The following is a 70,748-nucleotide window of genomic DNA, read 5'->3' as shown; positions in this document are numbered from 1 at the left end:
TTTTGAGTTGAAGTAGTACAATACATGACAATCCAAACATGAAAAATGTCTATGAAATGAAATGAACGTGAACCGTTCATTTCCTTTCATGGACATTTTCATGGTTCGAGTGTGTATCCTAACATTTTTGTTGAGTTAAAGCTGAAAAAAGTGCAAAGAATAATAGCAGAAATGGGAAAGAAGTACGCAGAGTTTGGATCCCCTGTCCGACCCGTCTGTCCCATCTCTCTTAGTCGTTGATCTGACAAATCAACGGCCGAGAGGGGTGGAACAGACGGATCGAAGAGGGGATCTCAGTCGAAGTATGAAACATTGCTTTCCGACATTGACAGAATAGAAGGTGTACAGAACTTGCCTAGATTGTTGGGATCTTGTTTTCGTGAAAGGAGAAAAAATTACTGTAAGAATTTTACTTTCACATGGTGAAAGATGGTGATTGATGAAGCAAAATTTAGTATCTCAGTCAAGGAATTTGACTTCTACACTCATTTTTTATCACATACATTTCTTTTTTTGTTTTTATTTAGTGTGAATTTACTCTATTGTCCCTTAATGTATTAAAAATTAAACTTATGAAAGGGTAAAAAGGTAAATTCACATGAATAAGGACAAAAAAAAGAATGTATGTGGTAAAAATGGGAGTGTAGAAGTCAATTCCCTTCGTTCAAAAAGACATAGTACAAGTATTAAACTATTGTCAATCATTGTCCTCGCGAATGGGTTTTAGTCATACTCCAATATAAGGAAAGAAACTTTAATTTTTAAATATGTTCATTTTTTAATATGATTCAATTTTAGCAATGGTTTTCCCTTAAAGACGATTAAACAATTGCCGACCGTGATCCTACGAAGACGAACCAGTCATATCTTATATGAAAAGAAACTCTAGTTTTTCTTTAGAATATGTTTCTCGCTAGGACCATGATTGACTATTATTCTGTCATTTTTTCTTAAAAAATGTTCTTAGAATTGAAATCTCTCTTATTATTTTATTATATATAAAAGAAAAAAATCATGGTCCTAGCGAATTGATTGATCAGTCGTACAATATACGAAAAGAAACTCCATATGTTTTAATACTCTTCTTTGAATATTATTTCAATTCTTGAGACCATTTAAAAGATTATCTCACAACTGGAATCTCTTTCTTTCGACCTAATTGCTTTTCTGTAGAGTCAATGTATGGAATGAGAAAAAAAGTTGTTTTTAGTGATTGGTCGCCATTGTCTGCCAAAAATGGTTATTTGTGATCTTCACCACTGTCATGGTTGGTTGTTTATGGTGCTTACATTAATAATCCTAAAAATGATCTCCCTTTATAAGAGCGCCGGTGGTGTACACAAGATGTACCCCTGCCTACGTGGCAGCTGACTTGGTTAAGTAATGGGGCCCGACCTCCTCTATTTGCAATTCAAAATGTACGCCATATGTACACTGCCTAGATTGCAAATAAATGAGGTAGTGTCCCATTACTTAATCAAGTCAGTTGCCACATAAACATTGTACGTATGGCGTACACCATCGGTGTGTACCCATAGCACTTTTGCGTTTTTCAAAATATGATATTTCAGAACACTTCTAGGTGTGCTAATGGGATTATATGATTCCATGAACCATCACTATTCTTGCTTAGAACCACTCCTTAGGCTTGGCTACACATATTCAAATGTTAAGAAAGCAAATTTAGAAAAAAGAATTACCATGTTATGTAGTTGGTTTGATTCCACATTTGGACTTTTCAAATGAGACTTGTCCTTATAGCTGTCAATGAAGGAAAATAAATGAGTTAGAGCAAGTGCACCAATAAAATGTACTAACATGGATATTCAAAATGTTGTCTTTTGAATTTTACCCAACCACTTTTTCCCTCACCTCTACAGACTATAGCAACGGTAGGTATTTTATCTCTATTTCAGCTGCATTTTTACGAACTTAACTTAAATTTGAGAATTGTCCTTATTTGAATTTTTTTTGCATTTGTTAGTTTTGAGCCAACTTTTGTGGGTTATTAATTCGTCTTGACGGGAGGAATTGGAATTGGAATTTTTTTTTTTACTTTTACTCAAGTATTTTGAGAAAGAATCACCTTTTAGCACACAAAAAAAATTTCAATTTTTTGCTCTAAAAAGTGGTTATTTCTTAAAATAATTGGGTAAAAGTAAAAAAAAAAATTATGATTCCTCTCGTCGAAACGAATTAGTAACCAACAAAAGTTTGACGCAAAACTAACAAATGTGAAAAAAATCAAATAAGGACAAAAATTTTAAATTTAAGTAAAGTTCACAAGTACACAGCTGAAATAAAAATATGGAGTACTTTAAATACCCTAATGTAGGGTATAATACATGGGCTAATACCTAATTGTAGGGCTGTTTTCAAGATTTGGTTCTCTACTTTACCTAAAAAAAGTAAGAAATACAAAAGTCTGCTGCTGTTGCTCTCAGTGAGAGTTACAAGAGATTAAAACTCCCCACTTGAACCAAGTCATCAAAGCTATCTCTTAAATTACACACCTTATTCTCTCACTTCTTTGTTCATATTATACACAAGAGAGCTACAAAGAAATATCTATTTGTAGCCCGAAGGGATTGGCCTGATGGTTATGATTTGGGACTTAAAGGTTTGCTATCTCGTAACGTCTATCAACTCCGTTTGGGCCGGTTCATAGAATTTAAATGGGAACCCCACTAGTGAACAATATGATTCGAAATGCGTGTAAGTTGGTCCGGACATATGGTTCTCATAAAATACTACTCCGTACTACTTTATATCAATACATGCCTTACCGGCCGACCGCATCATTTTAAGTGGTCAGGGGATGGACCGAAAATGCTTTTCTTCTATGTACATTGGCCTGCCCATTTAGGGTAACGTATTGGATTATCAAAGGGTATGGAGTTCTCATCACCTAACACTCTATTGACATCACGGAACATTCTACCTTTTCTTTTTTTTTAAAACAGAGGAACAGCCTACAGTCAGGCCACTAAATAGATCTGATTGCGCAACCTAAACTTATGGGAGAGCTAGCGTGGCCACATCAGTTACGGCTAGGGACGGAACCAGAATTTTGTAAACACGGGGGCCGAACTATGAACAAGATTTTAAAATTTGAAGATTCAGATATCTAATACGTAGCTTGTTTGGTTTAGATTTTGAGGGAGGGTTTTTTGGGTAGAAAGTAGAAAGAGATAGAAAAAGAAATGAGATCAATAATTGAAGAAAAACTTATAAGAGGTCGTGCACAGAGAGAGAAATTGGATTTTGGGACAAAAAACAAACGCATTTTTATGTCTAAATAACACCCAAAACAAAATAAAATACCTAGATGTTCTCAACAAACAAAAAAAAATAAAAAATATATTTATATTTATAAAAAAAAACCCAGAAACCACACAGGGGCCTTGGCCCCCATATGCCCACACCTCTCTCCGTCTCTGGTTACGGCCCCCCACTTACTTCGGGGCACTCACCATATGGGGAATCGAACCCGACCTTGAGGAGTACTCCCAAAGGTTGGGCATATGCCCGAACCACTAGGGCAACCCCTAGGTGTGTCATTCTACCTTCTTTTGACGTGTGTAATATGGAGTATATTTTTTAGTGCTCGGATCATTTACGCATACCTCGATTGGTTAAGAGTTATTGGAATTAACAATCGACAAAACTTCTGATAAACGAGGAATGTTTCAATGCAACTTTTATTTGTAACGCCTTTCTTATACGGGAAAGAATCCACACATATATGGAACCCACGTCATCTAAGAGGGCGTTTGTGGAATTAATTGGCCCAACATGTCTAAAGAACCACTGCTCACTGCCAATCTATTGGGCCTTTAATGTGCAAGTACACCAAATTGACTGGGCTTCTAATGTGCAACTACTGCCTTTCGAATGGGCCTCTAATATAATGTAGAGAGGATTCAAATGCACATCTTTACCCTTTTCCGATTCAGCTTGAAGAGTAACTAACTGCTCACAACGGTCCGTACCATATTGATTCGTTAAATACTGGCCCAATACGGGTCTGCATTCCCCCCATGTTAGAGACAAGTTCCCACACGAAAAGCCGAAACGAAAAGAAAAAAAATGTTCCCCCACAAATAGGCGTTTTTTCCATTCCAGAAAACGAGCATCATGGTTTTCTTCACTCCATCAAAAAAGTTGGCCGTAGTAGGGCTGTTAGATTTCCCAGACGATTCCAACCTAAAACCAACAAGCAACCTCTAGATTATACTTTAACCGATCTTAGGTTAGGCGGCTTAGGGGAGCGACGCGATGAAACAGACCTTCCGCATTCGGGGCCCGACAAATCTTGGTTCCCACGGATTCAGACGGGTTCAGTCCAGAAATAATTTCCATGCCACAGACTAGCCCAGCCCAAGTAAGAAAGCCCAAAGGCCCATCGCAGAAGGCCCTGACTACACGTGCAACCGGATGCACTGAAGCCTAGCCCCCCCCGTCCACTATATCATCTTCTTCGCATCGCCCTCCCCTCTTTCTCTCTCTCTCATCTCGACTAGGAATCACTACGCTTTCCATATTTTCTTTTCTTCTTCTTTCACCCCTCCCCTTCGAGGGTTTTTTTTTCCTTCCCTTTTTAGTATTTTTTTCCTTCCCTTTTCCCCTTCCTTTCTCCTCCCGTGCCTTTCTTCGAAACCTTCTCCCCCCTCCTTTTCTCTCTCTCTCTCTCTCTCTCTCTCTCTCTCTCTCTCTCTCTCTCTCCATATAAATATATAGCTGTCTGTGACGATGATGCAGCAGCAGCAGCAGCAGCAGCAGAGGCTGAAGCAGCAGCAGGCGTTGATGCAGCAATCTCTCTACCACCCTGGCCTTTTGGCTCCCCCTCCCCAGGTTCGTTCCCTTTGCCCTATTTTGTTTTTTGTGCCCAAATACTTGATTTGATTTTTTTTTTTTCTACTACTATGTCTTTTCCCGTGAATTAAAAGTTGTTTTATCTTTCATCTGTTGTGTTTCGATTGATAAATCTACTGTTTTGATATATACACACCCACACACACACTCTCCGGATATATATATTTCCAACGGAGCTTATCCCTTTATCGTTACGGTTTTGGGTTTTCCTTTCCTGTTTGATGCGATAACGTGAGAAATAGAGGTGAAAGAGTTCAGTCGTAGTTTTATTTTGGTTAAATGGTGTCCTTATTTAGCTGTTGAGTTACTTAGAGAAATGTTGAGTAAGGGCCAAGAGCGGATTCCCAAGTTTACAATAATTTGATTTTAGGGCTCCTGAATTTGGGTAAGGCCAATGGACCTTTTCGATGAGTTGAAAGAGAGGTGTTTCACCGTGTTTGGTAGACAATGGGACGGTGGAATGCGGCATTTTGTGGATTGGTTTTTTAATCGGGGGAGGGAAACAGAAGCTATGCAATTGTACAAGACCTTGCTTGATAGACAATTCAAGATGATTCCTGCGACTTGTAATGTGCTGATAGAGATATAGCTTAAGCACAAGAAGAAAAAGGAGGCTTGGGCATTATAGGGAATTGTGGTTAATACTCACACCCCGTCAACTTTCCAAGGGGTTAATTCAGACTGCTTTTGACATAATGGTTAAGGAGTGTTTCAAGTTAAGGAAAATCTCCGAGGCATTTGACGTGTTCAAGGAAGTGGGGAAGAAGCCTGGGTCAAAGCCTTTCGCCATGGATGTGGCAGGATACAATGACATTATCACTCTGTATTGTGAGCATTATCTTTTTAACTGATGGTACTATTACAAAGTTGGTAGTGATTTCATCTATCAAAGGCTAGGTTCTTGCCAAAAAGGAATGTTCTTTGCCATCTGATTATTCTATGTTAACAATGCGCGGGTGCTAGTGAAACTCTGTTTTATGTATGAACATGGGTCTGACAATTAATATTGTTTCACTTTCCTGAACATCATTCCACTGGAATATACCCTGTTGAATCTCTTGTTTTCGGGGTTGGTTCAGGGTTAATTGGTGACTTGGACTAAAGGTTTTACAAAAGGATTTTTTCGTTCATGTTTAATGCTATAGGGGGTGATTTTTTGTTTTGTTATAGTCATTTTATCTCTGTTCTTTCGGATAAGCGTCTTAATCGCTGGTTCCTTTATGACTGAAGAAGTCTGCCAACCTGTTGAAAGTTTAAGTTTTCTTGTTATTGATGGGCCCATTCGACATACATGTAAGTTTTCGTTATTGAGATATGCATGGAAAGTGGTTTGACACTTTGCGGCTCATTAAGAATGACAACCGATATTAGAGGTTTAGTGTTTCCCAAAAAAGATGGATTGAAGCCTTGTGGGCAAGGCTTTACAAACTATCAAGCCGCTCCCTTGCTTCCACGCAAAAAAACTTTTCAGGTAGTCTTCGTTCTTGTAAGGAAGGAAACAAGCAATGCGAGTTGGAGAGCGTGTCATGAATAGATTATGGAGAGTAATGTGAAGGTATGGTGACCTTGGTCTGGATGGAAATGAAATGAGAGATTGGAATGTTCTCTATTGTTCCTTCCTCCATGATTGTCGAATTTGTCAGATTCTTATGCTTCCTATTGCGATTCAATTTGTTTTGACTCCTATGCATTGGACTTTCTCAACCCAACTCGTCTTAGCATATAGCATTGGTTTCACCACTTGGTTCAGGTATATTGAATCCTTTGCCCTATTCCATGCAATCAAAGGCTACAAGTTGAGGATGAACCACAAGCTAACTATATTTCCTCAATCCTCATTATGTTGGCCCGAAATAAAACAACCCCATAAAAAAGCAGACCAATCCAAAACTTGATTTGACAACTATGCTTTCCTATGATTAGCCAATATACCATACTTGAAATGTGTTTGCAAGGTTTCAGTGAGTTTTTCTCCCAATACATGGTTAGTTTTATGTCTTAGATAGGTAGTAGTAGCTTAGATATTTTGTTTTTGGCCCTTTTTTCCCTTTTCTTGTTTCTTTACAATTTTATTTTGCAGATAGAGCCCATCTTGAGTGGAAATCTGCCTCCTGGGTTTGATTCAAGTACTTGCCGCAGTGTGTGAGTGTCATACAGATTTTTCTTTTTCTTTTTTTCCTCTCTTTTTCTTTTTGAATTTTTCTGTGTACCTTTGCCTTAATTTTATTTACTCCTTTGAATGAGGTTCAACTTGTCTCTTTTTAACTTGGAAAAAGTTTAATTGTTGCCTATGTTGGCATCATTAATTTTGTATATCAACAGTATCGTAATTTGCACGGAAATAGACCCTCTCTCTTTCACTGCAATATAAGAATGATTACTCATGTTTACTTTCTCACAGTTTTATGTTTGCCATTTGATGCTTGTGTTTATTGCTTCATATCATTAAGTTACACAAGTGTATCATTGGTTTAGTCAACTTTCATCTATGGGGTAATGCAGGTATGTTGGGAATGTTCACCCACAGGTTACAGACCCACTTCTTCAGGAGGTTTTCTCAAGTACTGGTCCTATTGAAGGTTGCAAGCTCATTCGGAAGGAGAAGGTATGCTTTCATCACAAAACTTGCCGCCTTTCCTTCTTAATGGTTCCCCTCTCCTGGTTATACTGGTGCATTCTTTCATGTTATGCAGTCATCCTACGGTTTCGTGGACTACTTTGATCGCAGATCAGCTGCTCTTGCTATTGTGACTCTTAATGGAAGGCATCTGTGAGAAGCATTTTTATAGCTTGTTGTGTAATGTGTATATGTTTCCTGTTCGGCTGTTCCTATATACTGATATGTAGTTTGCAGGTTTGGGCAGCCTATAAAAGTTAACTGGGCATATGCCAGTAACCAGAGAGAGGACACATCAGGTCTAAGATCACTTCTTTATGTTTGATGGTACTTGTACTAAAATTGTTTCAGCATAATTAAGTTGTTGATATCTCTTTGTTTACGTTTTTTGTAGGCCACTTTAACATTTTCGTTGGTGATCTTAGCCCTGAAGTTACGGATGCTACCCTGTTTGCATGCTTCTCTGTTTATCCTAGTTGCTCGTAAGCTTTCATTTCTTGCTCTCTATTTTTTTTTTGGGCAGAGTTTCCATCGCATCAGATTGGAAACATAACATAGGTTCGGGACCTAGCATTTATCTGGATGTTTTTTTTGATCTTTCTACTGCCGTTCACAGAGATGCAAGGGTTATGTGGGATCAAAAGACTGGGCGTTCAAGGGGGTTTGGATTCGTCTCTTTCCGAACTCAGCAGGTATTGATCTAGTTAACAGATAATAGTCATCATTGTTCTCGTGTTTGTTTTCATGTGGTTTTACATGTACATGTCATGACTATTTTCTTTTTGTTTCTTCTTGGCCAGGATGCTCAAACTGCAGTGAATGATTTGAATGGTGAGAATAGCTTCATTGTTTCTTCTCTATCCATTCTTCTATTGATATTTATACTCGGTATTCTGTTTCTAATACCAGCACAGAAAGAGCTACAAGTAAAACAAAATGGGACTAGTTTTTCCCACTAGGATGTTTTTAATGGGATTCATAATCAGATTAGTCTAGGCTTTGAGCATACACTATTGAACATACTTTACTGTGCTGTTAAGAGGTATTAAGTACCGCTGTTTGATTTGTTCAAATCGTAAAATAAGTTCCAGTCTCATCAGGAAATTCAGGTATTTGTTTAGCATGAGATTTTACCATTTAGAAGGGGCCATGGAACTTGGGAGGGGATAAAGCAAGTAGCTTTTTATCCATCACACAACTATTATACTTCTGTTTCTTTCTGGCTCACTCCAGTAACTTTTCAATTAATTCTGTACGTTGTTATCTTCTAATCTTAAATTATAGGAAAATGGCTCGGAAGCAGACAAATCAGGTGCAACTGGGCAACAAAGGGAGCTGGTGTTAATGATGACAATCACAATTTGGATGGCAAAAGCGTGGTGGAACTGACAAATGGGAGTTCAGGTATAGATGATTAATGATGTGGTTCTTCAAAGTTCTCATTTGCTAAACAGTTGCATAGGCGAAGTTGCAATGATAAATTTTAACTTCTTTTCGCATAGTTCTGTTCTGTTTTCTCTTTTCTTTTGTGGAAGACTATGATTAGGATGTGATTTTTGACTATAAGTGCTGTTTTTTTTTACTGTCATCTAAACTCATGATCGTTTTTGTAAAAAGCTTTAAAAGCCGGCTCATGAATTTGAAAGCATTTCTAGCATAGGTATAATATCTGAGTTCTAGCATAGTTTGAAATGAATTTCGACTACTGGTGCAGTTTTTCTTTGATTTCTGCAATATACTGTAATTCATGAGCATAGTTTTGAAAATATTAGCTGCTCTGTAGATTTTGAGGCGTATGCATAATGTATCACTGTCACAGCTTCCAAGTCCAAGTCTGCTTTTAATTGGGTGAAGTAAAGTCCTATTTACCCGTGTCCATATTTCTAAGGAAAATTTAGAATCGGCCAATGTTTTACTGGTCGTACATTGATCGGTATTTGATTTTTACAATTTTAATTCTTTTGATATTAGATCTTACAAGTATGGCATTGTTCTTGTGCAGAAGATGGTCAAGAGAGAACCAATGAGGATGCTCCAGAGAATAATCCTCAGTACACCACTGTTTATGTTGGCAATCTTGCTCCGGAGGTGAGGATTTGACACTTATAACCTACATGTGTGATGTATTTGTATTCTGGAGAATTGGTTATCTTCTTAGTTATATAGGATAGACACCTTTTGCTGGGCCTTCTGGAGCCTGTTGTGGGGGCAAAGGAGAGTAGCAAATCTTGTTACTAAACTTGTTTTTCATCATTGTTTTTCTGTTGGCATTTTTATTACTTGAAAAGGGCATAGGAAGACTTTCGTAAAGGAGGGAACTCATCTGGTCTAGCTATAAAGATGTAGCAATAGAAGACCAACAAGACTTAAGCTTTTGGTCACAATCAATTGGGGTTGGCCTTATGAATCTTTTTTTTCTCCATTCTGTTCTATCCTATATGTTCTGGTTAATTAAATTATTCAAATATTTTTTACCACAAGATCCCATGTTACTTTTTATGCCAAGTGTTACCAGTATATTTTCAATTTTGAGCATGCATGCCCTGTGTTTCTCATAAACAGCATCATGAACACTATTTTTCAGGTTAGTTCAGCTGATCTCCACCAGCATTTCCATCTTCTTGGTGCTGGTGTTATTGAAGACGTCCGCATACAGCGAGATAAAGGTTTTGGTTTTATAAGATATGGTACTCATGCTGAAGCAGCTCGGGCTATTCAGATGGGAAATGCCCGAATTTTCTTTGGCAAACCAATTAAGGTACCCTAACTGAATTGGCCACCATATAAATAAGATGATGAATATTTTGCACCCGTTGAACCTTCAGATGTTTTGTTGCATTGTTATTTGTTTACAAGGACTCACTTCGCTTATAGGAATGCTATCCAATTCCATGTTGTATGATTTGTTCAGTTCTTATATCTATATGGCATAAGCAAGAATATGCAGACTTGCATTTTCACTATTTTGACGCTTTTTGTCCGTCTTACTAATTGTGTGCACTGGCTATATATGTTTGTCTTTTGATTAAGATCCCCGAATTTGACTCCATTACTTGTTATGGGCCGGAAAGCATCGTTATTGGTTATGCTGCTTATGCTTATGCACATGCACTGTTTCTTTTGCTCTTTTGTTTCATCTGCGGACTAGGACTTTAATATTCAACTTATATTGATTGCAGTGCTCCTGGGGCAGCAAACCCACTCCACCGGGGACCAGCTCTACTCCTCTGCCACCGCCAGCTGCCGCACAGATGCCAGGTTTTTCTGCCGCTGACCTTGTAGCTTATGAGCGACAACTGGCATTGAGTAGAATGGGGATGGGGATGGGAATGGGAATGGGAATGGGTGCACAAGCTCTGATGCAGCCGCAAGCACAACAGCGATTTGGTGCTGCTGGAGCTAGTCAGGCAATCTATGATGGTGGGTATCCAGGCATTGCCTCCACCCAGCCATCGATTTATTACCAGTAATAAATAATTATGCAGGTCTTCCAGGAAGGAGTCTGTAACTTTAACTCGATGTAGAATGTTTGCTCTTGCACTTGTTTTTTTTTTTTTTTCCAAGTGGGCTGTGTCCCCTATACCAGCTGTGTGTATGGGCATGTAACTTATACTGGAGATGGTTTCTCCTGCAAATCTCATCTAAACCACAGTTTCATGGGTGAGCGACTTCGTTTTGAATTTTCTAGTTTTCATTTGAAACTGTATCATGTGGTTTTCTTATAAATAGTGAGTTGCTACTTCTTATAAATGATAGTAAATTGCTGTTTTCTTCTGTTGAGGCTTGTAGTACCAAGGCATCAGTGCTTTTCGGATTACAATAGTAGTTATGATACTTTTGTAATCCTCCTTATGAGAACAATTGGGGGAACTCATTTAATCTCAACAAAAGTCCTAAGTCGGAAAACTGCTTTCTGTGCTCGGTTTTTACCATGAGTAAGTACGAGGCTTGTGTACTCGCGATTATGTTTGTTCCATATGTGGAAAGCTAGAGTCTGGTTTGAAGAAATACAGGAACTGCTGAAGGTATACTCTTGAATTATTGGTTTTTCCTTACTTTTGTGGATGTGGGAAAACTGAAATGCATTGGAGAGGCCATGTACCAAAATGTTGTTGCTAAAGGAATGCTATCACAGATGTGAACCGGAGTGGGCATGTGCACCGGTGCCAAGCCCTGATTAGAGTGATGCATTTGCTGCATCTGATGACTCTCAGAACGAAAGCTTTTAGACTACTCTCAAATCACCTCCAATCTGCCATACTTTGCCTGATTCTATTGTGGTTTGTCAAATCATAAATTTTCTGCGTTTCAGTTGGCACAATCTGGACGGCTACCTATCGCTAACATGCTTGGGTGAAATGCAACAAGATACATAACCGGCTGGGGATTTGCTGCGTTTCAGTTGCACAATCTCTCTCTCTCTCTCTCTCACACACACACACGCACGCGCACACACTCTCATGGTGTTGAGTAAATGCACAGACACTTAGAAAAACCTTTCCCCAACCTGTGTTTTTGGAGGGACTTTCTGAGAAAACTGAATGTCAAGGGAAACACCGTGAATTCGCTGAGAGAAATCCCTTAACATTCTTTTCCCTTCCACAGATTCCTCAGCGAAATCCTTTATTTGAACATCGGTTATCTAAAATGACAGCTTGATAAAATTGAAAACTATAATGAAAGTATAGGAGATCGTCTTCTTCCTTTTTCCATCCCTTACATCCCAAACTTCAAGCAAAATTGCGAAGGGAAATCATTATAGCTTCCAACTTTTACGTAAAATGCATACACGTGTATCTTCGCCACAGTTATAATCGCTATCACAGAGTAATAACAGCCTAGATTGCAAGAATCCCGGTGGTGAAAATCCGGCCGTTGGCGTAAGGCGAGTTTGAAACATCTGCTGCAGCTGATCTTGAAGCTTCAGAGCTGCAGCACTGCTCCTTCCGCTCATCCGTTACTATCTGCCTGAATCTACACTCCGTGCTGCAAAATGCTTTCTCTCCCCTGTTGACAATTTGCATTTCGTTAGGTTTACGGGCACAAAATTCAGCTGGGAAATGCAAAAGAAACACTGCTTGGGTATAAAATTCAGCTGGTTACATTTCGTTGGTACTGAGACGTTCGTTTTGGGTCTAAAAACCTCTCGGCACAATCTCCAATAAATTTTCTCTATCTATATCTCTCCACTCATTACTGTAAAAATAACCTCCATCAAAACTCAAACCGAACAAGGGTGCTGGCTTAGTACTAGTCAGGCTTCACAAATCCAACAGTACCGTTGGCAAGAAACCGAGAGACGTGTCCCAATTCACACTCATGATGTGAATCTCATATCCGTTTAGATCATTCAGCCTTGAGCTGTAGATCTAGTCTCTGCAGGGTGATGTTAAAAAGGCATAAAATGAATCCAAGATGAATCACAAAAGGGTACTGTACCTATACATGTAAATGTCTCTGCCGTGGAGCTTCTTCTGGCACAAGTGGCATGAACTGAGAAAATCAGATCCAGGACAAGCCCTCGTATCGTCTCCGAATAGCGCCGGCGATATGTCGAAAGCAGCGACATGACCACAGTTTTCGCTTCTCTTATCGATCACAATTCTATCATGCCACCCCCCACTTCTGCCGATTTCAACTCCATTGTCACGATAAACTCTAGTGTCGTAGTCCTTGTTTGGCCCATGAAAGGTCACGAAAGTATAATCCTCCTCTAAATCATCAATCAACTCCATTTCCTCCAACTCTCTTCTGCATCCACCGCGATCACTATCGTTAGGTGGTAATTTAACCGGAATCGGGTTGGAATTCCGGCTCAAATTCCGGACAAAAACAGGCTTACTGGCCCGAGTATCCGACCCGGGGTCGCCTGCAGATTTCTCGAGGGCAGCCACAATACCAAGTCCAACCCCACCAAGATCGTAAATATTCTTGAGGACTCTTGGGGATTGGATCTTGACGTCTAAAGGACTTCTTGGGCTAGTAGCCGGAGCATCCGCAAACCCGAATCTTTCACCGGATCCCCACCCTCCGACAAGCTTTCCGATGACCGGCCGTGGTTTGTTGCCTGACATGATGACTCTAGCTAGCGTTTGGCAGCCGGCAAATCGGGAGCAATGGTTACATGGGAGTGTGTAAAAGGAGAGAGAGAGAGAGAGATATGGGCTTCTTCTCAACTCCACAATACTAGTACTCCCTCTGTCCTTTTTTTGTGTCCAGTATTTCATTTTGGGCTGTCCCTTAATAAGTGTCCATTTTGTAAAGTTAGGGGGATAAAAGTTGGTGTATTGTCTATTTTGTCCCTAAAAGTAGATTTTATTTTGAAAAGTTAGTGAGTAAAAGTATAATGATGATGGGTAAGTAAAGAAAGTGGAGGAAAAAGCTGATGTCAAAGGTGTAATGATGATATCTTTTTAATAAATTGGAGTTACGAAGCAGGACACTTAAAAAGAGACGGAGGGAGTAGTATTTTCAAGTCTCAAAAAATCTCTGTATTATATACTCCCTCCGTCCCATAATATTTGTTCGGTTCGCAAAACGAAGACGTAAAAATAATACAATTTTTGTAAGAAAAGTTAAAAAAAAATTCAACAATTTACTAGATTTTGACGAGTTCTTTGAACTCAAGAAAAAAATTTGAATTTTTTCTTGAAAAAAATATATTATTTTATAGTCCTGTTTTGTGGACTGGAGAAATATTATAAGACGGAGAGAGTATAAGGTGATGGAGATGGAGTGGTTTGGACTTGGCAATGGTTTTGGTAAAAGGGAGCAGATCCAGTCAAGTTTCTTTATGGTTAGTTCTGGACTATTTGTGGGCTCTTTCCGGGTCTATAGAAATGATCGGAACCTTTCACTTTTTATAAATCGCCGAGAAGATTAACCGCGTCGAAAATCATGTCGATCCGATACCATTTGATATGATTTCATTAATTTTGTAAAAAAAATAAATGTGCAAGATTGGATTACAACCCATGTAATACATAAGCTTAATGCATTTCGAAATCACATCAAATAGTATTGAATCAATGTAATTTTTGAATTGGTTAATGTTTTCAGAGAGCTCTAAAAAGTGAACGGTTTCGATTATTGTTGAAGACCGAAAAAAGTACACAAATGGCCCAAAATTGGTTCGAACTGGACCCTGAGAAACTTAACTGGACCTTTGCCCGTAAAAAACGTCAATTATGAGTGGGCCAGAGGCCTGGTTGTTGTTTATTTATATACCAGAAATGCTGCTGGTACAGCAGGTTCTGCACAGACAGCGCGTGTTTAGGCCCGTCTCAGATCCAACAAAGATAATTGAAACTGCTCATTTTGTTCAATATATTTTGCCTAAGGTCCCTGTAAAAAATCAACTTCATCTGAAAACGATAAGGGCATTTGCGAAGCGTCCAAAATCCCTACAAAAGAATTCTGAAGCGATTTTGGACACTTCGCAAATGCCCTTATCATTTTCGAATGAAGCTGATTTTTTACAGTGGCCTTAAGAAAAATATATTGAACAAAATGAGCAGCTCCGATTATCTTTTTTGAATCCGAGACGGGCCCAAACGCATGCTGTACGCGCTGTGTGTGTAAAACCTGTTGTACCAGTAGCAAGATCCTTTATACACTCCCTCCGTTCCGGTTTGTTTGTCCCATTTTTGACCTTTTTGAGAGTGTTTGACCTTTCAAAAAATTGTCTATAATTTTCAATTCGTAATGTTTTTAATATGCAATATGGATCTTATTTGAAAGATCTCAATTAATTTTATTATACAAAAAACATTATAAAATGTAAGATATACGTATATTTTTTAAAGACACGAATTTCGATAATTTGAACAAATAATGCTACTCATACAATATCTCACATACACGTGGGATCTACACATGTAATGTGTGTGAAGCCCACATGTACGTGAGAAATTGTATTTAATGTTGTGTTTGAATAGTCATGTGAGTAGCATTTTTGATTTTTTAAAGAAAATGTCAATGTCCCAATGATTGTTACCTAAACCAAAGGGGATCGGACCCACATACTTGCCGTTGTCTGACGCACAAAAGAATCTACCCCTATAAATGAGCACTAATTCCGATCCCAAAAAAAAAAAAAAATTACAAAAAGAGAGCAATAGTAGTAGTAATAATTACTGAGACCAATTTTTGAGCAGTGCTACGTGTGGGGCCCACTCCGGGCTCGGCACAGATAATTCAAGCTGTTCAATAATTTTTTAAAAAAAACCGAGTGGGACACGTGAGAAATCATTCCTGTCCAATACGATTAGATGCTCGATTCAATCTTTCACTTATGAACGGCTCGGATCATCTAATTTTTGGAAGTTTGGATCGAGCACTTACACGTATTGGACGGGGTTGATTTTGCACGAGCCCCACTCAGTTTTTTTTAAAAAAACTATTGAACAGCTCGGATTATCCGTGCGAGGCCCGGAGTGAACCCCACACACGTGCGGTGGCCGGTCACCACTTTTGGGCTCGGTGGCCGTAGTGTTTTCGCCAATTTTTTTGGCAAAGATTATTGGGAAAATGACGGCCCAGGACGTGTTTTGATAATTAATACCCGTCAAGGACATGCTAAGAACATTTAAGAACATTTGTTAATGCTGAAAATGTCCTTGAAGGTATTAATTATCAAACACGTCCTTGGCCGTCATTTTCCCAAGATTATTTGGCCTATTGGACAAAGGTAACACGAACCCATTATAAAAGGGTTCCCTTTTTTTTGAACGGCAAGGGAAGGCACCCATCAGAATAAAATAGAATTGCTAGGTTCTTTTTTTTTTTTTTTTAGCTTATATAAAAAGTGAGGTTTGACCATCAAAAAATGCCCTCCAATGTTCAAGTTCTAGTCTTTAGGTGCGCGCATGGGTGAACAAAATAGTACTTCCAAAATTGAAAACTCTCTTTCGTAACATGATGTAACAACCGACACGAAAACCATTCCCCATTGCCAAAAACCACCAAGTTGTAGGTCGGTGGGATATTATCCGGAGTTGGCTATCACCAGAGTTTTTGTTTTTATAGTGCCCTAGTGATGGATATTTATTTGGGCTTTTTTACCACTAGGAAGTAAAAAATATTTCTCACCAGGTCACCTCCAATTAATTAAACACCAAAACCCTATGAAAATACCTAAAACTCTAAACCTTGAAAGTGCATAAATCCTAAGGTACTCTATAAAAGTGCCCAAACTCTAGGGTATCCTATTAAAGTGCCTAAATCATAGGTATCCTATGAAAATACCTAAACCCTAAGGTACCCTATGAAAGTGCCTAAATCGCTAAAACCTTATAATAGGAAAATGAACCTTAAACCCCCTATGAAAATGCCTAAACCCTAGGACTCTATGAAAGTGCCTAAACTTAAACCCTAGGATATTCTAAATCCTAAAATTCTAGGGCGCCTAAAACCCTAAGATACCCTAAAATTCTATGGTATCCTAAAACCTTAAGGTATCCTAAGATTTTAGAATACCCTAAAATCCTAGAGTGACACTTTCATTAATGATAAATGTATTTTGTAAAAAATAAATCTAGTGATAATTCAATATTTTATCTTACCTTAATAAAAAATATTTTTTATTTTCTGTACCCAGCGGTAATAATCCTTTAGTTCTGATTACGCTACAGTTCTGGCCTTCAAGAGTGGGAGTAGCCTAAAGATTCTTTTGGGAAAAAAAACAGAGAAAGGCCCCACGGCTCCTACCTGTATGACGCTAATTGGTCCAAAGTGTTGGAGCCCGCATTATTAGACTCTTATTTTATACATACCTAGACTCAAACCCGAATAAAATATCAGAGTTGTGCATTAAGTAACGATAGCCCACATGTTAAAGATTCATTAGATCCTCATGAAGCGAATATTTTTTTGGCCGATCCCAATGGATTGAGATTTAAGTTTGATTTGATGTGATTTGATTAAGTTTTGTACGAAAACCATGTATCAATTGTTTCTTCTTTATTTTTTTTTTATTATTCCTGTAAATAATTTTTGAGGTGTTACATAGATGTCGACCGCCTCTCATTTTCTCGAGTTTTAATGGATGAAGAAAATATCAGTTTTTGTCTTGTCTATCTGTAAATGCTCCTGTCAATATCATTTTAGGAGGTGGAGCATGATTCAAAAATGATATTCATACAACAATTCAAACACAATATGAAACACAACCTCTTACGTACATGTGGGCTCCACACATAATACTATGTGTGGACCCTACATGTATGTGAGAGATTGTGTAAATTATTGTGTTTAGATCGTTATATGAATAGCATTATTGAGCATGATTGTACTCCTCTCAGAGTGAAAGTGACCCACCGCCCAATCACCAAAAACTTAAAACGAAAACTTTTCAGAGAGGAAAACATATTTAAATTGAGTTCAAATCACCTGGTTTTTCTTGGATATTTCACAGAATACTTGCGTAAAAGTCATAATTTTTTACTTTTCTGATTCCTTTATCCGAGACGTATCCATAATACATAAAAGCTTTTCGCAAATCTAACATACATGATTTTCCTTTCCAACAATAGAGTCACCTCACCCTCACGCGTAAACGGTGAAATGATTGTGTGAAGGGTTCTAGAGATTAGTTCACGGTGCCATTTAAAAAAAAAGAAAAAGAAAAAGAAAAAGAAGAAATCCATTTAAACAAATTGGGCGTAAGCCAGAGGGTGGTGTCCCTGTCGGGATATTTTTCACACTTTGTGGAGGACTGTCTTTTTGCAATCATTTCTTCTCCACCTTGCAAAAGACTTTAAGACTGTTGATAGATACAAATGGAGTATTAATTATACCTTATCTTGAAAATAATATCATCTAATTAAGCAAGAAATCAAATTCATTGGTGGGTCCATATTACACAGCAAGTGTGCAGCTAGTCGTTGTTTGTACTCCTACTATAATTTATTTCACGAGTAACTAAGAGAGAAAATTATATATTGAGGTTAACAAAATAACTAATTTAGGTTAATAAAATAGGTTCCGTGCAGACTCTCGGCCTCTAATTTTTTTTAGTCCGTCGAAGGACTTGAAAGAAGCCGAGTCCATTTCGCAAAACCATAAAGAAGCTATTGCACCGTTTTTAATTTCCTTGCAATTAAATCAAAATTCAAATTATTAATTGTGGACTCTCATTTCTCTTCAAAACATGCAATTTGCTGCACATCTTTTTCTTTTCCTTATGCTAACGATTTGGGCTCAATCCAGAGAATCTGTGATACCAAGGCTGTGTTTTTTCCTAAATGGAGTGGGCCGACCAAATGCATGAAAACCAAGAACAAGCAATGAGTGACTTTGCAACATATTAGCCCCATATGCTGGATCTAAGAATCTTATGTTAGGACCATTGGTTACTGTCTCTTTTTTTGACAAAACACATATTTAATTGTATTCTTATTTATAGAGTTGTAATTCATTTTTTATTTATTTATAGAGTGTCTGTTTAAGAAGTGACAGAAAATCAATGTTATTATGTATTGAGAGGTCGAGTTTTAGGCATAAGTCTTGGGATTCGATATGCATTGCGTTTTTTTTATACGTATTTTTAGCAATGTTGCTCAAGCAACTCGAACAGGCTACAGAAGTTGCTCAAGCAACTCGCCAGATTACTGCAGTTTAGACGGCTTAATAGGATTTTGTGACAATCCGACATCGATAGCCGCCCCAAAATTCCTCCCAAACTCATAAAACATCCAAGGGGGTCTAGGATTTGTTTATTTGAGTAAATACAAGATCAATGGATCATTGAGCAATCAAGATAACTTCAAAAAATTTCTTTAAATCTTTGATTAAACTATTTGAGTTCGCTTTCAGTGGATTTCCGAAAAATAATAGTAGTAGAAGATTTGTGGATTCAAGGGTGAACATGGATTGGGCAAATAAATCTTAGGACAATTTGTAAGAATTCAAAATCGTAAGATAAGATTACTTGTAATTATACAATGTTTGATTTATTCCCATTGTTTTTATCCTTTCTACCGGTTTTCCACATGGTCTAATAAAAGCAGCTTTTTTGTTTTTGTCAATCGGAAAACCACTTAAAAAAAGCGTTTTAGAGCAGATAGAACTGATAATTGAATTGGGAAGGTCACTGAGCCACTTTTGTTGCGTTGGTTATTTGATTGCTTTCATTTGTGTGAATATTGACCTGTACATTGATTGGGGGGTTTTCGAGCTTTTTTTTTTTCAAAATGGTACGAATATTATTAAAAATCAGAATATCCAGAACAATACGTAGGCAATCTAGGGTTTTTCATCTTTACTCATGGAATGAATGTGTCCAATGTATTAGGGATCCTGATTGGAGTACTGGTTAATTAGGTGGACAATCCGAATTGCAGAACTGTTGCAATTGAATATTTCATTCATTTTGAAACCTTTTTTTTTTTTCCCCTCTTGGCCCAAATCTAAGCAAAAAACAAAAAATTGTCTTTGCATGTAAACAAAATCAAAACGTCCATACACTCTCATACAATGACCCATCTGCCCCCCCACTCCTCTCACCTGTCCTTCCCACAAACCCTTCTTCATCTCTTGTCGTCATCAACTCGCCACCATCAAAATAACCACCACTAAACTCTCCGACGTAAAACACCGCCGCCGGCGCCGGCGGTAAACTCGCCTCCGCTGACCCCACCGCACCACCACCACCCGACTCCCCTTCCTCCTCCTCCGCCCCTCGCGCGTGCCTCGACGCCGCCACCTGGATCTGCGACCGCGACAGTTCGGCAGCGTCCGGAACGTCCGGCGGACAATCCGGGAAATTGAGCGTCGCCGACGGCCCGCGGAGGCAGAAGGCGGCGGCGTCGTAGGCCCTGGCTGCCTCCTCCGCCGTCCGGTACGACCCCAGCCAGATCCTGTCGCGGCTGTTCGGCTGCCGCACCTCCGCCACCCACTTCCCCCATTTCCTCATTCTCACCCCCTTGTAACGGCCGTCACGGTTCCCGGCCCCGCCGTTCGGCCTCCTCTCTCCTCTCTCTGCATTCGGCCTCACCATCTCAGTTCCTCGGAAAAAAGTCTACGAACACAACATGTACCGTACGTTTATAGTTGCTCTGCTTCAAGTTTTCAAACACATACGGATACAGATTACAGAGGCCTTATATATAAGTCGGTGAAGGCAATATTTATATATATATTTTTGGCTATTGGCCACGTGGATTTTATAAAACGTGTGCCACGTCGGCAGGTTGGGCCGCAGTTGGATTCTCCTTTTGTTTGACGGGAAAACAGGAGTCAAGGACAGGTGGAATTTGGAACCATCTGTTTTTGTGAGTGATGGACACGTGTCGGGATTGGGGTTGGAGATGGGTTGGGAAATGGGTACGCGTGGAGTGATCCTGGGAAGGTTTTATTTGTTCTTCTAGAAATGTTGCAATTCGGGGCCGGAGACCGTCTTCAAAACGAATTCAATTTCGGAGTGCTGCATGTCAGTACTTTTTTCATAACCGGACATCGGGTCCGTTTTTGCGCATCTCGATTAATTTTGGAATTCAAAAGTTAACGACCGAATAAACTCTTCAACGACACCAAAATTTAAAACGTTTTGGTATTCATGAAATTCGAACATACGACCTCAAGAAAGACAAAAACTTACCGTATTAGATTTTTTATGCCTCGCTTGGTTGGGGTTTCAACTTTGTTGCTACTAATGAAGAATGAACATTTTTTATTGCTCACGCCTCACGGAGGTGCTTTTGGAATTGGGAGATAATGCTGTTTAGTGGTGTGCGTAGTATCGTGTTGCGCACCTCTGAGCCGTCGGATCGTGCATCCGACGGCTCAGATCTTATTTCGGCAATGAACGATTCTCAATCGTTGGTTGCCAAGATGAAATCCAAATTATTGAATGCACAATTCAACAGCTCGAAGGTGCGCAATAGCACAATACTATGCACCTCACCCAAAGTCGGTGCTTGTGGCGTGCTGGGGATGGAGGTGTCGAATTTTACTTTGTTCGTTCCAGTGGAGGGAGGAACATTTTGGAGAGATTTGGCTGGTTTGCATTATAATAACGTGAGATAAAGGCTTGGCATAAATAAGGTTCTGTTTTTTTATTGAGTTCTTGTTTAATTTGGCATGTTCGCATTATACTGACTTGGCTTCTTCTTTTTTATTCGAAACACATTTCATTAAAATGCCAAACGGCACTTAAAACGAATCCATCCGAATATGCAATGAAAAGAAGGCTACAACCAACCCATCACAGAAAAATACACAAGAAATATAGGGACAAAGAGACGCAAAATGTTTAGATCTTAAGCGCGAGCCAAATGCTCGCTCCTCACCGCCAGGTCCGCCACTAAGGGTCGGGATATGAGGGGTTAGCAATCTATTCAACAATTGCCTCGAGATTGCGAAGAATCCAAAACAGAGACAAACAATACAAAACCGATGAAAACAGATAAGAATCTGCAAAACATAAAATGCAGCACCTTAGACGAAACCACTAAGCACGCCGGCCTGCTTCGACCGAGATACCCCGCACGTCGCCGAATATTGAGGCACAAACGGGATCTCGAACCAAAACGATACTGACTTGACTTCCAACGGAAAATATCACTTAGGTAGTAGTAGTACCATATTTTACAATGTAGCGGGATAAATAACAATTACGCTGCCGTGATGAGCTTATATTTTTTCGGCAGAATTAAACCCTATTTTGTACGCAGCATTAAATTCAGGATCCAAGATTTGAATGAAAAAAAAAATGAAATGAAAGATTGGATTGGTCACCTAAACATATAGAATTGAGCCGATTTTTCACAAACTCGCTTGGTTTTTAAAAAATTATTGAACAGGTAAAATCATCCGTGCGGGACTTAAAATGGGTCGCCGCGTGACTGTCGGTACCCCGGTCGGTTTTCTGTAGCGCGGTTGTTTATCTACTGCCTGATGAGAAAAAAGAAAAAAAAATTGGAGAACAGAGACAAAATATACGTGAGATCCTTGACTTGGGCTACTGTTGATCTGTTTGAATGTTAACGTGGATCATTAGTGGTGGAGGGCCGAGCACTACTCTGATGGGCTTTAACCCTTTTGGTGCAGGCCCAAATTCCATCAAAATGGATGTCCAATGCCTGGCCTATTTTAATGGGCCGAACTGCCTCATAGCATTGCATATTATCCGCTGAAGAGCCCGTGAGGCTCCACATGGGAACGAGAATTTTAGAGGTTATATATCTGTGTTGGACGCGAGCTTCTTAAAATACAAGTCATTCGTCTTATAAATAGTACGCGGCGTATCCTAAGAAGGTACGCACGCGCCGTACTTTTTCACTTTCTTTAGCGTTTCATGAACCGAGCCTTGTGTAAGTTTCCGAGTGCTGCCCTTTTGTAACACAAATTCGATTCCGATCCTTGTTGATTTTTCTAATCCTTGGCGCCTTTCTTGTTATATACTAATTTGTGAAATTTCCAATCTAAGGATTCTTTTTATTTGTTTGATGGGATTGAACCCCCTTTTTCTTGTTGTTACCCATAAAAACAAGTCTTCGTTTTGGAGGTTGGATGGTTAAGAAATGGGAGGAGGGTAGTTGCATAACTCTCTGTTTGGTGCTGCATTCTTTTTTTAGTTAAGTATTTCTTGACAATGGGATTTATCATTTTAGTATTTTTTGCTCGTTTTGTCTTGTGTTTGGGAGGAATAGGGGAATTCGATGAGGGGATTTGGCTAACCAATTTTGACTCCTGAACTGAATTATAAATTTGTTTTTGTCCAACTTCTTCATACATCGAATTATTTTTAGAGTAAGCAGAAAAAAAAAAAGATGGCAGAGATGAAGCATGAGGTTATAAACAATTTGGCAAGCGAATATTGATATTATTGCGCTTGTATGATGAGGCCTGTGACTTAAGGGTTTGTTACCCTTCTAAGATCTCGGTTTGAAAACATCTCGAATGCCATCAACTCCTCTAGGAGCAGTTCATACAGAGTTATGCTTTGACTTTAAATGGGATTCCAAGATTAATCGAGATGCGCATAAGTTGATCCAGACGCTTAGTTAGTAAAAAAAAAAAGCTTTGGAAAGGAAAGTCTTGTTAAGGTTTACAATTTTCCTTTTCTTGTCTACCATCTTCTCAACTACTACTACCCATGGAACAAGAGGCTACTCCAAATTCTCCAATGCATTACAGCAGCCGTAGTCACATTTGCACTTTGAGAAATAGTCCAAAAATATTTTTTGTCGGTGGAAGGAAACAAAAATTACACAAAAAGCCCAAAAACAAAAAATCCAAATTTTAAGCAAAAAAATAAAAAAAACCCAAAAAGCAGGCTTTTGTAGATGTCCAAAACTCTAAACACATAATAAAATGAATCCTAGTCCAAACTAATGAGTGCAAGATGAGCCAAGAGATGAACTGTTCAAATTTTTTGATTCAAAAAATTATAATGTGTTTAAGAAATATGTTCGACCAACATCCAATAAACTTTTAACGACTTGTTCACTAGCTCAAACTCGAACAGCTTTTTAAAATTTCCCGTCTTAATCAAAACATGAGAAGTATCCACAATACTTCAATTTACAACCACAGAGATGAAAAAAATAAAGGAAAAAAGGGGATTGAGCATTATTCAGGTCCCGTTCCACGTAGATTTTTGAAATTTTAGACTTCTGTCCTTATTCAAATTGTTTTCACGTTTGTTAATTTTAAGCTTAATTGTTGTGAATTATTGATTCGTCTATTGAAAATGTCATAATTTTTGACTTTTTCAATTTTTCTCATCACGACGAATCAATAATTCACAAGAAAATTATTACGAAACTAACAAATAAAAATAAAGACAAAAATGAAAAGAAACCCAAAAAATTCCTTAGCAGAACGTCACCTACTAACACCCCGTCATAATAGCTAGGTGTGGCCAAGCACTTCAGACAACGTCAATTGTCACTTGAATTTTTAGTACTAGTAACATAGCCCCGGCCCTAGGACTTTGATTTCTGTCTAGCTCATGAGTTGAAATTTTAGTGGTTTCACATGCTACTTTGACTTAGAGGGATGTTTAGAGAGGGACATGTGGATGTTCTAATAGGATAAAATCCGAACCGAATCGAACCAAACCAAAACTACTCCGGTCTTGAAGTTTGGATCCGGACAAGTTCTACGCTCTTTGGTTTTCAATTTTTTTGGAACAGTTTGGAATGACTCGGTTGCTGAATTTCTAGAGAATCGATCCAATCCAGTCCATGTGCGGTGTCCCGAAGGCCTTGTTTATTTTAGAATCTCAGAACTTCTAAGCCGATTTTTAATAAATTTTCCAAATCCAACAGCGTCTTTCCTCAGAGAAGCACTCAAATATGGTAGGTTGTCTCTTGTCTGTATTCACAATTATATCATCCCCTACCCCTAGTCACACTAGGAAGAGGCTATCTATTTTCTTTGCCGCTGCATCAGCCTCTCTCGCGGCTCTTCATTTTCAACAATTTTCTAACAATGCTACACTTACTCGTTTAAGGTACCGAGCAACTGTTCACAGATTACTTGCTATTTTATTGTTTCATTCCACTTTTGACGTCAGGTCCCTCTCAAAGCCCTCCCTGTCTAAATTCCTGTTGTATGTTTTAATTTTTAATCCGTTTGAATCGATGAGAAGATTTTATTTTTATAATCATTCTATTTTAAAGGTTTATAATTATTTTTTGGCTCTAGGTCTCATGTACAAGCTTTAAAATAGTCATAGAATCAAATGAAGAACAAATACTTAATTATGAAAGTTCTAAAGACAAAAATTTATTATGACCCTTTAGAATAAAATAATTAAAAAAATAAGATCTTCACACATGTTCAAACAGATTAAAAATTAGAGCACTTAAATTTTTAACTATATTTTTTATTATATAAATCGTATTAAGGATGAACAGAGTTGGAAAAAATTATTAAATTAAGAAATGAAGTGTGAACAAAAGTATGGATATTTAATTGGGTAGATAGTGAGAGTAATGAGCCTTTAAAAGTGAATAACTAAAATAATAAAGTGATTTGTAAGATGTTAATTTGGTCCAAAATATAGAGAGAATGATGTGGATGCTTTTAGCATCCAAATACTTTTTCGCAAACTACGAACTCATAAAATCTAATTTAGAGCACCAAGCAACTCATAAAATAGTTACGGAAATTTTATTAGATTCATAACCAAATATTGATTATTGAGAACCAATAACCGAACCAAAATTACCGGGATTTAAAAAAAAAAACCATAACCAGATCAATAAACTGCAGAACCTAACCAAATTGAACGATTCAGTCCGAATGGAATTGGTTTAGCGGTTAACATCGTTTTTCTTGAACATCCCCAGACACTTTTACTGCAGACAATGGTGCCTTTAGTATGCACTATGGACTGTAGTGCACCTCAGTGGATCTATCGAGATTTTGCTATCGCGATCTGAACTGATCAATTCATAAAGTTCGTTGAGCAAATTACGTCTAGAAAAAAGTTGAATTGACCCAGTATCATAATTAGCTCGTTAGTCAGACAATATTTGTTAGCTCTATATTAAAAACAAGCGGCAAAGCCAAATCTATTTGGATTATATTATTTATCGACGTCTGATTAGCTTGGTTTTCTCATAAGACATGTCTCATTTGATACCTTGGAAAAAGAAAAAGAAAAAAAAAGAAAGAAAGAGAAGAAGCCTCATTTGATAGTAGCTGAATTATTCACCCCACCTAGTATCATTAATTCAATAAATCAATTTTTTCGTCTTTATTAAAAAAAAATTAGATTTCGGTCAAAATTTTTTACTTTTTAGATTCCTTTTGTCATGAGGATGCAATAATTCTCAAAAAAATGATATAAGCCAAGTGATACGAAAAAAATTTGAATAAGGATAAAAAATAAGCCACTGTGACTTATTTGTCCGAACGGGCTCTTAAAAGTCAGATTTGTGACAGGTTGCAATTACTCCAATTAAATACAGAGTAGCTTGCTTTCTTTCGATACTTTCCATTGGCGGATATGGTGCGTGTAACATATGTATAATCCACTTTTGAACTGCCTAGGGTGTTTTCCAATTCCGGTTGTGAAATTTTCTCCGTAGCAATCAAATTATTAGATGTTTTCGATAGAGGATAAAACGGTGTATTCGATAGTGAAAAATTTCTAGATTTTTTTTTGTGATTAAGAAGTTATTAGGTGTTTTCGATAGTGAATAAGTTGTCGATACGTTTGTGGATCAAGCACCCTACACACCTCGGATGCCATTAATTCCCGCGTCGGCCCCCCCGGTTTTTTTTTTATAGAATTTTTTGACGGCTCGGATCGGCCGTCCGGTGGCCGGAGACGGCCCGGCGCGGCCGTCAATACGATTTCCCTTCGCCGACGCCCATTATCATAGCAACAGTCTTATTTTTTGTATAAGGCAACTTCAAACTCAAAAATCATGTGTTTACGCAAATAATTTTTTTATCACTATGGATCTTGTTTGATAGATCTCATTGAGATCTTTTAATATGGTGCAAAAAAAAATTGAATTTTTTTTTCATTTACATTATTTTTGAATTTGAAAATGTGAAAGGAACTTTTTATTTGGGTTTTGTGGAATGACCTTTCTTATTTTTGAATGAGAAGTGGCAAAATAAGTACTTATTTTTTAAGAAAATTTCCGGAACGAAGCCTCAATGTACCCTAGAAAATTTCTAGGGTGTTTAGTGTAAGAAACTATAGTGCGGAAAACAATAAACAATTTTACTAATTTCTGAAAATATACAATCCAACAGAAAATTACATGAAACGGAATTACAAGGTATAAAACATAAGCATAAACTGTAACCAAGGTATAAAGATACTACAAACCAAGACCCGTTTTATTCAACGGTGCCCTTAGGACAAATTCGCCGCCTCACCGGTGCTGGAGGTTATGTCGGTGTTTGTCTCCCTGGATTGACTTGGTTTCCACTTAGCCGCCGGAGCACCGCCGTAGACTGCCCGTTGAACCAAACCCGCGTTTGTACTCTCTCTAGAAGACGAAGGATTTCAAGAAGAAGGAGAAACTCTTGGATTTCTTGGTATGTTCAAATAAAGGAACCGAACTCCTTTATATAATCGATGAGGAGCCTTCTCATTGAATACGAGAATTCAATAAGGGGAACCTACCCATTCAACAGAGCCAATTCAATATTCATATATTGTATATAGGGAATTGAATACGGGGAATTCAATTTCTGGAGAAAAACTACTATAGTCATTAATCCAGCAATTGATTCCATAATCAAATCGTGGGTTTTATTCTGGGCATTCAACCCAGTATTAATCAGCTGCGCACAATTGATTCTATAACTGGACCATCCAAACGTGAATAGTTCAGACCCAATAAAGCACAATCAATTCCAAACCAATCTAGATTAGACTATAGACCACAGACCTCGAACCACAGTTCATGGGCCCACGAATCCTGAGCTCCAGCCCCGGCCTTAGTCTAATTTAGGTGTTTGGTGACAGCGCACATGCACGTCATTTGGCTTTTCCAATTCCCATAATGAGACAATTTCTCATTCATATCTAAATGGAATTTGTTCACCATAATTGGGCCCACCTCACGGGATGTGAGTCCCACCAAATTCTCTTTGGTAAATTCCATTTTTCAACATTTAATTGAATACCCAACCTTCAACATGGAGCCGCCTCTGTACAAGATGTCCCGGGTTAACTTGCGCACACCTCAGACTACTGCTTACAGTTCTTTCCGCAGTCGTTTCACACGCTTACACGTGAGAATGAGGTGGCCCAAAAAATTGTTAGTAAGGAGAATTGAACCTAAAACTTTTAGATGAAGCAAATATCTAAGTCCTGAACCAAAACCACTTAACCAACTCTTGAAGTTATCACTTACCAACTTATGTTCCCCACAGTCATCAATTTTAAGAAGAACGTTGTTGGGAAATGATTATCACGCATTTGTTAAAAAAACAAAAACAAACACTGCGGATTTGGCTACACGATTTGGTAATCAGTGGGAGTGAAGATGGTGCACGAGGCACCCACGTGCGCTTTGACAAAGGGGACCCCCACTTCATTACTACTACTACTAGCAAAATCATCACACCAGAACATCATGTCCCCAGTCCTTTTTTCTTTTCTTTTTTCCTACGGTGACAGATATCTGAATCAGCTTACATACTGTCATTCTCCTCTTTAGTTTGGTCAAAGATCGGAAATTCATGCTAGGACTAAAGGATTTACAAGATTTTTCTTTTGCGACCTGACTGCCAAAAGTTACCGAGTTTAGAATTCAAGAGGTCTGGATTCATTTTTTAAAACATTAAGAGATAATGTAATCCATTCACATCAATAAAAAGTTTAAAATTCAAGATGTTTGGATTCACTTTTTAACGCATTAAGGAATAATGTAATCAATTCACATCAATAAAAAAAAAAAAGGGGGAGTGCGGATGGTAAAAGGCAGTGGCGGCTCCAGAAATTTGTGATAATATATTCAAAAATTACCTTAACTCCACTAGCTGATATATTAACCAATAATATATGTACAAAATCTCATATAGTTGTATAAATAGTACAATTAAAAAACATAATCTCTATTCTAAAAAAAATAACTACGAGGCAAAATGACAATTTTAAAACATATACTATTGTTTTTAACAAAAAAATTATTTTTTTGAAAGAAGTTGTATTTCGTAGTAGACAGTGTTTCGAGAATAAAGAGGTCGGTAATGGAGGTGGTAAAATTTTACAGTTGTTCTAGAGGAGTTTTCATATTTTTTGCCAACGTTTAACCAGCATATTAAACTACTAAAATCCTTTTGAAAGAAATTATAGCAAAGACATTGGGGTTGACCTTCTCGAAAATATGTGTTCTTTAGGATGACATGACGAGATTTTTTATCGTACTCTAAATTTTGAAGGAATATTGTTCAATTTAACTGGATTTGCCATGTAGTTTAAATTTTTTAAAGCTCTGTCCATAATCTTATAAGCTAACTAGAAAAAAAAAAATAAAGTAGTTATTGTCATGAATGCAAAATTAACACATTTGGACCATCAACAATAAAGATGAAGAGATAACGCAGAGCATAATACTTACACCAATGGATTATTCTTTTCACTTTCTTTTTATAATTTTTTTTAATTACTATGACTATGAGCTTTATTTGAGGTAATATGTTAGGTGTTCAAATATAAATTACCTGGATTGATGGACTGTAATTAGGTTATGATTGAGTGTTCAATTAGTTTTGGGTCAAGTGTTCAAGACTTTTAGAATGGGGTGTTCATTGAATTTACGTTGGGCGTTCAAAGAAAGACTAGCCCATAATTTTTACATGTATTCTAAATAAATAAAAAATGGTTCGGGTGTTCAGTTAACCATGGAATATGGTCTTAAATTCTTAATAGAGCCACCTCTGTTGCCAAGTTCCTCGTTGCCCATGGTAGTGTAATGAGTCTTACCTGCGAGCTTCTCCATCGTTCGTTTGCCCGTCGTTCCTTGAACATCTTTGATTTCACGTTGAGAGGTTTTTACGTTCCGTAGCTTTGCCCATTTTTTAATTTTTAAAAAGGAGTAAGGACTTAAATCAATCTAATGTATACAACCCAAGCAATTGATAATTTTTTTGGTATATATAATTGTGGTTTCTACAGATAGTAGAAATTTCTGAAAATCCATTTCAAAATTTCTAGAGTCACCATTGTGCTATTGTTGGCCCATTCGTATTCATTCCTCTGTTGTTATTATGGAAAATACATAGGAATATAATTTAATACCAGGGTACCGTCCTAGGTGGGTTGTGTAGTTGGTAGGAAATAGAATTAACAATTAATGCTTCAAAAGGGTCGGTTGAGATTTTACATATGAACTTATGAAGTACGTCAATCACAGAATTTTATAGGAGACTCAGTCCACTCCCTAGGGGTAGGGTAGGGTACCATACGGTTTAGACACTTTTATACTATAATTTTAAAGTGCACTTTCTTATTATAGGGTAGGGTACCCTAGGGTGGAGAATGATATCCAACCATAGGGTACCCTAGAGTTTAGACACTTCCATAGAGTTTTAGGGTGCATTTTCTTATTATAAAATTTTAGTGATGTAAACACTTTCATATGGTTTATGGTTTCAGGTACTTTCATAGGGTACCATAGAGTTTAGGTTATGCATGTGGATTTGTGGACTTATAAAATGTTGAGCTGGACTTGTGTGTTTATAAAATCTTTATAGTGGATCTATCACCAAATCTCTCTCCCCTACTACTATCAGATTTCTCAATACTAAATAAACACATCTGCTTTAGATTGCATATTTCAGTAGTAGGTGAAAAGTTTATTGGCAGTTGCTGAAAATTTAGGAGTTAATCTGCGCGCATCAAAAGTTATTAGTAGTACTTAAGCCCCGTTCCGGAAACGGAAATAAGTATTTATTTTTTAAGAAGACAATTTCAAGCTTAAAAATCACGTGTTTACGTAAATAATTTTCCTATCAATATGGATCTTGTTTGATAGATCTCATTGAGATCTTTTATACGGTGAAAAAAAATTTGAATTTTTTTTTTCATTTATATTATTTTTGAGTTTGAAAATGTGAAATAAGTACTTATTTTTTAAGAAGGTGTTCTGAAACGGAGCCTTAATTAGCCTCTCATATATATTAGTAAAAAAAACAAACTCGTAAAATAATTTTCCGTAAATATTCTCCAACGAAAAAAATACTACAAGCTTAGGTAAAATATGATAAGATTTGTCCAAAAGATTTTGACTTTTACACAAATATTTTGAAAAATAACCAAAAAAAAAACTCAAAAAGTCTGATTTTGCTATTTACTAACTTTTTTTTGCTATTTATGTCGATGGGGACCTCATTGGTTTTGTTGTGTGGGACGAAGTCGATCTGTCGATGTGGTACAGTACCATTGGAATCATCGCCTGGAGTTCATACCCAAGCTTTTATTTTGTAGTACTATAGTTCGATTTCCTTCAGGGATATAACGTTCTTAGCAGGGGTGTGCAAAAAATTCGTTAAATTGCGAATCCAGTTCAAATCTATTCAAACCAAATGATTTTGTTTGGTTTTTTAGTAGTATGGTTTGGTCATGATTTAAAAAAATTAGAAATCACGCTATATGGTTTGGTTTGTGGATACACGTTCACGATTATAGTTTCAAACCGATCCGAACCGTATAATATATATATATATATATATATATATATATATATATAAAATTTAATTATGATTCACCAAATAAATATGAGAACCTTAATTAACTACTTTTCTAATTTTATTGATCCTATTAAATCCACCGCAATATTTTTTTTTTCTTTCCTACAAAGATAATTTAGACTAAACTTCTATTTATCAAACCCAATCCTAATTTCCTATGATTATTAATTTATTATACACAAAAAACATCACCAGGTCAGTCAACTTTCATGGCCCAATTTATTATATTTCTATACATGAAAACCAATTCCAATTTTTATAATTCCTTCACTACCAAACTAATTACCCTAAATTCCTATACAAGCAAACTGTGATTTAAAACCGAAACTGAACAGTATTTTAATGGTTTGGATTTGGTTCTATGCCTTTTGTGGGTTGGTTTGGTTCTCCAAATTCATAATCCGTAGGTATTGGTTTGGTTATTGGTTTACTATGAAAAATTTCTAGATTTTTATTTGTGATTAAGAAGTTGTTAGGTGTTTTCGGTAGTGAATAAGTTGTTGAGAAATGTCAAGTTGTTGATGAGTTTGTAAGTAGAGTTACTGTAGCAAAAAATGTTTTTGTTGACAAACTTTTTTTTAGTGAAAACGAAATGCTAAAATGCTAAAAAAAATTTGTTAGTGAAACGAAATGGTAAAATGAGTTGAGTTTTTTTTTGTAGTTTTTGTTAGTGGAAACACCCTCGAAGTTGTTGAAAAATGTAAAACGAGATGATAAAATGCTGAAATTTTTTTGTTAGTGAAACGAAATGGTAAAATGAGTTGAGTTTTTTTGTATTTTTCGTTAGTGGAAACACCCCCTAAGTTGTTGAAAAATGTAAGTTATTTTCGGTAGCAAATAAGTTGTAGATGAGTTTGTGAGTAGAGTTACTGTAGTAAAAAAAAAATCGTTGTCAAGTTGTTAGTTTGTGTGAACAACATGATAAAAACGTCTACGTTTTTTCGGTTATTGGTTCTAGACGTAGCAAATTACAGTAATTTAATGAAGTTGCGACACGAAAAAAATACTCCCCAAAAAGGAAAAATATAACAAACTAATACTTCTATGAGAGCATCAGCAGTGGAATAAAGAAATGTGAATAATCAAAACATGCCACATTAGATTTTGACTATCCATTTAGAGGTTGCTAAAGTTAGCAATGTTAAATCCCATATTGGTTATTTTTTGCCCATAATCAAAACCAATGTGCCCTCCAAACTTTTTCCCTTCATTTCACGCATATTTTTTGAAAAATGGGTGTTTGAAAGAAAAAAAAACAGTTTATGTTAGAAACAGTTAAAAAAAAAGTTTTTCAAAAAACACACTTTGTTCACTTAAAAACTGTAAATACAATTTTGAGAAATTTTGAAAGAATTATATTCACACAAATACTTTTGAAATTTTAAAAACTATAAATACAGTTTTTTAAAAACAGATTTTGTGTAAAAAATAGTTTTCTATAAAAGAGTTTTGAAATTTCAAAAACAGGTTTTTGAAAAACACATTTTTTTTACTTATAGTTATTTAAAATTTTTGAAAAAAATTGTTTTTTCAAAAAAAATGTTTCTAAAAAAAAACAGGAAAAAAAAATCTGAAAGTTACAGTTTTTTAAAATTATTTTTTGAAAACATTGTTGAGAGAGAGAGAGAGAGAGAGAGAGAGAGAGAGAGAGAGAGAGTTTGTGTAATATTGGTGTACTTGATTGATAGATAAAATTTGGTTATTGATAAAATATTGCTAGCTTTGATTATTGAAGAACCAAAAATTGATGAGTTGTTAAGAGGTTGCTAGGTTTGGTTATTCTAATGTGAGCATTTTTTTGATCCAATATTGCTAACTTTAACCATTTTTTCTTTTACTTATTCCACTGTGAATGCTCTAAGGTTTGGGTTATAAGATTTGCTTTTAAGTGCTGTAATAAAAATAAAATAGTCAAAATACGTAGGTTTGTCCTTGCAAGAGTTCCATTGCATTATAGAAAGTCTACTTGCGTCTTATCTATTCGATGCACGAGAAATGAGAAGAAAAAAAATTGTGAGAACTTTTTTCTTATCGTCCTTAATTTATATTAGTTGATCAGCGCGTATGGCTCTTAAAATTTACTCATTTTCTTGCAAAACAATTAAGACAATTCAACAACAATAAAAAAACACCAGGAAACGAAAAAAAGAGATTGGTTTCAAGAAATATTTGTTATGTTATCGATCGAATTTAGTTTCATTTTCAAGCAAAAAAAAGTTCTTATCTATTTTACATTTTGTAAAAAGTGTAGAATAATGAATAAAAAATAATAAAAATGAGAAAATTCCATGTAGGAGACCAAGGCGAGATAGTAAGAAGAGAGCTTCGTTTTATTTTAGATAACTACAATTCTTATACGAGTAATATATAGCAGAGAGATTGTTCTCTTGCGATGTGGAAGTGGGCAGCCATGGCAGCTACCACTGGAGTTCTTGTTTGAGATTCTGATAGGCTTCGAATTACGGGTTTTGCCGTAATCTCATGCGAATTTTACCAGCGGGATTTTATGCTCTTAAGGAAGGATTGTTTTTACTCTTAAACAAAAATATTCGGGGTGGTGGAAGTGGAGGTTGATGAATTATCAGGGACGTAGTTAGAATTTTTGCGTAGAGGTACGAATATACAGAATCAATAATCCACTTCCCCAGGCTAGCTAATAATAAATTCAACGTACTTATCAATTAATTCAAGATTCAGTTCAATTAGAGAGTCACAAGGATATGATCTCAATATCTCATAAACTCTAAAGAAATCGATAATTAAAACTTGGTTGCCAAGTTCCTCGTTGCCCATGGTGGAGTAATGAGCCTTACCCGTCGGCTTCTCCATTGTTCGTTTGCCCGTCGTTCCTTGGACATTTTTGATTTCACGTTAAAAGGTTTTACGTTCCGTAGCTTTGTCCGTTTTTAAAATTTTTATTAATAATAAAAAGTAGTAAGGACTTAAATCAATCCAATGTATGCAATCCAAGCAATTGAATAATTTTTTTTTGGGTATATATAATTGTGGTTTTTGCAGATATTAGAGATTTCTGAAAACCCTTTTCAAAATTTCTGAAGTCACCATTGTGTTAGTATTGGCCCATTCGTATTCATTCCTCTGCCGTTATTATGGAAAAAAATACATAGGAATAGTAATTTAATACCAGGGTACCGTACTAGGTGGGTTATGTATTTGGTAGGAAATAGAATTAACAATTAATGCTTCAAAAGTGTCGGTTGAGATTTTACGTATTGAACTATGAAGTACGTCAATCCCAGGATTTTATAGGAGGCCCAGTCTACTCCCTAGGGGTAAGGTAGGTACCTTACGTGTTTAGACACTTTTATACTAAAATTTTAGAGAGCACTTTCTTATTATAGGATAGGATACCTTAGGGTAGAGAATGATACCTTAGGCTAGCGTAGGGTACCGTAGAGTTTAGGCACTTCCATAGGGCTTTAGAGTGCACTTTTCTATTATATAATTTTAGTGGTGTAACACTTTCATAGGATTATGGTTTCAGGTACTTTCATCGGGTACCATCGGATTTAGGTTATAATGAAAATAGATTGCATACTGTATTTCAGTAGTAGGTGAAAAGTTTATTGGCAGTTGCCGAAAATTTAGGAGTAAAAAAACAAACTCGTAAAATAATACTCCGTAAATATTCTACAACGAAAAAAATACTACAAGCTTAGGTATAATATGATCAGATTTGTCCAAAGTTAAAGATTTTGACTTTTACACAAACATTTTGAAAAATATCTAAAGAAAAGCTCGACAAGTCTGATTTGCTATTTACTAACTTTTTTTGGCTATTTATGTTGATCGGGACCTCATTGATTTTATTGTGTGGGACAAAGTCGATGTGGTAAAGTACCACAGGATAGGATTCATCGCCTGGAGTACATACCCAATTAAATTTTCGGTCAAGCAAAGCTTTTATTAGTGTAGTACTATAGTTCGAGTTTCTTTAGGGATCGGGCCTGTTCCGGTTTCTTGGAAAAAATATTTTTTGAAAAGAAAGGTAATTTTAAGTTAAAAAATTATATGTTTAAGAAAATAAATTTTCTATCAATATGGATCTTATTTGATAAATTTCATTGAGATCTTTTAAATGGTGCAAAAAAATAAAAAATTATTTTTCATTTTCATTATATTTGAGTTTGAAATTACCTTCTTTTTTTAAAAAAAAGTTAAAAAGAAAGCGGAACGGCTTAAAACCTTCTTTTAAAAAAATAAGTAATTTCAAGTTCAAAAATTATGTGTTTACGCAAATAATTTTTTTATCAATATGGATATTGTTTTATAGATCTCATTGAGATATTTTAAACGGTGCAAAAAAAATCAATTTTTTTTTTATTTTCATTATATTTGAGTTTGAAATTATCTTCTTTTTGAAAAACAAGGCTTAAAAAGAAACTGAAACACCACCTAAAGTCCTTAGAGCATCTTTAATTAATGATTGGCCAAATTAATTTTTTTTGGGCTTTGGCTTTAAGACAAAATTGTGTTTAAAGAGCGTCTCTAATGGAGGAAGCAAAATTAAAATTTATTCATTTTGAAAAGCTACGTCAGCGAACGAAAAAGAAGAAACAGTTACAATATGTAGGGTAGCTTTCTCTTGTTTCAAACTTGAAGAAATGAATATATAAATTTGCAAGAAATAAAGAGAGTGACGGATATACTCCGAACAACTTATATTCGGTGTTTGTCACTCGACTATAGATGATAGATATAGTATTCCTCAAAAATTGTACATCCGTCTGCAGCCGAACCTCCTACCCTTATTATATCCGTCTTCATATCCGACTTTTCAATTACGAAAGTGATGATGTCACCGAGGACTACGAGACAAACGGTTTTGATCATCTTGTTGTGGTCTCTGTACACATTTTAAAAATAGAAAAATGTTAGGTTTGAACGAGAAAAGCCAAAACGACGTCGTTCTGACCGCCTTACATTACAGTAACGTGGGGCTGCCAAAAGGTTAGCTTAATTAAGATACGGCCGGCATATTTGGTAAAGTCGTTTTCTACCCGATCATCTAACATGCTTGTGACAAGCGACTTATGATCGACTGATTGTAACTCGGCGATTAAAACGATAATTGTGGCAAAAAAAAAAAATTTATACTTTTATTTTGACGATAGGACTTTCAACGGCTCTAACCAAAATATTGAGTCACAAGTCAAACCCTACCGATGAAAAGAGGCATCATGGAGTATCTAACTAGGCCTACTTATTAATTAATACTCCATCCGCTCCTGAATAAATATCTGACGTACAAACTTAAGTCTTTAAAAAGATACATTTGTTTCGTTAAAAAAATTAAATTTTTTCACAAATCAATAGATAACAATGAGTTCTTTTAGATTGTGAAAAAAAAAATTTATTTTTAAGAAAAACGTGCATTTTTTTGTAAGGCCTAAATTTGCGTATCGGATACTTATTTAGGAACGGTGAGAGTATACTTAGAGGAAATTATTCCGATCTTACTTTCCTGGCCCCAGAAGTGTGAAAAGAGTTCAACCAAAAGAAACCTAGGCTTGTTTTCTATCCAAGATATACGAGATATTACCCTCCATACTTCAATCCACCGAGCTCCTCCATACTTTCCTTTTGCGGGCTCATCCCGGCCAAACTCACAATATTAATCTAAACCGTTGATCTTAGACGCTACGGAAAGAACATCATTTTTTGAGAAAAACCCAACATGATTGGATATCGATAGCTATGTAAATTACTTGTGTGAAATGGACGGTGAAATACTATTTCAACTTAAATTGTTAGTAATTTTTTGTACGAGCCATTAACGTATTTATTGATGTCCAATGAAGTTGAATTTTTTTACAAGAATGTTCTTCTATGCGTAGTTTTTGAAATCTAACGGTTTGAAATATTGATGTGGGTTATGAGCCAGCAAAAAAAGAGTACGAGGGATTAAGGTACGGCGGGGAGGTGATCCCGATATAAAGGCAGGTTTGGCTTTCGGATTATTATGGGCCAATAAGCCTACATGGCCAATAAAATCGATTAATCCATCCATCCATGAACAAGGCAATAACAAATCAGTTTGCTTATTTCAAGGGCGCCGCTATTCGCAGCCTTCTATTTACTCCCATAGCCCGTTAAAAATTTTCAATTATACTCGACAGTTAGTTACCGAAATTGAGATATATTTTCAGCATCCAATTACCGAAATATAATATTTTTTTCAACAGATGTTTACCGAAAATGCATGTTCGGCAGTTGTTTATCGAAAGTTGAACATATTTTCGACATATAGTTACCGAAATATAATCTTGTTTTCAACAACAATTTACCGAAATGTTATTTATGATTTTCAACAATCATTTACCGAAATGTAATGGGTTACGGGAGAAAATAAAGGGCTGCGAATAGCAGCACCCTATTTCAATTGATTTATGGGTAAACTACAGTTAACCCCCTCTAACTATGCACTTTGCCCCCTCTAACTTTTTGTTTTGACACTCAACCCCCTCTAACTATCTGAAATTCAAACGGTAATAACTTCAAATGGTCATAACTTCTTTGTCTGAAATCGAAAACATGCAAATTGTATATCGATTCGAGGTCTTGAAGTCAGCTTTCTAATGACACCAAAATCATATTACGATTCAAAGCACACAAAAAGTTATAATTAAAACGGTCTTTCTATCTACCAGCCCTTACTTTTTTGATCATAACTTTCTGTGTGTTTTGAATCGTGATGTGATTTTGGTGTCATTAGAAAGCTGACTTCAAGACCTCGAAATTGATATATAATTTGCATGTTTTCGATTTTGGACGAAGAAGTTATGACCGTTTGAATTTCAGTTAATTAGAGGGGGTTGAGTGCCAAAAAAAAAGTTAGAGGGGGCAAAGTGCACGCGGGGCTTAGTTAGAGGGGATTAACTATAGTTTACCCTTGATTTATTGGCTGAATAAGCTAATACACCTTAGATTTTTTCGCCACCTATATGGAGTAGTTTTTTCTTTCTTCCAAGACAAAAGTAGCGAGGCCCCATTCTCGCCAACTTCATTTTGGTCTTTTTATTTTTCGGTTTTATTATTGTCAGCCCACTGGGTCGACCACAAGTACACTAAAAAATAAAGAAAACATGTAATTCTGTGTACTTTTCATACCCTTTAATACACATTCACACACTTATTATTGTCTTAGAATTTTCCTTTATTTTCTTGTCTTCACAAAAGTGCAAAAATACCAATCATTCCAAAATTAATGACTCATTCTTCTAATTTTGATATTGTTTTCGGCTTTAGTGATTTTTCTTTTTCTTAACTTTTGGCCGCAAATTTTTGTTAATGAAATTTTTTTTTTTGCTCTAGTGTCGTCTACCTTTTCTTTTTTTTTTTTTTAAAACTTCGGTCCACATTATTATACTCTTTTAAGAGTTTTATTGTCGAATGCAGACCTAACCATTAAAAATAAGAGGCCGATCAAAAAAAAAACCCATTAAAAACAAGAAAGCGATGGAATCCGTCAATCCAGAATCTTCGATAATTTGTTCATGGCTTTGTGACGGATCCTACACAATCCGACAAACATTATCATGTTTTTGGACTGGACCCTCCTGCTGGCCTTCACAATAGAGATACTCCCTTTGTCCGGATTTAATAGTCATTTTTAGGAGTTCGTGTTATTTTTAATCGATTATATCTCCCAATTTATAATGTTTTACGTGAGTTTGAAAACATTGTATTATAGAACTATTCGAGATCTATCAAACAAGATTCATATTCGATATGAAATTAATTACGAATTTAAAGATATAATTCGTTTTTTAGCCGGTTAAAATAGAATTAGGAATAATTAAATCCGGATGGAGTGAGTATTAAATAGGCATATCAATTTCATAATTTTTCTGGTCCTAGATTCTTTCACGTATTATGTATAGATTGCATAACAGCACCCTCCAAATGTATGTTGCTCACATCCCATATAAGAGAGAGAGAGAGAGAGAGAGAGAGAGTGACTTACTCAGATTTCTCACCCAAGACTTGGCGTCTCCAAAAGAGATAGAGAGAAAAATACGTAGAAAATAGATCCGAGAAATGACATGATTTCGATACCCCCCTTGTTGCTTCTCCTCCGCCCCCTCGAGAAACCCATTGGGGGGTATTGCCTAGCCTTCTGTCGAATCCGATTTTGATTCTTCGAATTCAATCTTGTTGATATAGATAGACACATAGTTCGTATTGATTGTATTGTTCTAGTGGGGTGGGGGTTTGTGTTTTTGTCAATGGCCGTTTCTTCTTCTTCTTCAGCCTTCTGCACATGGCTCGTGGCCGCCTGCATGTCACTCGCTTGCGACAGGGAGATGAACACGTCGTCGTCGATGATTCAATCTTCTCCGTCGAGGCGGTGGGGCCGCAAGCGGAGGGTGGTTTCGGCGAAATGCGGGGCCGGTGAGCTTCCGAAGGGGTTAATCTCGTCATTTTGTGGATCGAGAGGCATTCAGGGTTTGATTACCTCCCTGGAGCCCTGTGACGAATATTACACCTCCAAGGGGCTCTGCGACAATGGCTTCGCGTCGCTGTTTGGATCGAGAAACGTTCCCTCTCTCACTCGCAGACGGCGGCGGGTTAATCGAGCTGCCGCTCATTTCGGTAATTTGATGATTTTTAGCTGAATATGCTATCGAATATCCATGTTCATATGATTGAATGATATTTGTTCGCACGAACTTGTCTAGGATATTGGATATGTTGTGAATTTCACTGGTTTAAAACCCCTCGTTCATGTACTTTGTCCCTAGGTCACATGTTGCGCATGCACGAGCGGGAGTGCTAGGGTAAAAACATCATTTAAAAATATCTCACAGTACTAAGATTTGCGAGAGCAAGGATTGAGAGGGTGAGCGCAGATCGAGAATTGAGAGGAGGAGTGGGAGCGGAGGGTGGACAATTCTTCTACAACCACTCACGCTTACACAAACACAATACACACACTTACATTAATGTGAGGCCCCAACACATTTTGGAGGTGTAGTTTGTGCAGATACCAAGATGAATGTGAATTTGTGTGTAGATGTGTTTGTGTAATTGTACGCGGTTGTAGAATTTTTGATTGAGGGATTATGTATCCAAGGTCCCACATGTATTATCTTTGTGACTAAGGCTCCAAACACACACAAACACACACTGGAGGTGTAGTTTGTTTAGGTCCCGACATGATTGTGAATTTGTGTGTAAAAATGTTTGCGTAATTGTACGTGGTTTTAGAATTTTTATTGAAGGATTATGCGACCAAGGTCCCACATATATTATCTTTGTGATTGGTGGACCTAAGTCCATACCATGGGTCTGGTTATGTGGTTATGTGTGGGATGGGTACCGCATTTACCTGGGGATTAGTTGGACCAGTTGGGAATGATCTATGAAGTTTCTCTGAGTCATGCATTTTTAATGAGTTTTTATTCCTCATTTGATTGCAGCAAAATGGGGACGTTCAATTACTTTGGAATTTTTTGTTTGGTTGCCACTAATCTTGTGTCATTACTAGTCATGCACTTGAAATGGAGTTTGGTCTAACAGGAATTTTACTCTTTGCTCTATGGTTCTATAGTTAGGTATTAATTATAGGTTCTTTCATATTTTCTGCTTCTAAATACAATTTGCTCCAATCGAAGCTTTAATGTGAGGATATTTGTAATGTGTACAAGAATTAGAAGGTTCTGCTCTGGAGGATGGACACTGCTTTGCAATAAAAACCTTCATCTTGTGCAGAATACCCTGCTCCCTTACCTCACCATCTGTGTGATTTTGGTTTTGCGTCTTGGTACAGTAAAACTTTCCATTTTTCTTGATATTTTCCAATTAATGTCTATACGTATATTCCTCTTTCTTGCCCCCAAGCCCGGTGCTATTTTTCTTACTTGAGGTTGGGTGAACTCCCATTGGCAATGGAAAGCTCACATAATTGATTACAATTCCATTAACTGGTTGAATGCAGTTGAAAGTGATTAATTCTTACCAACTTTGATCTGTGCGTCATTGTAGTATTTGAATATGTAAATGTGAAGTCGTTTGCATATTCCTAAGTTAGACTGACGTAGTTCGGCACTTTGCTACATTCGAACATGCGTAGCTATCAACCCATCTAATAAGTATTGACACACACAAACATCATCTATGGCTAACTCATTAAACTTTTAGGGGAAGCAATGGCTGTAGCTGTGCAACCTACAAAGGAAGTCACAACAAAAAAGTGGCCTCCAGTTAAGCAAAGGAGAGTAGTTGTGACGGGGATGGGTGTGGAGACTTCACTGGGTCATGATCCTGAGGTTTTCTACAATAACCTGCTTGAAGGTGTCAGTGGTATAAGTGAGATAAATGCTTTTGACTGTGCACATTTTCCTACGGTATGCCATCTTGATGATTTTTCTTCTATGTGAAAGAGGATCTTGTTTTGGATTTTGATAGATTTTCTGAGTACAGAGAATAGCTGGAGAGATCAAGTCTTTCTCAACAGATGGATGGGTTGCCCCTAAACTTTCCAAAAGGATGGACAAATTCATGCTTTACATGCTAACAGCTGGCAAGAAAGCATTGGCAGATGCTGGGATTACAGAAGATGTAATGAATGAACTAGAAAAAGCTAGATGTGGCGTTCTGATTGGCTCGGCTATGGGTGGCATGAAGGTAATCATTGACTTCTCTGCCAGTGAAAGTACAAACAGGATGAATATGAAGATTGCATGGAGGAACTGAGAGTTACTATTGGCTGTTCTTTAAGTTTGAGATTTTACAAAGCTGTGTACTATGCAGTTTGTTATTCCCTGTCAATATCTCTATCGTTGCATCAATTTTAACTAATTGATTCATTCTTTTGGGTTGCTTGTGTGAGCAGGTTTTCAATGATGCTATCGAAGCTTTAAGGATCTCATACAAGAAGATGAATCCTTTTTGTGTACCTTTTGCAACTACAAACATGGGGTCTGCCATTCTTGCAATAGATCTGGTAAGCCTATAATTTATGCTGTTGCAGAGTTGGAACCAACTCAAGTGATGATGTTATACTATACAAAGTCCGCATGGATTTTTATTTACATGCCAAATTGCAGGGTTGGATGGGTCCAAACTATTCGATTTCAACTGCTTGTGCTACAAGCAACTTCTGCATATTGAGTGCAGCAAACCATATCATCAGAGGAGAAGCTGTAAGTGTTTTCCTTTCTTTCTTGTTTTTTTATTTGATCAGCATTTCCTTTCTTTCTTGTTGATTCATAAAACTGTAGGATTTTTTTGGTGCCAATGTTCAAGAATTTTGTGCACAGCTCTAATTGCTGGTATTTTTGAGACCATGTAGGACATGATGCTCTGTGGTGGCTCAGATGCTGCAATAATACCTATTGGTATTGTTTGTTTTAGGTTTATTATTATTATTTTTTGGTCATATTGGACTGAGGCTATTAATTTCTGTCATATCTATGGGTGCAGGATTGGGAGGTTTCGTGGCATGTAGAGCCCTTTCTCAGAGAAACAGTGATCCTGCAAAAGCCTCACGCCCATGGGATATAGTAATATCCAATATACCTTTTGGTTTCATTTCTGTTTCTCTGCTTCAATAATTGTCTAGGATTTAGTGAAGGATTGTAGTAGGGCCTATCAGCAAAAATGCTGATAATCAGAATTGATGCATTGTGCGTATAATGTTTTTTCTTTCATATTTTCTTTTGAATTCGTTTGCTTTGATCTAGTTCTCTGAACACATATCTTATGTACTTCGAAAGGGATGATGCATTGGGCTTGTCAATTAATCGGGTAATGGCTAGTGGAATCATGTAAATTTGGTGTAGGATTCGCACTACTGCACTAGTAATGTCTATGTATTTGTTTATCTCTCTGCATCAAGCTTCTGTGTACCATAGGATTGACAAAATTATCTGTTCTGATGTGTGAATTTGTCTTTTAGAGTCATATTTGGAATCCTGATCCTTTTCTTATCGTCCTTATTCAGCTTGTTAATGCCTAACCTAACATTTGTTTTTGTTAGAGCCGTGATGGATTTGTTATGGGCGAAGGAGCTGGAGTTCTTCTTTTGGAAGAGCTAGAGCATGCTAAGGTATGTTACGTTAACTTATCATAAAAAATTCAACCCCATGATACTGAACTAATCCCTATTAAAATTTATTTTCTTTGCAGAATAGAGGTGCAAATATCTACGCAGAATTTCTGGGTGGAAGCTTCACTTGTGATGCTTACCACATGACAGAGCCCCACCCCGAAGGTAGTGTGCCAAAGTATTTGCTGCTGACACCACTACCTGCCATATTGGATTTGGCTGTGGAATCAACTCATCTTTCATTTATCTGAACTTATTTTGGTTTTCATGGGTTTACATTTCTGTTTTTCTCTTCACCTTTAATTTTGTGTATTGCTGCCTTTTCTGTTTCTTTTTCTTGTTTTTTTTTTTTGGGGGGGGGGGGGGGGGGGGGGGGGGGGGGCTCAAAAAGTTTTAAAAAGTGAGATAGGTGGCTTATCATATATGTGTGGTAATATAACAAATAATAATCAGAATCAGGAGTGAGTGAATTCCTGTGATGGTTGATACTTTACTATTTAGAGTGAAGAATACTGATGTCAAACACAGTGCATCACTTATTTTATGGCCAACATAGTTTGAGCTAGTATCTCTTGTTGACATCTATACACAGGAACTGGTGTTATGCTATGCATAAAGAATGCCTTAAAGCAGTCTGGGGTGTCTAGGGAAGATGTGAACTACATAAATGCACATGCTACATCCACACCAGCTGGAGACCTAAAGGAGTACCAAGCTCTCATTCAGTGTTTTGGCAATAACCCAGAGGTAGCGTAAACGCATATCCCTTATGGAACTGTTTGTCAATCTCAAAATTTAATGGGCTTGACTTGGCTTTTAAATTTGTAGCTGAGAGTGAATTCTACGAAATCTATGATCGGTCACCTTCTAGGCGCCTCTGGAGCTGTGGAAGCTGTTGCAACTGTGCAGGTAGTCAGCTTTACCTTAATTAGTATGTGTTTTGGAAATTCCTGAATTCATCTTGTTGGTCCTATAGAAGGGCTTGATTCGAACAGTTTTTCATAAAAACGCTATAAATGCTTTTTATGAAAAACTATTCAGATCAAGTCCTTCCCTGTCACGTTCTGCACGCATTGAACGGTTCGGATCGTCAAAAATTGATCGGGAAAGGGGAAGTCCTTAACAAGTTAAAGGCGCCCTTAGTAGAAGCTTGGATGTATACATATTGTTCTCAGTTTCTGGCTAGATTGGCAAGTGTGTGTGTGTGTATATATATACAGAGTCCGGATCCCAAAAGGGATCCCTTAAAGTCACGTTCTGAACACATTGAACGGTTTGGATCATTGAAATTTGATCGGGAAGGTGGAGGTCCGCATTTTATTAAAATAATGGATCCCTTGTGGGATCTGTGGGGTGTGTGTGTGTGTGTGTATGTGTTTTATGATCTTTATAATAGGAGGGTGTTTGCATTTTGCAAGTTCATTTATATCGCATAAATTTGTACTTCCTCCAGTTCTTGATTCTCCTTAGTCAGACTTCTTTGTCGGCAGTGATTGTCTTCTTGCAAGAAATGTTTGCAAGAATCGTGCAAGTGTGTGAGTTGTCTTCTGTATTGCATCAGATACATTTGTTCTGTTGTTTGAAACTTGGAAACATAATAAACTGGAGATCAGATTTCTCAGTTGCTTTTCATTTGCATCAAAGTAAGTTAAAAAGGACTTCAACTTTCCCATGCTGCGTGCTCATGTACAAGATGATGGAAAAGATTTCTTGGAAAATATCTTTTTTACAAAACTAGGTATAGTAGCCTTGTAGGAGACACGTCTTCTTATGACAAGCAAATGCACCTATAAGGAAGGAGGACTGTTTCATTTAGGTTGTTCTTTTCTTTTCTCTTTTCTTGCCATTCAACGTCGAAGCCATGGTGTTTAACATCTCGATTTCCCTGAGATTGACGTGTGATCCAACTACAAATGAATATGCTACTGCTGAATGCCACTACACCAGTTTTTTAATTAGGGAGGACGAGAAAAAAAGTGTGACAGTTTCAATAGATTCTTTCACGAGGATTCACTGATTATAAAAAGGACAGTGTTCTAAATGGCGGCCTCGGCGCTTGGAGGTGCCCTGCCGCCACGCCAATACCCCTTGGCGTTTGATTTGGTGCCCAAGGAGGTTTGGCTGTGTTTGGCGGCCGCCTAGGCGGCCTTGGCGGGGCTTGGTGGCGTCATCGGCGTCTTTGGAGGCCTTTGGCGGCCTAAAATGTATAGTATTAAACTAATGGAGATCAAGTTTTGGAAGGGTATGGAGGAGAAGAGTTAAAGGAAGGAGATGAACTTTGAACTTGGTATTAGGGATCTCCGATCTCGTTTATTTCTACTTATTGTCTTATTCAACTTATTTGCTAATTGCTACTACTTAATTTCATTTGGATTTGTACATTAAACTTTGCATTATGATTATGTAGAACTTTGAACTTGCATTATGGATACATAGAATATAGTTTGATTGGATAATGGTTTGTTAAAAAAAAAAAAAAAAATGCCAAATTGCTTGGCGCTTGGAGGTGGGTCTCCGCCCTACTAGCGCCAAGCGCCATTTAGAACATTGAAAAAGGATGTGGTGGCTGTTGAAGCTGCACCGAGATGCATTATTCTGGCATCCAAGTCGCAGGCAAAAAGTTCTGGTGCAAATTTGGCTTGGGATTTCTGGCACTGATGCAAATTCTGATTGCCTCGAAATTGAAGGTCTTCTACCCTCTAAACGGCTTTTATTCATGAATTTTCACCAGGGTAAAATTCCTTGACTTGGTTAAGAATGAATGTAGGTTTATTGCTCTGGTGTTTTATTATTACGCTGGTGTGATTGATCAACGGGTTCTTTCTATGTCCTATGCTGGTAGTGTTTTATTCCATATTAAATCCACCTTTGTGTCTTCACTGGTTTTGTTGTTCGCCAAATTCAACTAGGACTCAAAAGTGATACCAAGGGTTTTGGTTCTCGTTCAACATTTTGGGTTAATTGTTAACATTCCTTTTGTGTCTATTTAGGCAATACGGACAGGGTGGGTTCACCCAAACATCAATCTCGAGAATCCAGATAAAGGCGTGGTATGTTTTCTTTTCCATGCTCCATATCCTTTCTTCCAATTTGTAAGATAGGATGTACACAAGGCTGTGTTAGACAGCTTCACATAAATACATCAATCTGAAATTGAACAGTTGTTAGGCGTCATGGCAGATACAATGAAACAACGTGAATGTCCATTTGCTGATCGATCAATTGAACTTCTTCGTGTTTAAGAAATGGAATAATATAAATGTTCCTATCTATTAAATCAGGACATGAAAGTGCTGGTCGGTCCAAGGAAAGAAAGACTGGACATTAAGGTGGCATTATCTAATTCTTTTGGGTTCGGTGGCCAAAACTCATCTATTCTATTTGCCCCGTACAAGTAAACCTGGTGGGCTTCTTCAACCTGGCTTCAAATGATGCTGAAGATATGCACATGCCGTAATGCGTTTTCCAGATTACCTATGGGAGTTGGCATATGGGAGTACTGAGGCATCGGCATTGTCGCTGTAACTAAATCTCATCCCTCTTCATCCTCAGATTTTGTTTTTCGTTTTTTTCCCTTTGATCATGATGTTCAATAGCCACCCAGTGGTCAGATTCAATTTGAATCTCTCAAAAGAAAGAACCGAAGACGACAACATGTGTACTAAATTTAGCATGTATGACAGTAATGAAGGAGCTTCCAGTTAGTCTTTGGTTTCAAGGTACTTTGATACTGTTATGAAACTTGACTTCATGACTTTTTGTTTCTTGAGGGTTTTTTGCTTGCCTATATCGGATCTTCTATCTTCTGTTTGGTTGCGTTATGTGGCCAACTGATTTGAATTCGTTGGTCTTTAGAACTGTAAATGAGACTCTTGAGGGTTTGCTAAATGGATGGAAAGCTCCAAGCATTCCATCTTTTTCTCCATGGTTATTCACCGCAATCCTCATTTTCTGGGGAATGTGTTAAAAAAAGGGCCACCCTGTGCCGGAGCAGGAGGCTCCGTCACTGCAGGAGCACTGCAGGATCTGGTTGGAAGTAAAGTAGTTTTACTCCATCAAGTGGAAAGGTTGTTTCCGCGGCTCAACCCGTGACCAACAAATCACATTGGGGCAATTACAGTGGGTCATTAAAACAACTGCCAAATCCAAACTTCCTGATTTTTCAAAAGACCCATCGAACATCTTCGATAGTTTGTCATTCCCCCCCCTTTTTTTTTTTCTTCTACCTCCATCGAGCTGGTATGTACAGTTAATACATTCATTTTGCACGAGAAAATATAAGAAATGAGAATTTCACCATTAGAACTGGATTGCTAAATTAAACTTGTTTCCAATTTACTTTTGGGATTGAGGGGTATCGCTGCTATATTCCAAACTTTTATCGTAAATTTCAAGACTTGGAAAAATTGATGAAACGTTGTGTTCAAACAAGGGGGTGACTATTCGCAACCCTTTATTTTCTCCATTAGCCCATTAAAAATTTTCAAATAATTACAACATGAGCCCCCAATGCAAAATGTCCAAGTTGCCCTTCTAACTTTTTAGACAAAAACAATTTCGGTAACTAACTGTTGAAAAAATATATATAATTTGGTAATTAACTGCCGAATTCTGGTATATACTTCGGTATTAGGTTATCGAAAATTTATTTGACAATATTATATTACTGAAAATTAGAAAAGTCTTATATATATACATTTCGGTAATTGATTGCCGAAAATATATAAACATTTCGGTATCTAACTGTCGAAATTATTTAAATATTACGGTATTCAAATGTCGAAAACATTACATTTTTTCGGAACTGAAATACTGAAAATAAAGGGATGAGAGGGGTATAATAGAAAGATTTGGGGAAATTAATGGGTTATATAGAGTAAGTAAAGGGAAATTAATGGGTTATATGGAGTAAATGAAAGAACTGGGCTAATGGAGAAAATAAAGGACTACGAATAGTTGCCCGCTCGAACAAAGTCTTCTATAAATTTGATAGACACTTCCACACATATCACGTTTTATTAACATCACTCCCTCACCTAAAAGCTCACCAACCTCACCTCCTCAACTTTCATTTTCATCAACTTCACCCCTTCCGTCCAAATTTGTTAAACAAACATAGGACCATTACGTTTATTTTACATTTGAACTTTTATTCACACATGCTTTTCCTCAGGTGATCGAACAAATACAAGCATAATGGGGATGCTTAGGTGCAATGAGATTGTTAATCTATACTACTACCTACTATAAGAATGCAGTTACCTAAAATAAAATGAAGCTCTCTTCTACATGCAATTTTTTCAAATTTTCATCTTTTTATTCATTATTCTACATTTTTTAACCAAATGTAAAATATATACTTTATTTTGTTTGAAAATGAAACTACGTTCAATAAAAAACATAATACATATATACTTTATTTTGCATGAAACTATCTTCTTTCTTTCTATCTTCGTTTTTTTTTTATTGTTATGTAATTTTTTTATTTTTTGACGAGAAAAGAGAGTAAATTTCAAGGGCTATACATGTCCACCGACGCACAGGACAACAGGAAGAAGGTTCCCCTTTGAGGGTTGATAATCTTACTGATAGGTCTGTAGGAAATAGGATTATATATATACTTCCAAGATATGACTCAAAGAAATCATAGAATAAAACAAACACGTGCACACTGAATTTCGATATTATATATATTTTTTGCCGTGATTATTACTGTTGTTATTAAACCTTCTCTCTCGTGAGTCTCCTCCACCAGTTTTTTTTTTTGACCGGAAAGAAAATGCAAGTTATATTGATGCAAATCATATACAAATTCTACGGTTCATAGGCCGAAAAACAACAAATACAACAAAAGAATAATAAAAAAACAGAAACAAGAACAAAAAATAAAATGCTGCTCAGCTCCGATGTTGGACCCAACACTCCGCTCATGGAGGTGGGTGGAGGATCGCCATTAGATCTGCATAGGGTCTGCATCGTGACGCCTTCATTGTCGCCGTTTGAGAGCCAAGAACACCGTCTTCGGGATCGATTCAAGAGCCAGCACTCAGATCTAGAACTTCAGATCTGGGTCTCCGAGTCCAAATATAATGGGGAGAGTGGAAGAACTACTCTCCCAAAAGAGAGAGTCTCAAGACTCTCAACCATCTCACAACCTTCATGTATCCCCAGAACAGACTGTTGAATTTCGAATCTCAAAAAACGCACCCAATTGGTCATCGAGGTTGATGGCTTTGGAATTTTAGTTAAACTGGGGCAGTGATTTTCGCACTTTCCTTTGTTTTTGTAACAACACTTTATTTTTTGTTTTTATTCATGTGAAATTACAACATTGTCTTTTATTCTTTGAATGATCTCACTTTTTGGCACATTTAAGGACAATATTGAATTTTTACATAGCTAAAAAAATAAAAGGAGGGATGCAGTTATGAAAAAGAGAGTGCAAAAATTACTCCCGTTAAACTAAAGAAGAAAGATTCAGCTAGCATATGAGAGAGAGAGAGAGAGAGAGAGAGAGAGAGAGAGAGAGAAATCCAGCTTGTTTCACGAAATGCTGAATCAATAATGCTAACACACAGATATTAAGAACAGATTTTGCACAGCAGTCCCATGTGGCAAAAAAAAGCTCTTATTGCTAATATCGATCACAGGAATCTTAGATATATACACAATTCAAAGGCCACAGGTACATTAATTATTACCAAAACCAATGACTCTTCTTAATCAACTTCCTAATCCAAATTCATAAAACTAGGATTTTGATATTCGCGCTCTATTTTTTACTGATGGCGCTCCACTCCATTAGTATAAAGTGAAGTACGAAAATCAGTTTCCTTAAATTAATACTAGTTAGTTAAATTCCCAATCCCATAACCTAACGACGTTACCGTCAATCACCGTCAAATCCTGATTAACGGTACCACCCAAACTCACATCCTTCCCCATCCTCATTCTCAACTCTCTGTCCCAATTGCCACCCGAACAACACCCCTCACCACCGTCAGCCGCCGTCGAATCTCCCTCCACGCGGACCACGCCTTCACTCTCCTCATCATAATAAACAGTGAATTTCCCTCTCCTGAGTCTCCTCTTTCCTTCATTGGCAGTGGCGCTACCATCAGTCTCCTCAAGTACAAAATTCACCGCCGTAGTCGTCGTTGAAACGGCAGTAATCGGCTCGTTAATCCGACGACGGTCAGGACGTTGGGATTTCGCGGGACCAGCACAACCGGCGGCTCTGATCTTCCAGAAACTAACGGCTGCCGTTATGACGGCGAGCCATGCGACGGCCGTCGAGAAAGCGAAACTCAGGTAATTGAAGGCCAAGGCCTCAAGCGGTGTATCCAAGGCATTCATTTTCACTCTCTCTGTTACACAGAGAGAGAGAGAGAGAGAGAGAGAGAGAGTGTTTGTCTGGTATATTTTGGGGGAGGTGGGGGGACATTTATAAAGGGAGATGAGGAAAAAGGAGGACAATTGGATATTTTGGCGGGAGTGGATGTACCATAAAAAAGATGCTGAGAATCGAGTCTCGGATGCTAAAGCAGATCCCAATTATCCTCCATCTCTCTCTCTCTCTCTCTCTCTCTCTCTCTCTCTCTCTCATGCTAAGGTAGATCTCTCTCTCTCTCTCATTATCTGATGGAAAATTACATTTACTCATAAAATCAGTTGGGATGAAACACGAAAAGAGAGAGAATCTATCGGGGTTCTACTTTTTTTTGATCGGCCTATTTTTATGATATAAGATTCTATTTGAAACTTACGGAAAAAAAAGAAAAATTAATTTTTTTGTCTTTCCATTGTTTGGTTGAAAGAGAAAAAGAAAGAAGAAAATAAAATTTCCAAGTTCAGCGAATAGTAAATTTTGCTTCTTATTTTTCTCCTTTTTTCTTTTCATTTCCTTTATGTTCTTTTCTTTAGATTCCAAACAGAGCCTAAATCACTTTATTTATGTTAATTGGAAAGCGACAAATTATACTATCAAAAGAAATTGACGGTCCCAATTGAATTTTATCGTTGAAATTATGAGTGTTTATTTATGGTAGGGCAATTTAAACATGATTTGTCATAAATAACTTGCATATCAACATCATTAAAAATGAACAAGTCAAATTATCGATTAAACTAAAACTATTGTGAACTTCATTTCTTCTTATGTGAGGATCACATGAAGAAATCACACGAAAAAGATACCAATTTTAGTGTTTAGAGATAGGATTGCTCGTCTTACATCTTGATTTTCTTACTCTCCTATTCTATACAGTCTAAATCAATTGGGACTAGCTCAGTTAGTCAGGACTTTTGTATCTCACTAGGAGGTTATGAGTTCGAATCTCTTCACCTGCGTGTGGGTGTTCACCCTTAGAGGGTTTTTTCTTTCTTTTTTTCTTTCTATCTTATAATGAGTTTATTTCTTGTATTGGTTGAGTTTGGTTGTCTCGTGACACGCAGATGTAATTGAATCCATTTGTAATTCAGGTAAGATAGAACACTCACAATTAATGTAGTGTCCCAAGTTTATACTATGTACTTCATATTTGATGTACAAAAATAATCTCTTCTATCAATTGACAAAAAAAAAAAAAATTACTATACAGTCAAAGATTACAAAATTAACAAACAAAAAGCCTACAATCACATCTTCAAAACACATAGCATTAATAAAATTTTTTTGCTTAGGAAAAAACAACAACATAGCATTAACGCACGTACAGGGGTAAATGCTAATAATTGTACGAGGTCTACCTTTACGTTCCTTTGCTAAAAAAAAAAAAACTAAAAAGGGGGAAATAAGTTGGCAAAGTGCCAAAAGCCTTAATTGTCACAAGAACGTGGCTGGGTTTGTTGAAATCAAATTTCGTCCCAAATGTACCGTTTTGGTGACCAAATATATATTTTGTCACTGAATAATTAATTAATTAATTTTGATCAGAACTGACTAATTAATTCTTCATATACGAATATATATATTTTGGACAGTCCGAATCAAGTCCACACCTCTTCCGGTCCGCACTGTCGGCATCTCTCCTTTTCCGATCGAATTTCAATGATCCGAGCCGCTCAACGTGATTTTAAGGGTACCCTCGAGAAATCGACAAAAAAAAAAAGATCGGCAAGGCTTTCATCTAAAGAGTTTTTTATTAAACGGCTCAATAAAAAACTACTCAAATCAAGCTTTTTCTGGTATTTTTTTGCTGATTTCTCGAGGATACCCTTAAAATCACGTTCTGAACACATTGAACAGCTCGGATCATCGAAATCCGATCTGAAAAGGAGAGGTGCTGACGGTGCAGACCGTAAGAGGTGTGGACTTGATCGGGACTGATATTATATATGGATATGCATATCGACATTTACATAATTCTAGTATAGAAATTCAAAGCAAAATTTGACGCTTTAGTGCTGAAATCGTTTCTTCGCGATAGACATTTTTGTTAGTGTTTGCGATTCAATATTGATAAAGTTTTATAATTTTATTTGTTCCGATTTTGATGTTGAGACCTATGCAATTCAAGTTTTTTTGTTTTGAAAACACGCGTGAGTACGTGACATAAAGAACCTAGCATAAGAAGAAATGCGTTATTGATACACTAGGCGAGAGGCCTTGTGCTTAATTTGCACGAGAGTTCCATGCCGGTTGGTTGTTGATTGAAATGAATAAAGCATTTTGTATGGAAGCAGGTTTTGGAATTTACATAAAATACATTGACTTACCACACTTGCAGTTGTAATATACACACGTAGTAATAATCAATCTACAGTCATCTGAAGTTGAAAATTAACGTAGTGTTAGAGTACAGTACTAGATCGACCTTTGTGCGCGCAAACAAATCACACACACCAAAAGATTTGCCATGGACACTGAACTTGTTGTTGCTACGTTTCTTGCTCGTATCGTATCGTTGATTTGGTATTAGCTAGTGGAAGCAAATGACACACACCAAAAGATTTGCTACCATGCACACTGAGCTTGATCGTTATATTGTCACTATTAGTACTTTGTTAAACCTTCTTCTCCTCCACCAGGTTTGAGTTCATGTATCCTACATACTGTTTTCTTGGAAAGATTGACCCTCAAGATGGCAGCCAATTGGTCATCAAAGTTGATGGCTTTGGAATTGTAATTAGACTCAAGAGCATCTCCACTCCTTACTCAATTTTTTACCCGAAGTTTTGAGTAAAAATTTGGGTAAAACTTGATTTGGTAGGTAGCAATCCATAAATTTGAATAAATGTTTCATTAATGACATAGTTGTAAATTTGAAAGGGAGAAAATAACCTTCTAAATTTGAGTAAGGATTTGGTTCAAACCAAATTTGATTTTGGTTTGAGTTTGAGTAAGGAGTGGAGTGATATTTTGGGTGATTTTTACTCAAATTTACATAAGGAGCGGAGATGCTCTAATGAATCTCCAACATAAATAACAAAGAAAACAATAGCGAGATGCTCTAATGAATCTCCAACATAAATAACAAAGAAAACAATAGAGAGAGAGAGAGAGAGAGAGCTTGTTTTATGAAATGCTTAGAAATCATATATAGATGTATACACAATTCAAAGGCCTCAGGTACATTAATTATTAATTACCAAAACCAATGACTCTTCTTAACAAACTTCCTAATCCAAAACCATAATTAACCAAATTAAATTAAACACCCCTCACCACTACCTGAGAATAACCAAACACTAATTACAACTAGTTTAAGTTAAATTCCCGTTAATTACCACAATCAGCATCCCCAATCCCATAACCTAACGACGTTACCGTCAATCACCGTCAAATCCTGATTACGGTACCACCCCAAACTCACATCCTCCCCCACTCTCATTCTCAACCCTCTCTCCCAATCCCCACCCCAACGACACCCCTCACCGCCGTCATCCGCCGTCGAATCGCCCTCCACGCCCTCACTGATCTCATCATAATAAACAGTGAATTTCCCTCTCCTGAGTCTCCTCCTTCCTTCATTGGCACCGCCATCGGTCTCCAGTACAAAATTCACCGCCGTAGTCGTCGTTGAAACGGTAGTAATCGGCTCGCTAATCCGACGGCGGTCAGGTTGGGATTTCGCGGGACCAGCACAACCGGCGGCTCTGATCTGCCAGAAACTAACGGCCGCCGTAATGACTGCGACCACCCATGTCCAGACGTTGTTGACGGCCGTTGAGAAAGCGAAACTCAGGTAATTGAAGGCCAGGGCCTCGAGCGGTGAATCCAAGCCATTCATCTTTCTCTCTCTCTCTCTCACTAAATGGAGTAAATTGGTGATAGAGAAAGAGTTTGTGTTGTATTTGGGTTAGTGGAGGGAGGCGAGAGAGAGAGAGAGAGAGAGAGAGGAGGTTTTATAGAGGGAGGTGAGAGAAAGGAGGGCCACCGGATCAGGTGGCGGGAGAGGATGTACGTACCATTGTAAAGATGCTGAGAATCGAGTCTGGGATGCTAGGTAGATGCCAATAGACAACTCTCTGGACACAACTCTCTGTAAATGTACACGTGCTAAATTATCTGATACATTTGGGATAAGAGATTACACCTACTCACTCCGGCTATTTGTTGAAAATTATACTGTACTACTACTTAAATAAGGCCAGGTTTTCGCTAACAATTTTGGGCAAGCAGGTCATGACATTTTAGCTTGTTATTTACACTAAGTAACGAATTTTGTATTTCATCTGTAACTTATTAGTTAGTGGAAATATCTTAACATTTAATTTTCAACGATTTTTGGGTAAGTGAAAATAATTTGGCATTTTTCAACAAAAGATGATCCTGCAGTTATTGTCTACGGGAAACACCCCATAAGTCAAGGGAAATGATTTTCACACCTTTTTTTTTAATATTTAATTTTGATGATCCGAGCCGTTCAATGTGTTCAGAATGTGATTTTAAGTGTAGCCACGAGAAATCGGCAAAAAAAATGACCTGGAATGGCTTGATTTGAGCAGTTTTTATTTGAACCGTTCAATAAAAAATAAACAAAAACTGCTCGGATGAAGCCTTTTCCGATTTTTTTTTTGCTGATTTCTTGCGGATATCCTTAAATCACGTTCTGAACACATTGAGCGGCTCGGATCATCGAAATTCGATCGGAAAAGGAAAGGTCCGCACTTTGCTTGGATGTGGAGGTCCGCATTAGAAGCTTACTCACATACATATAAAGGGTCATTTGATACTTTCACGTGTATAAAAACAAAAACAAAAAGAGCGTCAATTTATAATAAAAAAGTGTTAAAATCATTTCCCTAACATAAAAGGAGAAATATTACCCATGCACACAAGAAATTAAAATGGAATTCACCACGTTTGTATTTTTCTATGATTTGACTAACTAATTATATCATAAGGGTTTGGCATGAATTAAATATTAGGGTAGTGATGTTCACACTCCCTTTTATCTTTTTGTGATGGAAATTATAACGTTGTCCTTCCAAGTGTAAAAAAAGTATAAAAAAGTATCCAAATTAAAGATTTATTTTGTCAATTCAAATCACAGTAAGACAAAAAGAGAACGTGGTTATAAAAAGGAAAGTGTAAAAATCAATTACCTAAATATTATTCAAGGAAAATGATAAGGGTTGGGATTTTTCATTGTCAGAATTATCCACATACATTTTTTGCAAGACAAATATGATTCGTCAGGATGATTATCGATATCCGTTTGAGTGAATTACATGTAACCATTGATATTCAAAAGAAGCGGCTCAAATCATCGAAACTAATTTATTCGGACACAAATGCGTCCACAATCATCCAACGCACGCGAGGCATGCATTATAAAAATTTGTGAGGTTAATTTACATGCATCGGAGTACTGTTTAGTGCGCAAATATCAGTCAACATATATAGCCTTTATATGGCTAATAATAATAGAGATTTTAGTGGTTCTGATATCCTTAACATTTGTGAGGCCGGAATAGCTATAGGCTATAGCTAGCTAGCTCTCTCGTCTTGGTCCCTTGCCTGGTACTTTGTGACCACACGAATAACGGTACGTTGTGACCACACGAATAAGAGCATCTTCAATCCATCTCAATTTCTTCCAAATTAGGGTATGGATGTAACACATTGAGAAGAGACTTTGTAATTTATTCTATTTTTTCTTCACTTTTTGTACTTTTTGAGAGAATCTTTGAGGGACCCATCGTCCTTTTTAGAGTTTGGAGGAATTTTATACTCCAAATTTACTTTTGATCCTCCATTTTTAGAGGACCAAATTTACTTTTGGAGGACCAAATTCTAAAAAGGACGGTGAGTCTTTCAAAAATTCTTTCAAAAACTACAAAAAGTGAAGAAAAAAGATAATAAATTATAAAATCTCCCCTCAATGTGTCACATCGAAGGTGGATTGGAGATGCTCTAACGCAGACGTAAGGAGAGGTATAACGCAGACGTAAGGAGAGGTATATGCCTGACACGAGGTCCACGTTTACCCGCTTTGTTATACAAGAGAAAGAAAGAAACAATAGAGGGGGGAAATTAATAAGTTCTTTTTTTAATTTTTATAACCGGGTATTCCATGCCAATTTGTGTAAACCTTAACTAATTTCGAGACCTCGAAACAAACGACCGAGAGCATCCGCAATGAGAATAATCAAAATCAATAATCAAAATATGCCACGTCAGCATTTGATTATCCATTTAGTTCATAATCAAACTTAACAAACTTTATCTCCACATTGGTTATTTTTTCATCCCTATAAAAAAAACCCCACAATACGCAATGTACCTATGTCCAATTACAAACGAGTCCTAATCACACACCCGACCACACCAAATTATTTTTCTCGATGAGACGATTCTAATGTGGGGTGTTTTTTAGTTTTGAATTTGGTTATTGGGTTTGATTATTGAGTTTTGGTTATTGGTAAAAGTTGTTAAGTTTGGTTATGGAATGTGTGTAATTTGGTTATTTGCTAAAAGACTTGTAACTTTGCTTATTACAATGTGAGGTGTTTTTTTTAGCATTGTTGTTAAGTTTGCTTATCCATACCAATTTGCTTATTACAATGTGGATGCTCTAAGATTGATATGTTTGAATTCCGTGAGATTCTAATTTACTTTTTTGTACCCACTTGACAAAACCCTTAGCGGCCCGTTTGGATGTGGGAAAGAATTGAGGGTATTAGTTAATAAGGGGATAAGATAGTAGGGGGTATTAGTTAATAAGGGATGACCCACATTGATGTGATGTTTATGAAGGTGGATTAAATAGTAGGTTGTTTAGATGAGGTATTAGAAAAGGGAGATTAAATAATACTTCGTTTGGATGAGGGATAAATTGGGGGGTAAGGAAGGGTGTATGATGTAAAAAGCTGTCAATTGACTATTTTGCCCTTGTGCAGTGTTAAGTTAGATTATTCATTAGATTAAATGTATAATTAGGAAATTCAACTTTAATTAAATTTTTTTTCACAAATAATAATTGTAAATTAGTTAATAAATATAATTATATAAAATAATTAAAATATTTATAATTTAATTATATGTTCATTTTAATTAATTATTGGTGAGGGTGTATGATATCACGTGGTCTCATATGCACACAATCATTTTTCTTATTCTTTTCTTCCTTTCTTATTACTGTTACCTTTTCGTTTCACCTTTTCTTTTCACCGTTTAACAGAGAAAGAGGGAGAGAGGGAGAGGGAGAGAAAGAGCGAGAGAACTACGGCGGTAGCAACAGCGGCGACAGAAGAAGAAAAAGAAGAAGCATCAGCAGCAGCTACGACTGGTTCGATCCCTCCTCTCTCCGATCTGTCCTTTCTCCGATCTGTTCTTGTTGCTACTGTTCTTCTTCTTTCTATTTTTTGTTTATTGCTCCAGGAAACAAAAATGGTGTAGGGATTGGGGAGGGGGATAAGGAGGGGTGAAATTGTCATTTTTTGAGGGGGATTGGGGTATAAGTTATGGATACCTCAGACCCTGTCCATAGGTAAGACCCCCTAATACCCCTTTCTCCGGTATTGCACAAGAACGGGATAAAACAATACCCAACCTCAAATGGCTTCCCAAACGAGGGATAAGCCGTGGGCCCAAATATAAATGGGGTATTAGTTATCCCCTTCATAAGCCGGCACCCAAACGGGCCCTTGAGGCCGAAAAGGGGGAATAAGTTGGCAAAGCGCCAAAAGGCATAATGCATGTCACCAAGAACGAAGCGTTGGCTGTTGGCATCCACTTTTTGTTCTTTGTAGTTCACGGCCTATAGTAACTCAAGAGTCACAAAAAAAACAGAGGCACTATGAGCACCACAGCGCACATGCGGTGACCGTCCACCGCATGTTTATTGGAGTTCACTTTGGATATTATAAAAATACAAAAAAATATTTATAAATTTTAAAATAATATTTTATGAAACTTGTAAAAAATCAGTTCTAACGGATATCGATAGGTATGTTTTTTGAAATTCGTAGGAGCGAAATTACGAAACAGAGTAGTTTTGCCCCTATGAATTAAAAAAAAAATCAAGTTTCTCAAGAAATATTACTCAACTTACAGCTAACTAAAAAGACTAGTGCTCTACGTACTACAAATTCCTTGATGAAATTTGAGTGGATTGCCAAACGACATTGATAAAGTTTCGTAATTTTATTTGTTTCAATTTTGATGTCGATCGAGTTAATGTATGCAATTCGAAGTCGATGGTTTTGAAACATGAAACACGTGCGCGCGAATTAATGACATGGAGAACCTAGCATAAGAAGAAGAAATATGCTTTATTGATTGCATGTATATATAGGTCTTCATTTCCCATATAAATCTCTACCTGTAATGAGCATCTCCAACCCATCTCTAAAAGTTTAAAATAGAGAATGAATGTGATATATTGGAGGGAGAATTTGTAATTTATTTTCATTTTTTACACTTTATTAGATAATATAGAAGAGACTCATCGTACTTTTTAGAGATTTTGTCTCCAAAATGAGAGTATGGTCTCCATATTTAGAGAACCATAGACAATTTGGAGATCCAAATATCTAAAACGTATGATGAGTCCTTTCTACATTCTCTCATAAAGTGCAAAGAAATGGGAATAAATTACAAATTCTACCTCCAATAAGTGTTTCGAATCTGCATTTATTTTATTCTCTTACAACAATGAAACATGATATAAATGAAATACTCCATCCGTTCTATATTGAGAGTCTCACTCTCTCTCTTTTGTCATTTTTCAAATAAAAAAATCAACTACTTCCGTGTATAATTGTTTGAATTTTTCCGCACCGTATTAAATATCTCGATTATTACTTTAATTTGGTTTGAAAAAATTTTAAAAATTATACACGGAAGTAGATGATTTTTTTATTTGAAAAATGACATGATTTTTCGTGATGGACTCTCAATATGAAACGGTGGGAGTATCAAATTATTTGAAGTAAAACCACATGATATGGCTAGCTAGCTAGCTTTAAATCTCCTCTTGATAATCTTGGCTCATGTATGGGCTAAAGGCTTCAGAAAACCAGCTCTTCTTCCTCCAAGAAGACCATCCCATCTCTTGGCAGATTTCATCACTGTGGTTTATACTGAAAGTAGAAATGCAGCTTCTTCTGTAGAATCTTGTTGTTTTCTTCATGATTTCCATCTCTTTAGTGGTTTGCTCGAGCATCTTCTCCACACTTGGGAGCTTGAATTGGTTATCTATTAGTCGAGCCAACCATTTGCAACGCAACTCTGCCGTGTGCAGGTTTGAGACACTCTCAATGTAGCCGACGAATGCCATGTTCGGAATCATTGGATTGATCGTCCCCCTGCACGCGTACGTGTGTATATAATTCACAACAATCAGTTACCATCATGTTTTTAATTGTGTGTGTGTATATCTATATATATAGATATACCGAAAATTTCTTGTAAGGGCCTTTAAGTGAAGTCCTTAAGCGCGGACCTCCCTTTCCTTATCAAATTTCGATGATATGAACTGTTCAATGTGTTCAGAACGTGATTTTAAGAATTCTCGAGAGAAATCAACAAAAAATATGACTGGGAAGTGTTTGATCTGAGCAGTTTTAATTTTACTGAACCGTTCAATGAAAACTGCTCGGATGAAGCACTTATCGGTCATCATATTTTTTGCTGATTACTTGCGGGAACCTTTAAAATCATGTTATGATCACATTGAACTATTCGGATCATCAAAATTCGATCGAAATCTATGAGCTCTGCACTTAAGCTAAGTAAGGGATCCCTTACAAGAAGCTAACTGATATACATATATATATATATATATATATATATATATATATATATGTACTTATGGCATACTTCCTCCATCTCTATTCTTTTGTCCCTCGTCATATCTTAACCAAATAAAAAATTAATTATAACTTTAAATTGGTAATACTAATTATATGCAATATGAATATTATTTGATAGATTTCAATGAGCTCTTTTAAACGATGTTTCCAAAATTACCTAAAAAATATTATAGATTAAAAGTGTTAATTAATTGAAAAGTGGCACGAACTTATAAAAGGGACTAAAGAACGAAGACGGAGGGAGTGACAATTACCTGTATAAAGGCATCATGCCAGAAGGAAACTCAACCAAACTCCGAAATGGCTGCGGTATTATATCTCTTAGCTTCTTCTTCCCATCAAAACCGGTGGCCAGAACCACAACATCAGCCTCCAACTTAGTCTTGTCTTCGAATTCAACACCTCCTTCCCAAAACCACCACTTGGATGTTGAGTTTTTGAAAGCAATCTTCCCCTTATCAGCCTCGGAAAAGAAATTTTCGGGCAAAATAGCCATTTGACAAGATGCATAGTCTTCTTCAAAAGGGTGATCCGGCTTCAGTCCGTACTTGTTTAACGGAAGCTTCCAAGCCAAATAGGACTCTATTATCTTCGATATAGATCGCCGCTGTCAAGAATTTAAACCCCATCACATATAATTAGTTTTAATTACTAAGGATGAAAATAAGCAGTATATATGTGTATTTGTGTGTGTATATATATATGCACCCACCGCAGGAGATAATAGACAGCAAAGGAGGTTCCTTAGCAAGCCCTGGTTAGGGCTTTGATGGAGGAATTGAGATGATCTAGTTGAATAGAACAGGTAAAATGGCAAACCCCAAACCCAGTAATGCGGTACTGTCCAATGAAGGGTCCGGACCACCATGGTGCATGTTTGACCTTCTGGCCCTACAACAAATAATTTTGATTCTAGACACCATTAGTTATCACGATACTGCAAAAATAGATTTCATGTATGTGTTTCCACAAATATGATCAAGGAAATATTGTGTTTTTTTTCATTACAAGTTGTCATAGAATACAAGTATCTGATGAATTAATGTACAGAAGACATAAGCTACAATCATACTAAGCCCAACTGAGGGCGCATTGAGGATGCATATTGATCGAGTTCTTGAAAATAGATCTTTTTGCTTGTTTTTGTTAAAGTTTGCACGGCCATGGAGGTTGGAGTTGAATATTTTTCTTGGGTACATATTTTGAGTTTTCAAAGCATTTTTCCAACATTGACAAAGTGTGGAATTAATCAAAGAGCACATGGTGTTCTTTAGGTTGGTGCCGTTGAATTTCATCATTTGTACATGGAAATTAATTCTTTGCTAGAGTCCAAATGAGGCAAAAGGGAATATTGATATTGATATTCAGAGTCAGAGTCAGAGTCAGACAATGCCCAAAATTAGTTTAAGTATGCCTTTTTGGTTGACTACAAGACTACTAGTCAACCCATCACACACTTCACTCCTTGTCTATTCTACCTTTACTACAAGATGCCTTGTTTCCCACAAAAATTTATTTGGTGGTTCAGGGGTAGAGTCCAATATTAAATGTATGAAATTTAAAAAAATATAGAATAAATAAGAGTATTGGGCACCACGTGGTGGTAATTAAGTTCATATAGAACTTTTTTCAAGCATAATTGGCCCCCCACTAGTGTAAGGCATGATTGATTGATTCCGTCATAATTAGCCGATGTGTGTGCAAGGGTTCTAACGCCTGAACTATAATTACAAAACACTACTTTTTTTTCCAATTGCCATAAATTTAGAACCTTATGAAATGGATATTTATTATATTCCATGATCACTGACTGAAAGAAATTTTCGTTAAATTTGATTACCTTGATTTGATTCAGCACATTCAACAGCCAAATCAATGGCTGATTTTTTGTAGCCGATGACTACAACCTTTTTCCCTTGAAGTAGTTGAGTGGCTTCTTCTTTCTCCAGTTTGCTGTAATCCATAGTGTGCAAAACCTTTCCCCCAAAAACTTCAGGGCCTTTGTTGTGTGGAAAATCTGGTATTTTTGGAACATCGCCATATTTCCCCGTGCAAATCACCAGAAATTCAAAGGCATGCCACTGTATTAAAAATTAACCAATAGGTTTAGTTAGAAAAAAATAAAATGATTCCCATCAAAGAAAAAAGAAAACCAAAAATGATCAACTCTAGAATTGTCAAAGTGTTAATAATTAACCAGAACAGTGTACGTCTAGCTAGCTAGAATCTAAAAAAGCAACCTGAACAGTGTTTGATTGGTCGGTCTGGACAGCAACCTCCCAAATAGGCTGACCAACGGCTGCCGACAAACCTTCTCCTCCTCCACCACCACCTAAAACATTGATGTCATGACCAACAAACCGGATTTCTACCACTTTCGAGTTGAAGCTAACAAACTTCAACAAGTCAAAGTGAGTAGCATAAGAGGTCAAGTACTCTAATATCTCCACATACGATGGGAAACTCGAATTATCTCTTGTTGGCCAAGGATAGTCCGAGAACTCATAATCGCAACGAGGAGTCTGGAGTTTCGTAGACTTGAAAGAACAATGTTTCCACACCCCTCCGAGAGAATCAGTGGCTTCGAACACCGTCGGCTGGTGGCTGGCTAGCTGTTTAGCTGCAGCTAAACCGCTGATGCCAGCTCCGATGATCCCGATTTTGGAAAATGCCATTGGTTTTAAGTTTTGAGTAGATGTTGAAAATATATGAAGCTAGATATAATTAAGGCTAGCTTATTGAGAGACAACTTAATTGTTTGAAGAGATGTGTGAAGCTAGATATAATATATGTAAGGCTTATTGAGAGACAGCTTAACTGTTTGAAGAGATGTGTGCAGTGTGATGGAGCAAAATTTGGTGAGGCATTTATAGAGATGTCTTGGTATGCAAGGTCGTGATTTGTGATTAATTTCCCCAGTATCTTTGACTTTAAGGTTTAAACATTTTCCTAGAAGTTTGCGTTATAATGCATGTTGTCATCGGACCATTTTTCCATCATTTCTCCTAAAATTAATTGGTGTTACGGAGGACTTCAATTAAGTCTTTAGTAACATTAGATATCGCATATCTGTTTTTAGAGCGATCGCAGGGAGTGACATTATGTAAACAAATCTGTGGGGCAATCTGGGCCCAACAATCCCTCCCTCATGATGATGCTCCCTCGACTCGAACTCATGACTTCCTGGCTCTAACACTACTTGTCGGACCGCTTTTCCGTTATCTCTCCTAAAACCAATTGGTGTTAGGGAGAATTTCAATTAGGTCTTTTATAGCATTCAACATCGCATCCGCAGGTCTGTTTTTAGAGCGGTCGCAGGGAGTGACATTGTGTAACCAAATCTATAGGGACACTCCAGACCCAACACATGTTGATCAACGTACATTTTTTTTTGACCCTATGCAGCAAGCTATGGTAATACTTTTCTCCCGAATCAATCTTGGGCTCTGCCACTGAGCATGTCATATGGTAACGTACGCTCATTGGGCAGTCAACAATATGCATATAATGCCAAGTTAAAATTTTAATACGTATTTTATGAATATCAATATATATTTTTCGGATACTTTATATTGAATATTTTTACACCTTATCAGTGGTTAGCATTTTCCAAATATATTTTGAGAATTCAAATTAAGCTGTTTGGTGCTAGTTACATGCACGTGAATTAAGCGCTGAGACCAATCTTACCATTCACCAGGGGTGGAGCTATGTTGGGTCGAGCGTCCGAGTTTTAAAATTTTATTTTGTATATATCTGAAGTTGAATAATGTTGATAACTATTCGTGTATAACTAATAATCTTAATAATTTTGATTTGATTTGATAAAAGATCGGTTATTTTACATTCTTATTTCTCAATTATTTTCATAAATAAAAAATAAGTATGTGACGATTGAAGTAGCCTAAAGAAAAAAATAAAATGATTGGTATACTTTATCTGCATTACACTTTAATCATTTCAATGTATATACGTAGTAATATATTGAAAATAAAAAATCTTGTCATATAATAAATACATGTTCTGATAAAAAATATATGTGTCTATTAAGTCAGTCTCCCGGCCCCTCCGAATTCAAATCGTGGCTCCGCCACTACCATTCAGTCATTCACTATCAGAAGGCTCCATCAAATTAAAAGCCGGAGCAAAATTACGTAATAGACTGGTAGTAGTTGACAGAGACTAGTGTTTGTAATTAAATACTAGTAGTAGTGCGTGCGTGCGTGAGTGCATGCATGGAAGAGTCGGTCATTCTCAAGGAAGAGCCACGGTGGGTTCCGATGCAGCCGGCGGGATGGGAATTAAGGAAAGGAAACATCCAAGAAAATATCGACAAAGAAACATTTACGTAGAGGGAGGAGAACCTTCGAAGGAATTTAAGTAAGAGAAATTAAGAAATTCTTATTCTTCGATCGGCATGCAGTTTTCTAGATCAATTGAAGATTAATACTTATATAAAAGCTAGCGATTAATTAATTTGGAAATTAATCAAAATCGAATGAGAGAATATTCTTGAATCCGCCTGTATCTATCTGTACGTGTGTATATATATATATATATATAATGTATGTATATTGGCAGGCATGGAAATTAATTAATATATTGGGGGGTTGGTTTTGTTCTAATTGGCTACTACCACTGACATGACATTTTCCATGCATGCTGCATCTTAGAATCAACCCAACCCAGCTGCTTCTTTGAACTATCACGGCAGTTTCTTTATGGCTACTACTCTTTCAAAGCTCTCGATCTGGTGCTGTCTTCTAGCTACCAAGTAAGTACACAAAATACAGCCAGCTTGGTAGGAGAGAGAGAGAGAGAGAGAGAGAGAGAGAGATCCCAAAAATATTTTCAGAATTCATATTTTACAAACCCAAGGGGTTGGCTATAGACACTCAGGGGTTTGAAACAGTGGCAACTCGAGAAGTTTGATCATTCATAAACCTTAATACTCCTACATTTGTAAAAATATATGCAATGATCTTAAACAATCAATCAACCAATATTCTCTCTCTCTCTCTCTCTCTCTCTCTCTATATATATATATATATATATATATATATATAGGATGATGCTATAGTGTCCCCGGTCATTTTGGGGACACCGTAATTTTTGATATATATATATATATATATATATATATATATATATATATATATATATATATATATACACAATTCGCATATTAGACTTCTTCCATGCTTTACATCTTAAGCAATATATTGTAGTACTCTAGTTAGGTAACAGATTTTCAATCCCGAATCAAATTATTATATAGTACATTTAATACTTGCAAACCTTAGAAGAGAAAAACTTCTTTATGGAGCAACCCGTAAACAAAGTTTACGGCGCTCAATCGATCATATCTAAAAGTGTTTTGGACGGTCCAGATTTTAAAAAAACTATTCGCGAGAATAGTTAAACTCTTCTAGGGAATAGTTTTTTTCTAAAATCCGGACCATTGATCGCCGAAACGGACGACTGAAATCTCGCGGAGCTGTGAATAACTTATTCACGGCGGAGCTGTGAATAAGTTTCTCACATCTTAGAATACCCATGCACAATAGACCAGAGGAGCAAACACTTAAAATTGTGTGGTAGTGCTTTTAGTATTTTATTTATGCTAAATCTGCAAAGAGAGAGGCAAGAGCAAACTGCCTGAGGACTCCGATATCAGAAAGTCTACACACAGCAGATCTGTGCACAGATTATGCACAGATTTTGTTGTGGGGCCCACCACGGGTCCCACACAAATCATCCGAGCCGTTCATTAAATGTAAGACATTTTTTCAAGGGTCCCCGTAAAAAATAAGCTCAATCCAATACCTATAGGTGCTCGATCCAACCATATAACTTTTCATTATCCGAAAATCTGAATGAAAAGTTAAATGGTTGGATGAAGCTCCTATTGGTATCGGATTGAGCTTATTTTTTACGAAGACCCTTGAAAAAATGTTTTACATTTAATGAACGGCTCGAATGATTTGTGTGGAACCCGTGGTGAGCCCCACAACAAAATCTGTGCACAATCTGTGCACAGATCTGCTGTGTATGAAGCAGGACTCCTCCGATATATCGACTACACAACGAGAACAGTACGAGGAATTCATTGAGTTCTATTAGGCCTTTGGTTTTGTATTTTTTCGATTTAATTTTAGTGGGTTGCAAAGATTTGAATAATTATCGAGTAGTTTTTTAGCCTTCCGTTTTGTATGTTTAGAATCTTAGGGGTGTGCATGGGTCAGGCGGGTCAGGTATGACCCCGACCCGACCATGTCGGGTAACAATATTTTAGGTTCGAAACCGAACCAAACAGGTGGTAGGAACCGTCCGCAAGCCCGATTCTTTACGTTGGGTCGGGTTGGGTTGGTTTGCCCTTCGGTTTGGTCGGGTTCGACCCCCACGGGTAAGGAATGCACCAATCCGAACCCCGAACCGAAAATTGATTTTTAACAAAAAGTGATCTCGCACCCGTCTGAACCACATGTTTGACCCAGCCCGAGACCCGTCGGGTGGGGTCGATTGGGTTGCGGGTTTTTTGCACATCCCTAGTGTAGATCAGCATCAAACTCTGATGAGATCATTTATAATTTTAGTACTCCCTCTGTTCCTAAATAAGTGTTCGGCGCGCAAAACTAGGCCTTCAAAAAGATGCATTTGTTTCATTAAAAAAATTAAATTTTTTTTACAAATCAATAGATAGCAATGAGTTCTATTAGATTGTGAAAAAAAATTAAATTTTTTAATAAAAAATATGCATGTTTTGTAAAGCCTAATTTTACGCGCCGGACACTTATTTAGGGACGGAAGAAGTAGTAATTATAGTATTATTTTTTCATGGGATCGCCAACCCCACGACTTATAGCGTGACGAAGCTTCTCCACTGATTCAAAATATCACATGCGCTATCAACTCTTGTAGGCCGAGTTAGTACAGGACTTTGTTAATTTCAACTTCAAATGGCCTCTTAGCTAGCGAACGGTGAACTCGACTTCTAAGATTAGAATTACTCGAGAAATACGTAACCTAGTCAGAGAACCCCGGGTTCATATTTGTGCAGATGATCATAGGTCCAACAAATTTAAATGAAGAGAAAATCTTTTTTTTTAACGTAGGATTCTGTGAACAGTTGTTTACGGAGGTGAATTGCAACCGTCCAAGAATGTTTTGGACGGTCCGGATATTAATAAAACTTTTCAACTCTTCCTCTGAAATTTTTTTATTTAAATTCAAACTGTTCAAAATCAAAACGGACAGCCGAAATTATGCGGCTCCGTGAATAACATGTTTACCGCGGCACCTTGAATAACTCTCACTCTTAAATGAATTTATTAGAACGTCACACAATCTCAGCTTACGTACGAGTACTGTTTTCTTGGTCCACAATTCTGAAATCTTCGCTTTCGTATGAAAACGACCAATTCAGTCCCCAGTCGTCATAGTTTTGGACTGGAGCGTAGATTCGAAATCTAGAATGTTCAATGTTCCAATCAATTGTTCAGATGGAAAAAGCACCTCTGCTCTCTCTCTAGAATCACGCTCTCCCTCTCTCTCTAGAAACTCTTCCCAGCAGCTAGGGTTTGGGGAGGGTTGGGGGGCTGCGCCCTCCCCCTCCCCCTCGCCTCCTCTCTCCCACCACTCTTCACCTCTCATTCTGCTCTGTTTTCTCGGCTCCTCTCCGATATGGAGATCTTTGTGTTGTGTTGTCCGGCGAAGTGGGTCACCGGCCTTGGGCAGTTGGCCTCCTTTTTGGTCCGGCTCCTCCTTGTTCTTCCAGATCTAGTAGCAGGTGGTTGTCCGACATCGGTGTGTGGGTGTTAATAATCGCGGTGGCCGAGAGGTAGGAGGCTTGTGGTTTCTTTTTAGGTAGGTTTTCTGGGCCTTTTGTGCCTTTCTTCTCCAGCTGGGTTTCCCCCAGTCCGGCTTGGTGTACCGGTCTGGCTTTACCAGATTCGATGGGTTTGGATGGTGGGCAATAAGGTCGTAGGGTTTGGTGGGTGGTCGGAGTGAGGACTGCGGTGGTCGACGACAGTGTCGGTGGTATTCCTTGGGGATTTCCGGTAGTGGCAGCAATGGTGCCGTTGTTGGGGATTTTCCGGTTGCAGCTCCGGCTGGAGAGATTGTCCGGCTGCAGTTTCGGCCTGTTTCGCTCTCCAGCGTTTGTTTCCTTGTTCTGGGTTGACAACGGCAGTTTTCAGGCGCGAAGCAGTGTTTGGTCTCCGACACGGGATTAGATTTCTTCTTTCGCTTGTGATCTGTTTGTTGTTTTGATTACATCTGTTTTTATTGTTTATTGGTTTGTACTGGGATTTCGTTTGATTTCTCTCTGTCTAGTTCCGGATGGGATTCTCATATCGGCACCTAGTGTTGATTTGCTTTTGCAGGGTGTCCTGTAATCTCGGAGTAGGTAGTTTGGTGCACTCCTGTTTTTTTGCGATGTAATCTTTGCCTTCGGATTTGAAATGAATTGACTGATTCAAAAAAAAAAAAAATCAATTGTTCAGATCACTTCTTCCCCAAAGAGTCTGTGAGTAGATTTGAGCTATTGATTTTTCCAGTGTTCGGTTTAGATTAAGACTGTATCATACAATCTCAAATTTGGACTGGACAGAATCCGATTCCATTAATCAAAATGCACGCAAATTGGTTCAAACATCCTGTTATAAAAAAAACATTAGCAAGAGAGGGGGAAGTATTAGGGATGGCAACGGGACATATCGGAGGCAGATATTGACATATCCGAATCCGAACTTTCCATTCGACCTCCGAATCCACCCCGATCCCCGATCAAATATACTTTCGGTCCTCCATCCTCGCCCCAAACGGAGAACGGAGATCCGATCGGAGATTCAGATATCCGAATTTGAAAAGAAAAAAAAGGCCAAATTTTTGATAGAAAGAGTATTCAGGGACAGATTGGAGGCGGATTTTTGATTTTAAAAAAAATAGATTTTTGAATATTCGGGGACAGATCAGGGCGGATCGGGGATGGAGATCAGATTTGGAGCGGATCGGGGCGGGGACAGACTTACCTCCGAATTCAATCCGATCTCCGAATTTTTTTTGAAAAATAAATTCGAATCCGCCACGATATCCGAAAAATCCGATCCATTTGGGATGGATAACGGATCAGATACAGACGGATCGACTGAGATGGCCATCTCTAGGAAGAATATACATTTGTGAGTAAAATGGATCATGTGGCAAAATAAGCCAAATGTCTTTTTTTGCATTCGTTAGTTTTTCAATTTTTTGAAGATTATTGCTTCTTCATGATGAGACAAATCTAAAAATTACGATTAAAATCCAATTTTTTTAATCAAGACGAAAAAATTGGCTTATTCAAAAAAATTGGGTTTTGATCGTAATTTTTTGTACTTCTTAGATTCGTCTCGTTATAAAGAAGCAATAATTCTCAAAAGAAATTGACGAAAAACTAATAAATACAAAGTTTTTTTTTAAATAAAGAACCAAAAAATAAGTCCAATTTGACTTAGTTTGCGAAACAAGCCCAAAATCAGTGATTGAGGAACTTCACTATCACACGTTACATGCAGTCCGAAAATGATCTTCTTGTCTTGTGGTCCAGTCCAGTAGCACTGATGAGTAGTCACGTTACAGTCTCCGTCTGAATACTATTGCTAGTCGAACAGTGAATTGAGCCAGAAACTACCACAAAATTACATGGAAAAGATCGAATGCTGTAGTAGTTGGACTGATCCGTAGTATTCCCTTTGTTCGGCTAAA

General features: G+C 37.2%; 7 protein-coding genes across 8 annotated transcripts; 2 read left to right on the top strand and 5 right to left on the bottom strand.

Annotated features, from left to right (window-relative positions):
* Positions 1-4,488: 4,488 nt before the first annotated feature.
* LOC131320000 (oligouridylate-binding protein 1-like) lies at positions 4,489-11,266 on the top strand. 2 transcript variants are annotated; one of them, XM_058350516.1, is made up of 12 exons: positions 4,489-4,854; positions 6,956-7,017; positions 7,378-7,480; positions 7,569-7,645; positions 7,730-7,791; positions 7,887-7,974; positions 8,109-8,184; positions 8,293-8,323; positions 8,777-8,896; positions 9,498-9,580; positions 10,077-10,250; positions 10,672-11,266. In XM_058350516.1, exons 1-12 carry the CDS (start codon positions 4,753-4,755, stop codon positions 10,960-10,962), a joined length of 1,269 nt encoding a protein of 422 aa, XP_058206499.1. In that variant the 5' UTR covers positions 4,489-4,752; the 3' UTR covers positions 10,963-11,266. The 2 variants fall into 2 exon arrangements, with proteins under 2 accessions (XP_058206499.1, XP_058206498.1); XM_058350515.1 differs by having other exon boundaries at positions 4,490-4,854; positions 9,495-9,580.
* Positions 11,267-12,130: 864 nt separating this feature from the next.
* LOC131320001 (FCS-Like Zinc finger 14-like) lies at positions 12,131-13,704 on the bottom strand. The gene is made up of 2 exons (XM_058350517.1): positions 12,932-13,704; positions 12,131-12,499 (listed from the first exon to the last, which is right to left on the bottom strand). The coding sequence occupies exons 1-2, from the start codon at positions 13,564-13,566 to the stop codon at positions 12,331-12,333; spliced, it is 804 nt and encodes a 267-aa protein (XP_058206500.1). The 5' UTR covers positions 13,567-13,704; the 3' UTR covers positions 12,131-12,330.
* Positions 13,705-19,596: 5,892 nt separating this feature from the next.
* LOC131320003 (ethylene-responsive transcription factor ERF017-like) lies at positions 19,597-20,577 on the bottom strand. Its single transcript, XM_058350519.1, has one exon. It carries the CDS (start codon positions 20,487-20,489, stop codon positions 19,941-19,943), a length of 549 nt encoding a protein of 182 aa, XP_058206502.1. The 5' UTR covers positions 20,490-20,577; the 3' UTR covers positions 19,597-19,940.
* A 19,022-nt stretch (positions 20,578-39,599) lies between these two features.
* On the top strand, positions 39,600-47,493 carry LOC131319999 (3-oxoacyl-[acyl-carrier-protein] synthase II, chloroplastic-like). The gene is made up of 13 exons (XM_058350514.1): positions 39,600-40,282; positions 41,831-42,036; positions 42,113-42,316; positions 42,525-42,635; positions 42,739-42,834; positions 42,984-43,029; positions 43,115-43,194; positions 43,671-43,739; positions 43,820-43,904; positions 44,332-44,486; positions 44,568-44,648; positions 46,730-46,789; positions 47,021-47,493. Exons 1-13 carry the CDS (start codon positions 39,916-39,918, stop codon positions 47,135-47,137), a joined length of 1,677 nt encoding a protein of 558 aa, XP_058206497.1. The 5' UTR covers positions 39,600-39,915; the 3' UTR covers positions 47,138-47,493.
* A 2,838-nt stretch (positions 47,494-50,331) lies between these two features.
* On the bottom strand, positions 50,332-51,191 carry LOC131320004 (uncharacterized). The gene has a single exon (XM_058350520.1). It carries the CDS (start codon positions 51,093-51,095, stop codon positions 50,589-50,591), a length of 507 nt encoding a protein of 168 aa, XP_058206503.1. The 5' UTR covers positions 51,096-51,191; the 3' UTR covers positions 50,332-50,588.
* Positions 51,192-54,253: 3,062 nt separating this feature from the next.
* LOC131320007 (uncharacterized) lies at positions 54,254-55,209 on the bottom strand. The gene has a single exon (XM_058350522.1). The coding sequence runs from the start codon at positions 54,968-54,970 to the stop codon at positions 54,473-54,475; it is 498 nt and encodes a 165-aa protein (XP_058206505.1). The 5' UTR covers positions 54,971-55,209; the 3' UTR covers positions 54,254-54,472.
* A 4,899-nt stretch (positions 55,210-60,108) lies between these two features.
* On the bottom strand, positions 60,109-70,162 carry LOC131321346 (probable flavin-containing monooxygenase 1). Its single transcript, XM_058352334.1, has 7 exons — positions 70,034-70,162; positions 68,935-69,174; positions 63,242-63,715; positions 62,842-63,082; positions 61,714-61,892; positions 61,256-61,608; positions 60,109-60,494 (listed from the first exon to the last, which is right to left on the bottom strand). The coding sequence occupies exons 1-7, from the start codon at positions 70,160-70,162 to the stop codon at positions 60,152-60,154; spliced, it is 1,959 nt and encodes a 652-aa protein (XP_058208317.1). The 3' UTR covers positions 60,109-60,151.
* Positions 70,163-70,748: the final 586 nt, after the last annotated feature.

This window comes from Rhododendron vialii, chromosome 3a (assembly GCF_030253575.1).
Source record: "Rhododendron vialii isolate Sample 1 chromosome 3a, ASM3025357v1".
NCBI classification, from domain to species: Eukaryota; Viridiplantae; Streptophyta; class Magnoliopsida; order Ericales; family Ericaceae; genus Rhododendron; species Rhododendron vialii.
This window is presented reverse-complemented; position numbering and strand designations above follow the sequence as displayed.

Bases quoted from the DNA above. Each gene is read 5' to 3' on its own strand.
- LOC131321346 (XM_058352334.1), bottom strand. From the start codon at position 70,162: ATGGCCATCTCAGTCGATCCGTCTGTATCTGATCCGTTATCCATCCCA. The intron at 63,083-63,241 runs GTTGCTTTTTTA...TTTTTAATACAG, and splicing joins ACCAATCAAACACTGTTCAG to TGGCATGCCTTTGAATTTCT. The intron at 60,495-61,255 runs GTAATTGTCACT...GTACGCGTGCAG, and splicing joins GGCATGATGCCTTTATACAG to GGGGACGATCAATCCAATGA.
- LOC131319999 (XM_058350514.1), top strand. From the start codon at position 39,916: ATGGCCGTTTCTTCTTCTTCTTCAGCCTTCTGCACATGGCTCGTGGCC. The intron at 42,636-42,738 runs GTAAGCCTATAA...GCCAAATTGCAG, and splicing joins CCATTCTTGCAATAGATCTG to GGTTGGATGGGTCCAAACTA. The intron at 46,790-47,020 runs GTATGTTTTCTT...CTATTAAATCAG, and splicing joins AGAATCCAGATAAAGGCGTG to GACATGAAAGTGCTGGTCGG.
- LOC131320007 (XM_058350522.1), bottom strand. From the start codon at position 54,970: ATGAATGGCTTGGATTCACCGCTCGAGGCCCTGGCCTTCAATTACCTG.
- LOC131320004 (XM_058350520.1), bottom strand. From the start codon at position 51,095: ATGAATGCCTTGGATACACCGCTTGAGGCCTTGGCCTTCAATTACCTG.
- LOC131320001 (XM_058350517.1), bottom strand. From the start codon at position 13,566: ATGTCAGGCAACAAACCACGGCCGGTCATCGGAAAGCTTGTCGGAGGG. The intron at 12,500-12,931 runs GTACAGTACCCT...AATTGTCAACAG, and splicing joins AGAGACATTTACATGTATAG to GGGAGAGAAAGCATTTTGCA.
- LOC131320003 (XM_058350519.1), bottom strand. From the start codon at position 20,489: ATGGTGAGGCCGAATGCAGAGAGAGGAGAGAGGAGGCCGAACGGCGGG.
- LOC131320000 (XM_058350515.1), top strand. From the start codon at position 4,753: ATGATGCAGCAGCAGCAGCAGCAGCAGCAGAGGCTGAAGCAGCAGCAG. The intron at 7,018-7,377 runs GTGAGTGTCATA...GGGGTAATGCAG, and splicing joins TCAAGTACTTGCCGCAGTGT to GTATGTTGGGAATGTTCACC. The intron at 10,251-10,671 runs GTACCCTAACTG...TATTGATTGCAG, and splicing joins TCTTTGGCAAACCAATTAAG to TGCTCCTGGGGCAGCAAACC.